This window comes from Anomaloglossus baeobatrachus, chromosome 2 (genome assembly GCF_048569485.1).
Source record: "Anomaloglossus baeobatrachus isolate aAnoBae1 chromosome 2, aAnoBae1.hap1, whole genome shotgun sequence".
Lineage (NCBI taxonomy): Eukaryota > Metazoa > Chordata > Amphibia > Anura > Aromobatidae > Anomaloglossus > Anomaloglossus baeobatrachus.
The window spans coordinates 738,089,014-738,161,102 of NC_134354.1; the positions used below are offsets into that span (position 1 = coordinate 738,089,014).

A 72,089-nucleotide genomic window follows, 5' to 3' on the forward strand; every position below is an offset into this window, starting at 1 on the left:
GACGGTGACTGTCTCTTCCCTGCACCTATGTGTTGTTGTTTGGTAGCGATGGGTTCCCACCGGTAACCCGCTCCCCAGCTTGGATATGAACCGGAGGAGCTCCACTCTTGCCCGCAGGCGCTGGCCCTGGGAAACTGGTGCCTTGGCGGTGGCGATGTCTCCCCTTAACGGTTGGACTGTTGCCTTTAAACGGGACTTGGTTGTTGGGAGACAGTCGTCCCCTTCACTGACGGATTTGGCAAATTATGGCGACTCCTAGCCTTGCCGGGATCCGAAAGGCCCCTGCCCTAGTGCTGACTAATCTTCGTATACCGCTCCGGTACCGCCGGGTCACCACCCGTCCACGGTCCTTTCGGCAACCTCCAATCAGTCTCGCCTGCAGACGGTCACCGCCGTCTGCCAACCTTGCTGTCTAAGTCCGGAGCACACACCCGGACCAACTTCAGGCTTCTTGCTGTCACTACTCCTCCTTTCCTCCTTTACCACTTCACCAGCTTCACTTCACTTCCTTTCACTTTCAACTCTCAACTCTATCTCATCTTCACTCCTCACTCTAGCTCTTCCCTGAGCTAACTGCCTGGTTTTCCCGCCTCCAGGGCTGTGAACTCCTCGGTGGGTGGAGACAACGGCCTGGCCCACCCCCTGGTGTGGACACCAGCCCCTGGAGGAAGGCAACAAGGATTTTAGTTTTGACTTAGTGTGTACCTGCAGGGAATGTGGGGTGCGTGTTGTGTTGTGACCTGTGACCCCTGGCTTGCCCAGGGCGTCACAACAGCTCCACGCAGCAACTGAGGTGAGCCGCTCGATCAGCTGTGCTGTCACTGAGGTTGCTCGCGGCCACCGCTGGATCCTCCACCTGTGACAGCAAGTCGCCCGAGTGACAGCGATGAAGTCACAGGTGAGTTGCGGTCTCGGGGGGAGGATCCAGCTAGCCGCAGGTAACCTGAGTGACAGCAGCGCTAATCGCGCTGCTCACTTCAGTGACTCAGGGGATTAGCAGTCACCGGTGAGTCCTTCACGGGTGACCGCTAATCAGTATGCGACACCCAGACAGAGCCGCGGTATGACAATGAAGTCGGGTGAGTTCACCCGAGTTCATTCTCATCGCGCAACTCTGTCTGCTGTCAGCGGGTATGTAGCAACGACATTTAGCACCACACACGGATCATTTCACATGGACATTACACGTACGCATAAACAGCCATTCCACACGCACACACAGCAAGCATACGCCATCACACGGATGTCATATGTACCGGAGAAACACCAATAAAAAACGGAACACGGACCCGAAAAACGGAACGTGTCACATGTACGTTTTTTATGCGGAAGTGTGTTTTAGGCCTCAATGTGTGGTAAGCATGCATGAGCGTGATGCCCCCTGCTGAAAAGAGAAGACTGCAAAGGTAAGGTTAAAAACAACTATTTACATAATAGGATTGGTTGGCACTTCGGAAAAAAAAATGGGTTTAGGCAGGGCCGGCTCCAGGTTTTTGTGGGCCCTGGGCGGAAGAGTCCCGGTGGGCCCCATCCACACGCAGACACACACATACGTACACATACATATACATATTTAAAGACAAACTCACAAAAATACGTATAGAACTGACATATCTATACAGTCATATACACTGACATACATAGATACACATCATACATGCATACAGACAAACACAACACAACTCTGCTAGATACATACATACAGACACACACAGCTCTGCTGGATACATACACACATAGCTCTGCTACATACACACATAGCTCTGCTACATACATACACAGCTCTGCTGGATACATACACACATAGCTCTGCTACATACACACATAGCTCTGCTACATACATACACAGCTCTGCTGGATACATACACACATAGCTCTGCTACATACATACACACATAGCTCTGCTACATACATACACACATAGCTCTGCTACATACATACACACATAGCTCTGCTACATACATACACACATAGCTCTGCTACATACATACACACATAGCTCTGCTACATACATAGCTCTGCTACATACATAGCTCTGCTACATACATACATATAGCTCTGCTACATACATACATGAATCTGCTACATACATACACACATAGCTCTGCTACATACATACACACATAGCTCTGCTACATACATACACACATAGCTCTGCTACATACATACACACATAGCTCTGCTACATACATACACACATAGCTCTGCTACATACATACACACATAGCTCTGCTACATACATACACACATAGCTCTGCTACATACATAGCTCTGCTACATACATACATGAATCTGCTACATACATACACACATAGCTCTGCTACATACATACATGAATCTGCTACATACATACACACATAGCTCTGCTACATACATACATGAATCTGCTACATACATACACACATAGCTCTGCTACATACATACACATATAGCTCTGCTACATACATACACACATAGCTCTGCTACATACATACACACATAGCTCTGCTACATACATACAGACACACACGTAGCTCTGTGGGGCCCACACACACAGCTCCAGGGGCCAGCACATACAGCACCGGGGGGCAGGGCATACACCTAAGGGGGGAGAAGCCCATACAGCTCCCCAGGGCCCATAAATCGGGGGCGGGGAGGGCACATACCTCTCAGGTCACGGTGGAGAGGGGGCCCACACAGCGCCGGAGAGGGGGCCCACACAGCGCCGGAGAGGGGGCCCACACAGCGCCGGAGAGGGGGCCCACACAGCGCCGGAGAGAAGAGCTGTGCTGGGGGTCGCTGGCTGGCACTGCAACTCCTTCATCTGTGGGACTGAGCAGGCCGGTCGGTAGCTCCGCCCACAGATGAAGTTCAAACCAGGAAGTCTGCGTGCCTTAAAGGGACGGCGCTGCAGATTCCTGCCGAGGACTGCGGAACTCGGCCCGGGGGCACCAGAACTGACGAGGCCGAGTGGGCCCCCCCGGCTCTCCAGGGCCCCGGCATTTGCCCAGGTATGCCGCGTGCTGACGCCGGCCCTGGGTTTAGGGCTACAGTTTGGGCACTCGGCCTGTGAAAGGTTCGCCATGACTGTCCTAGGCAAACCTGCCTGGCCCCATCCTCCCAGAAACTAGCATCATTCAGGGACGTAGGCCTTGGGTTTAAGTGGAAAATAGATGAGACCATGTACAGGCCTGCGGTAACCATCAGAATTTGTTGTAACTGCTCAAAGCTAATTGCGAGTGGATATTCCTTTTCATTGTCTGCCATCAAAAATTGACAACTACGCATTACAGGCAAACATCAATTGGATCCACACTTTACAAATTAGCAGAACTTCTCTGTTTCCTGGATGTTTATGAAGAAGGAGTTAAACATCAAAGTCATTACAACTGACATTGGTGGATAGGGAAATACAGTTGAAAACAGAAGTTTACATACACTATCTAAAAAGAAACATCTGCAGGTTTTTCTCACTATCCGACATGAAATCAGAATAAACCTTTCCCATTTTAGGTCAATTAGGAACTAAAATTATTTATATTTGTCAAATGCCAGAATAACGAGAGAGAGAGAGAGAAAAAGTTTTAAGACATTTTTATTACTTTCTGCAAAGTTTGCATACACTTAAGGGTGCTTTACATGCTGCGACATTGCTAGCGACTGCTAGCGATGTCGTGCGCGATAGCACCCGCTCCCGTCGTTCGTGTGATATTTGGTGATCGCTGCCGTAGCGAACATTATTGCTACGGCAGCATCCCACGCACATACCTTTTCAGCGTCACTGCGGCGTCACTAAGCGGCTGCCCAATAGCAGAGGAGGGGCGGAGATGAGCCGCTGGAACATGCAGCCCACATGCTTTGTGCCGCCCCCGTGCCAGCAGCCGTGCTGCTCGGATCCGGATCTGCGGTATGGCTCGAGGGACTCTACTGGACCCAGGGGTCGCGCGGACACTACGAAAAAAAAGGGGACGTATTTGTATGGGTGTTGTTGGAAACTGTCTGTGACGCCACACATGGTGTGTGGTGAGGTGTAGCACCACCGCTGCTGTTAAGGGACTCCCAGGGGCGATGGGCTGGCAGCTGGATGTTAACCCCACCGTGGGTAGGGATGGATGCCCCGGGGCCCAATGTCTCTGTGCTGGGAATGGTGACGGCAAGGGCTGGCGCACCCGGTCAGACCGGGGATGTTACTCACGGTTGAATAAATCACACAAGTCCTTTGGTAAACCAAGGTGATGGTGGCCGTCTGCCGCGGCCGGGGGTGTATTTCTGGTCCCACAGCCGAGCCGGTGGTCAATGTCCCTTTCCTCTGCACTTTGTGTTTTCTGTGATGGACTTCCCAGTGTGTAACGCGGGAGTCCACTCCCGGTCCTTTGGTTGGGAGCCGTGCCCATTTGACCCGTGGGATCTATCGGGCCCTGGCGGATGCCCTATCCCTCTCGGTGAGTGGTTGTCTACTTTTCAGGACTTAGGTTGGGACAGGACCTAAAATCCTGCCCTCAATTGGTTCATTAGCTAGGCCGTTGGTGCCGGTCCTGGCTTTAGGGTCCAAGTTCCCCCTTTGTGCACGGTTTCCGGGTCGGTTCTCCGGTGTCGGTACCGGCGGGCTACAACCCTGCACCGGTCCACCTCGGATCTCCGGCAGCCGTCTTCCCGTCTCCTGCTGACACTGACCACTGTCTCCCACCTAGCCAGTACGCCAGGGCTCCAACCCCGATGCCTGTCAACTAGCACCTCCAAACTCCAAACATAACACTCAACCGACTGCTTTCCCACCCCCGAGTTCTCCAGATGCCTAGGTGGGCATTTTCCTTCTGCCTGGTCCCGCCCAATGGTGTGTCTGTCCTTCCCTGAGGGGGGTGACTAGGATTTTGTCGGCTGGTTTAACCCTGTGTGGGAGAGGTGTTTTGCGAGGGCCTTTCTGTGTGACTACCTGGTTTTGCCAGGGCGTCACCACTTCCTTCCTCATTGCGGGTGGTCGCAAGTACGAGGTTGTTCCTTGTTCCTGCGGTGTCACAAATAGCGATTTGTGCTGCCGCAGGAACGACAAACAACCTCGCTACTGACCAGACAACGATTTCTGTTTTTTGAACGACGTCTCACAGACCAATGATTTTTGCCTCTTTTGCGATCGTTTAAGGTCGCTCATAGGTGTTACATGCAACGACGTCGCTAACTACGCCGGATGTGCGTCACAAACACCATGACCCCGACGATATATCGTTAGCGATGTCGCAGCGTGTAAATGGCCCTTAAGAGTACTATGCCTTTAAACAATATGGGACAGCCCATATGACGATGTAATGTCTTTGCAAGCTTCTGATAGGTTTACAGGAAACATCTGAGTTAATTAGGGACACACATCTGTACAGTATGTATTTTAATGCACACCTGAAACACACTGCTTCTTTGTGTAGCATCATGGGAAAGTAAAAAAAATCAGCCAAGATCTCAGGAAGAGAATTGTGGACTTGCACAAGTCTGGTTCATCCTTGGGTGCAATTTCCAGATACCTTTGAGCTATAAGAGGCACAAAGCTATAGTTAAAACCAAAGGTTTACATTCACTATCTAAAAAGACATATCTGCATGTTTTTCTCACTATCTGACATTATATCAGAATAAACCTTTCCTGTTTTAGGTCAATTAGGAACCAAAATTATTTGCAAAAAGCCAGAATAATGAGAGAGAGAGAGAGAGATGTTTTAAGGCATTTTTATTACTTTCTGCAAAGTCAAAAGTTTACATACATTTCATTAGTATTTGGTACCACTAACCTTAAACTGTATGAGTTGGGTGAAACATTTTGGATCTCCTTCCACAAGCTTCTCACAATAGTTTGTAGGAATTTGGGCCCATTCCTCCTGACAGTACTGGTGTAACTGAGCCACGTTTGTAGGTCGCCTTGCTTGCACCAGCTTTTTGAGCTTTGCCCATAAATTTTCAATAGGATTGAGATCAGGACTTTGTGATGGCCAAAACATTGACTTTGTTATCCTTAAAGGCCCCTTTACACACTGAGACTTTCTAGCGATCCTACCAGTGATCCCGACCTGACCAGGGATTGCTGGAAAGTCTCTAAACAGTCGCTGGTGAGCTGTGAAACAGGCAGATCTGGCCTCTTTGTAACCAGTTTGGCAGTGTGCTTTAGGTCATTGTCCCTTTGGAAGACTCATTTCTGACCAAGCTTTAAGTTCTTGGCTGATGTCTTGAGATGTTGCTTCAGTATTGCTACATAATATTCTTTCCTCATGATGCCAGCTATTTTGTGAAGTGCACCAGATCTTCCTGCAGCAAAACAACTCCACAACATGATGCTGCCACCCCCATGTTCCACAGTTGAGATGATGTTTTTAGGCTTTAAAACGTCTCCCTTTTTCCTCCAAATGTCATGATTGTCATTATGGCCAAACAGCTCAATTTTAGTTTTGTCAGACCAAATTAAGATCTATGTTCCTGTGTGCATTTGCAAACATTAATCTGTTTTTTTCTGTTTCTTTTGGAGTAATGGTTTCTTCCAGACTGAGTGGCCTTTCAGACCATGTTGATACAATACTCATTTCATTGTGGATAATGACACAATTTTACCAGCTTCCGCCAGCATTTTCACAAGGTCTTTTGCTTTTTCTTGGGTTGATATGCACATGTCTGACCAGAGTACATTCATGTCTGGTACACAAAACCCATCTCCTTCCTGAGTGGTATGATGGATGGATATTCCCATCTTGTTTGTATTTGCATATAATTGATTGTACCTATGTATGAGGCACCTTGAGGTATCTGGAACTTGCACCCAAGAATAAATCAAACTTGTGCAAGACCACAATTCTCTTCCTAAGATCTTGGCTAATTTCTTTTGACTTTCCCCTGATGCTACACAATGAAGCAGTGTGTTTCAGGTGTGCATTAATATACATCCACAGGTGTGTCTCTAATTAACGCAGAAGTTGCCAATAAACCTATCAGATACTTCCAAAAGACATTACATCATCATATGGGCTGTCCCATATTGTTTAAAGGCATAGTACACTTAGTGTATGTAAACTTTTGACTGTGCAGAAAGTAATAAAAATGTCTTAAAACATTATCTCTCTACATCTCATTATTCTGGCTTTTGACAAATATACCGTATTTTTCGGACCATAAGATGCACTTTGTTTCCCCCAAATGTTGTGGGAAAGTGGGGGGGGGGTGTCTTATGGTCTGAATATAGGGCTGCGGCCGGGAATGAGGGTGCTGCGGCGGAGCGGGTCATCGGCGGCACGAGCAGGCTGCAGCAGCGCTTGCCGTGACCACGTGGGCCCGCTCATTACATATGCACGCCCATCATCCCGCCCATGTCTAAGCACTGAATCAGGCACTGACAGGTGGGCGGGGGGTGCATGCATATTAAACAGCCGACCGTGATCACCCCTAGCAACTACAGCATGGAGTGATCATGTGCGGCTGTATTCACTGCCCCCCGTGCATCATCATCAGCACGGGGGGCAGTGATAAAGTACGGTATACTCACCGTTCCCCTGCAGCTTCGCTCGTCCTCCTGTCTGCCGGCAAGCTGATCTGTGTAGAGAGCGGTGAGCACAGCGATGACGTCATCGCTGTGCGCGCCGCTAGTCATGCAGGTCAGCTGACTGGCAGACAGGAGGACGAGAGATGCTGCAGGGAAGTGACCGGTGACGGCTCCACACAGATCAGCGGCGCTGCTGCCGCCACAGACAGGGGGAGGAGCAATGCTGCATGGAGCGAGGAAAGGTGAGTATAAACGATTATTTTTTTTGTGTGATACAGGATACATGCCATATAGCAGGATGGGGGTATATAGTAGGATGGGGCCATATAGCAGGATATATGGGGTATATAGCAGGGTGCATGGAGATATATAGTAGGATGGGGCCATATAGCAGGATAGATGGAGTATATAGCAGGATGGGGCCATATAGCAGGATGGATGGGGTATATAGCAGGATGGATGGGGGTATAGAGCAGGATTGATGGGGGTATGTAGCAGGATGGATGGGGGTATATAGCAGGATAAGGGCATATACCAGGATGGCAGTATATATCAGGATGGGGGCATATACCAGGGTGTCAGTATATAGCAGGATGGGGGTATATAGCAGGATGCCAGTATATAGCAGGATAAGGGCATATACCAGGATGGGGTACATATACAAGGCAGGAGGATCATTACCAGGATGGGGTACCTTAGCAGAGAATTTGGGGACACTACCCCCATAAAAGTGTAGGCAGCAGATCCTCGTCCCATAACAGTGTGTCATGACCACATTTTTTGCTTAAAATGTTATTTTCCTATTTTCCTCCTCTAAAACCAGGGTGCGTCCTATGGTGCGGTGCGTCTTATAGTCCGAAAAATACGGTAAATAATTTTGGTTCCTAATTGACCTAAAAAAGGAAAGGTTTATTCTGATTTCATGTCAGATAGTGAGAAAAACATGCAGATGTGTCTTTTTAGACAGTGTATGTAAACTTCTGGTTTCAACTGTAGCTCTGTGCCTCTTATAGCTCACTGGATCAATAGTGTTGTGCTGCTATAGAGTATTACAGGGTGGTAGTCATAGGCGAACAATTACACCGATTGCCCCGACACGCTACATGTAATACACAGTCCTGGCTGAGTGTGTGGACTTCTGTTGTGTGGGCTGTGAATCTGTCTAGGCAGCATACTGCCACTTACTGGGGCTAACCAGGACCCGATGACGAGTCGAACTCACAATAATTAGTTTGTTTCAAACAACAGCTCTTTACTCAATGGTTCATTCTCTGTAACAACTTCACACGTCAGATAGCGGGCACATATCTTACAGCACGTTAGAGTTCTACAAGGCATAATCAGACACAATTCTAGTACCCACTGGGTTCCTTCAGCTCTTACTGGTCTTGTGAGTTAGTCTCCAACAGGGATGAAAATCAGGGTCCTATCACCATGGTCAGAGTAGAGCCTTGCGCTCTTAGACGCTCGGGGAAAATCACTTGTGCCGACTTCAGTCACACACTTTTTGGGATAGCTCAACACGTTGACAGCTAAAGGGCCTGCCACTAGAGTCCTATTATCTGGGGCCGTACCATTTAAGGATCTCGTTTCAGTGATGTTCGCACTCCATGTTTCAGTCAACTCTCAAGGTTCACTCTATCTTGTCTCCAGTCTCCTTTCTTCTCATTGCCGTCACAATCTACCCACCGTATATGACCTTCTAAATCTACAAACTATTCACCCATTACTGAGCTCAACTGACTCTTTTAAAATGACCCATCTCTTACCCTCTCAAATAACTCCTCCCATTGTGAGCTAGCTACAACACTTAACAGTTGCATACCCAATGGTCTGGTAACCTTCTACACAAGTGCTATGACATAATTCACATTTCAACACTATATATCATATCCTTACATTATACAGTTAGGTCCAGAAATATTTGGACAGTGACACAATTTTTGCGAGTTGGGCTCTGCATGCCACCACATTGGATTTGAAATGAAACCTCTACAACAGAATTCAAGTGCAGATTGTAACGTTTAATTTGAAGGTTTGAACAAAAATATCTGATAGAAATTGTAGGAATTGTACACATTTCTTTACAAACACTCCACATTTTAGGAGGTCAAAAGTAATTGGACAAATAAACCAAACCCAAACAAAATATTTTTATTTTCAATATTTTGTTGCAAATCCTTTGGAGGCAATCACTGCCTTAAGTCTGGAACCCATGGACATCACCAAACGCTGGGTTTCCTCCTTCTTAATTCTTTGCCAGGCCTTTACAGCCGCAGCCTTCAGGTCTTGCTTGTTTGTGGGTCTTTCCGTCTTAAGTCTGGATTTGAGCAAGTGAAATGCATGCTCAATTGGGTTAAGATCTGGTGATTGACTTGGCCATTGCAGAATGTTCCACTTTTTTGCACTCATGAACCCGTGGGTAGCTTTGGCTGTATGCTTGGGGTCATTGTCCATCTGTACTATGAAGCGCCGACCGATCAACTTTGCGGCATTTGGCTGAATCTGGGCTGAAAGTATATCCCGGTACACTTCAGAATTCATCCGGCTACTCTTGTCTGCTGTTATGTCATCAATAAACACAAGTGACCCAGTGCCATTGAAAGCCATGCATGCCCATGCCATCACGTTGCCTCCACCATGTTTTACAGAGGATGTGGTGTGCCTTGGATCATGTGCCGTTCCCTTTCTTCTCCAAACTTTTTTCTTCCCATCATTCTGGTACAGGTTGATCTTGGTCTCATCTGTCCATAGAATACTTTTCCAGAACTGAGCTGGCTTCATGAGGTGTTTTTCAGCAAATTTAATTCTGGCCTGTCTATTTTTGGAATTGATGAATGGTTTGCATCTAGATGTGAACCCTTTGTATTTACTTTCATGTAGTCTTCTTTTTACTGTTGACTTAGAGACAGATACACCTACTTCACTGAGAGTGTTCTGGACTTCAGTTGATGTTGTGAACGGGTTCTTCTTCACCAAAGAAAGTATGCGGCGATCATCCACCACTGTTGTCATCCGTGGACGCCCAGGCCTTTTTCAGTTCCCAAGCTCACCAGTCAATTCCTTTTTTCTCAAAATGTACCCGACTGTTGATTTTGCTACTCCAAGCATGTCTGCTATCTCTCTGATGGATTTTTTCTTTTTTTTTCAGCCTCAGGATGTTCTGCTTCACCTCAATTGAGAGTTCCTTAGACCGCATGTTGTCTGGTCACAGCAACAGCTTCCAAATGCAAAACCACACACCTGTAATCAACCCCAGACCTTTTAACTACTTCATTGATTACAGGTTAACGAGGGAGACGCCTTCAGAGTTAATTGCAGCCCTTAGAGTCCCTTGTCCAATTACTTTTGGTCCCTTGAAAAAGAGGAGGCTATGCATTACAGAGCTATGATTCCTAAACCCTTTCTCCGATTTGGATGTGAAAACTCTCATATTGTAGCTGGGAGTGTGCACTTTCAGCCCATATTATATATATATAATTGTATTTCTGAACATGTTTTTGTAAACAGCTAAAATAACAAAACTTGTGTCACTGTCCAAATATTTCTGGACCTAACTGTATATTACATACGTTATCATCAAAGTTCACATAACATTATAAACAAAAGTAAATATTATTCACATTACTTTACACAACGCAATTGCTGTCTTCGGGAGAAAGAACACGACAGCAATAGTCCACACCTCTTACACTGCTGCCATGCTGGGATCACTAGGGCTGCACAAAGCACCAACCTGTGCCTACAAACAAAATAAAAACAGTGAGTTGTTGGTAACTAATACTATGCTTCTCTGAAAATAAGACTTACCCTGAAAAGAAAGCCTAGCATGATTTTACAAGATTTTTGGAGTATGCTTGAAATACAAGCCCTACCCCAAAAATAAGCCCTAATTAAAGTCAGGGCCGATATTAGGGGGGGTCAAACTGTGCAATTTCTCAAGGCCCTCATTTTCTTATGGAGCCCAGCAGTTGTATACCAAGATTAAGATTGTTTAACGGCCTTTGGTGAATTCAGCTGTGCTGCCCCAACGACAGCCGTCAGGCTGCTCGGATCCGGATCCGCAGTGGCTTGAGGGGTCTCCGGACCTGAGGCGGGGTCGCGCGGCCACTCGAATTAAAAGGGGGGATATTTACAAGGGGTGAACAACAAAGTTCGTGATGCCACCCACGGGTCGTGGTAATGTGGGATACCACCGCTGCTGCGTTTGGGGGAGCACCCGGGAGCGATAGGATGGCAGCTTGTGATGTTAACCCCTCCATGGGCAGGGGGAAGGTGTCCCAGGGCTCAGTAGTGGAAGTATGGGGACCCGTCGGGAGGAAAGGGACACAACGTACTCACACAGTCCAGAAATTCTGACACCGACAACGGGTAAACCAAAGTCCTGAATGCACTGCAGTTGTTGTTGGAGCACGCTGGGTCCGTGCCCTTTTGGCGTTGCTGGTTGGTCTGAAGCCTTGTCCCTTGGCACTGTGTTTACTCTTTGTGGATCCCTTTTGCCTGAAACTACTCAGGTCCCAGCTACTTCCCAGCCTAGGGTCCGCTTACCCCGTCGTCCCTTGGCCCCTGCCCGGTTGTAGCACAAGGCCGCCAAACTGCCCTCTGTGGCAGTATCGTGCCCCCTGTCACTACCCCCTGCGACCGGGGTTCCAGCTCCTTCCAGGCCAGGCCAACGTCTGGCACCTGGGACGGGTACAGGAGCCCAGCTCCGCAGTGTGACCTGTCACTGTCACTGCTACGCTCGAACACTTCTACTCAACTGACACTTCTGGCCCTCCTTCTACCCTCCCTCCATCTGGGCGGCCCTATTCCCCTCAGGCTGCCCAATGGGTGTCTGGTGGGTGTGGTGCAGAGTGTTCCTCAGGATTTGTGTATACCTGTTCTTTGCAACACCAAAGGGACAGGACCCGTAACCAAGGAGGAGCAGGTACTATGCAGAAGGGCAGATTGCACAGCACCCTTGTGACGACCTGATAGGCCAGGGCGTCACACAGTCATGGGACCAAAGGTCTCTTAATAACTCGTGTGAGGCTGGATTATCTGAATTGCATGACCTCACCAGCGCCATGCTCGTACCCGCCCATGATCTCGCGCCTGCGCATTTAGCTCACCGGCGCAAGCGATGGCAGCTATGTTTTCTGCTCTGCCTGTACGAGCTGACCTAACTGCACAGGCGCGAGATTTGAAAATGTGATGAGGATGATGACGGAGGCGTCATCCTGTCAATCAAGAAAGGAGGACAGCGATCAGCGGCAGGAGGGAGGAACGGAGCAGAGATGAGCCCACCCATCTGGCCAACCAAGGTAATTAGCATACCTAACGGCCAAGTTTTATAAAGTTTTTTTTGGGATCTGGAAGGGGAGTCAGGGCCAAGCTGTACCTTCATAGAATGCAGCCCAGGAGCTGCAGAAGGTGATTCTTTTAGTTTAATAGGTAAAAATCTGGTGACAGGTTCCCTTTAAGGGTAACATCCAATAACTTGCAGGTGGCCCTCCAGAACCAGGATGTAAACTGGACACCTCTGTCAGACACAATGTGGAACGGTAAACCGTGCAGCTGGAAGAAGTGCTGGATGAAGTGCTCAGCAAGGACATAAAGGGCAATCCGGCCGGTGGCGTGAAATGGGCCATTTTAGAAAACCTGTCTACCACCACCCACATGGTGGTGTAACCAAAGGACTTCGGCAGGTCAGTGATGAAGTCCATCCAACATAAGGAGGATCGAGCCTGGAGCCATCTTCCTTGGCCCATGCTGCCAGCAAAGGGCCAGAAAGGGGAGAAAAGTTCGTTGCGACTTCCCTGGATGAATCCCATGGTACTTTAAGTCAGGGGTTGTCCGAAACAAGAAGTGCTAGGAAGGCGAGTTAGCGGTTACCCCTAGACCTGGTTCCACCTGGTCTATCTCAGCATCGCCCGGGTTACCTCACAAAAAACACCTGAAAGTGAGTAAAGAAGTTGAAAGACTTTCTGGACTGCGACTGAGTTATTCTGCAACCTGTTGTTCTACACATATACACCCGAGCCCCTGGGGTCAGCCTCACTCTCGGGAGGCCACACCATCCGGCTGCAAATTCCATCAGCCCCAGACGCTCGTTAAAACTGCAGTGGCGGTCACCCATAACCCCGACCGCAAACCGAGAGTGGCGTCACGACTCCCATGTAAATAAACCTGACATACCTGTCGCCAGAGAAGATCCCAAAGAGAAGTCCCTGTGGCATACCTGGAGGTGGGGTGGTGTCCCTGAGGTGACCGCTGTGGTCGGGGCGACTCATTTGGCGTCACGAAAAGGATAAGGACTAGACCTGTTTAGACAGGTGACAGTGCGCCTTAGCGGTCCGATCAGAAAATTTGGACCACCGCCATATTGACACTGAATTTGAAGACTGCAGCCAGCGCAGAAGGAGGGTGCCGCCCAAGAAGAGGTGTGGCTGTCTTAGAACCCCTGGAGCACTCTGGCCCCGTGAGAGGAGAAGATGGTGGCGGATCTGGCCCTGGACTGCGGGGATGTCCGAGTCCTGTGGGAGAAAAAGGACAAGAAATGAAACTGAGCAAGGAGTGTGGGCAGAACCTGTTGAACAGCGAGAGAGGCAAGATGGCGACAGCGGGAAGAGACCGCGAGGAGCTGGGATGGACCAGGCCTATGACTGCTGCTGAGCTGGAGGCAGAAGTAGGAAGAATTGCCGACAGTAGGGAGAAATGGACTAGGCGAGAGATAGCCACTTGCAGGGACCCTTGGGCAGACTCAAGAGGTGGCGTACCTCCACATCTCAGCTAGGGGTGCTGGGAAGGGGCTGGAAGCTAAGGTGGCAGTGACAGTCAGAAAAAGGAGTAGGAGAGGAGCAAGCCAGTCTGAAGCGGAGAGCGCAGGGAGAAGGAGTGTACAGGTGCGGACACGCTAGTCAGACCCTGCCCGTGAAGTAGCCGTTAGTGGGGAGAATGGTCACCAGCAGTTGGACAGAAAGACGCTGAGGAAGTCAGCTGGTCGTGTACGGAGACTTCTGGTGGCTAGGCACGCACGGGGAACAGGTCCCTAGAGCCAGACATCCATTTAGTGGTCTGCTAAACCTGCCGGTGGCTTGGACCACAAGTCCCACACCAACCAAAACAGAGTCCGAGCATCAGCAGCAATGAGGGGGCCCATAAGGAGTATCAAGCCTGGAGCCATCTTCCTTGGTCCACGCTGCCAGCAAAGGGCCAGAAAGAAGAGAAAAGGCAGTTGCGACTTCCCTGGATGAATCCCATGGTACTTTAAGTCAGGGGTTGTCCGAAACAAGAAGTGCTAGGATGGCAAGTTAGCGGTTAACCCTAGACCAGCCTGATGGATACCTGGTTCCACCTGGTCTATCTCAGCATCGCCCGGGTTACCTCACAAAAACACCTGAAAGTGAGTAAACAAGTGGAAGACTTTCTGGACTGCAACTGAGTTATTCTGCGACCTGTTGTTCTACACACATACACCCGGGCCCCTGGGGCCAGCCTCACTCTCAGCAGGCCACACCATCCGACTGCAGATTCCATCAGCCCCAGACGCTCGTTAAAACTGCAGTAGCGGTCACCCATAACCCTGACCGCAAACCAAGAGTGGCATCACGATTCCCATGTAAATAAACCTGACATACCTGTCGCCAGAGAAGATCCCAAAGAGAAGTCCCTGTGGCGTCCCTGGAGGTGGGGCGGTGTCCCTGAGGCGACCGCCGTGGTCGGGGCGACTCATATGCAGCGCTGGGGCCGAAGAGAAGGCCTGCTTGAGGGAGATAAAGGTGTCTTCTGCTTCTGGGGTCCACGCTTTTGGATTTGCCCATTTGCGGGTCAAGGCTGAGATGAGAAGAACCAGGTAATAGATCTGCAAGATGAACTGCCTATAATAATTGCCAAGTTTGAGGAACTGCTGGATCGCTTTGAGATCATCGGGAGGCCACTTCAGTACCACTGATAGTTTGTCTAGATTCATCCTTAGACCGGTATCCGAGATAATGTAGCCTAAGAAATCCAGAGAGGAATGCTTAAAGAGACACTTCTCGTATTTGGCATACAAAGGGTTCTCCCTAAGTCTCTGTAGCAACATTATGAACATTCCTCCAGTGTGTAGACAGATCCCATGAGAATACGAGAATGTCATCCAGGTATACCACTACACATGTGTAGAGCAGATTTCGTAAAAATGTCATTGACGAATTCCGGAAAGACCGCCGGGGTAATTGCAAAACCCGAATGACATTACCCGATACTCATAGTGGCCGTCACGGGTGTTGAAGGCCGTCTTCCATTCGTCACCCGACCGTATCTGCAGCAGATTGTAAGCATCTCGTAGGATCATCCCTCTACCACAATGGATTAATCCAGGCTAAAGCTTCTCCTTCTAGGTGGGACATGAGGATGGCCACTTTGGCTTGATCCAAAGCAAAGTGGTGAGGGAAAAGGTTAAAATGGAGCAAGCTTTGGTTCAGGAACCCTCTGTTTAACTTCGGATCTCCATTAAATCGAATGGGAGCCGCGAGGCAGTGACTGGTGGCAGAGGTGGAACAGACTGATGGATCTGGAACTGTGCCCTGAGCAAGAGTTGGAGAGCTGGTGGCTTGCAGACTGTTCAGGTGTGTATCTACTGATTAACAAAAATTGTTTAAAAGAACAGAGAGTCCTCAGTGGTTGATACCTTTTAATGGCTAACTGAAAAGATGGTAATAATTGCAAGCTTTCGAGACTACTCAGGTCTCTTCATCAGGCATGGTATAACACAAAATCTGAAGAGTCACGTATTTATACACAACAGGACTTAGAATAGTGCAGTAAAAAAAAAAAAAAAAAAAAAAAAAAAAGAACAAGTTATATGAAACAGAACTATCTCTATAGAGATAGTTCTGTTTCATATAACTTGTTCTTTTTTTTTTTTTTTTTTTTTTTTTTTACTGCACTATTCTAAGTCCTGTTGTGTATAAATACGTGACTCTTCAGATTTTGTGTTATACCATGCCTGATGAAGAGACCTGAGTAGTCTCGAAAGCTTGCAATTATTACCATCTTTTCAGTTAGCCATTAAAAGGTATCAACCACTGAGGACTCTCTGTTCTTTTAAACAATTTTTTTTATCTCTACTGGCTAACACGGTACAAAGATATATTTTACTTGTATCTACTGATTAACAACACTGTTCACTCAAAGACCTTCAGTAGGAGGAAATAGCATTAAAATGCAAGATATAACTGAAATCTGATCAAGTCAGATAAAATAATGTAAATCGCTTTCCAAATAATAAAATATTTATTGATTACATACTAAAATATGAAAGATATAAATAAAAAGCAGAGGCCCCACTGGGGTCCAAAACACATTACTGTCAGAGGTATGTATAAGGACACTTCCAATGTCCACAGAATAGATTAGTATTAAGTAGACACAAAAAATATCCATATGGTCAGAGAAAATTAATATAGTCCGCTACAATACCTAATCATATGGGATAATTGTTACACAAACATACACCGTTAAAAATAGGAACACTCTACGTATGCAGTACAGGCTATGTGCATATGATATAGAATATAATTAAAGTGCAATAGATGCAGAATATATAGTGCAAATGCTATATAATACTGTAGTGTATATAGGGAAAATGCTGTATAATACTGAGGAGCGACCTGGACCGGCAGCCGAGTTTTCACTACTTCCACCACCGTTGTCAGCAGGTACACATGCTAGTAAGCAGCCAGCAGAGGGCAGCCCCAGGGGATCTGTAGTACCTTGTTTGACACAGCTCTACGGGCTCTGGCTTCACCCTTGGATGCCTGTTTTATCTGTTTGAGGGTAACTCTATGATTTACAGGGGCTATTAGGATTGGCATTATTACTTTCATTAGGGCACATTGTCCTGACCAAGGAATGTTTAATCAAGATCTTATCTTGAGGTCAGCACATAACCAAAAAAACATCTGCTACAGATTGTCTGTGGTTCTTTTTCGGATGTTAAACGAGAAGGTGGATACTTAGTCAGTGCTAGACCATCCAGGGCTGACTCGTGAACCTTGATGATCTGCTCTTGATAAAGAGCCAAAGCGTGATGAGGCTTCATGTGAAGAGTTTGAAGCGCTGACTCAGAGAAGCCTTGGATGGATGGAATGGCAGCCTCTCTCTGCTTCAGTTTGAGGTTAATCGGTTTCTGAGGCGAGACGTTAATTCGCGTGTCCCTGCCAGTGCTCAGCAGACTGGATCGTGGGGACATCAGCTTGGTGGGATGGTCTCCTCCAAACCTTTTCCTGAGATTAGAGAGTCCACAGCTGGCATTTTGTATTAAGGAAAATCACTGAATATATTCATTTATGAGTTAGTAGGAAACAAAAGCATTCATAAATATGTTAGGCTACCTCAACTAAACCCCATATTTGGGTCTGTGAAATGGCTGAATTAAGTATTTCAGGTTACTCAATTTGTACACTCAACTGTCCCCCCTAAAGACTCACTTCTGCCATTTCCGAATACTAAGGGTACTCTGTTCTCTTAGGAAGAGGGGAAGAAAGATCTGTTGGGAAAACCTGCCTGACTTAACGTTGAGGCATGGGCGGAGAGATTAAAGGGTTTTCTTCACCAGTTTGAGACCAAGGACTCCTAGGCGAGACCTCACCCTTTGTAATTGGACTTTCCCATGGTCTAAGACTGTACAGGTCTTTTGAAAAGGATAAATACAAGCAAGATGCTCAGTGCAGCTCCGGTGGATCGACCCTTCTGCAATGCGAGGCATGAATTCATGTTGTCCTGCCGTTGAGCCTCATCGAATTTTCTGTGGTTGGGAGAAGCGGGATCAGCTCATCTAGTCTTGACTCATGGCTCTTTCTCGCTTGTCCTTTTAGGATCAATCAGTCAACTGACTGAAGACCATATGCTACTAGGTCTGATTTAAGATCTGGAATTTGAGAATACACCTGTTTATCCCACTATTTAGTCAATCATATAAAAATTGTACATGCCTGTGCTAAACCAAAAAGCATCCCTCAAATAGACCTGTTCATTACTAAAGGCAAACAAAACACGCATTTGGTTTATGACTTACCAGTGTCCACCTTTCCATAAAATATACATTTCTTTTACCTCTGTAAACCCATTTTTTACTTACCACCTTCATCATGTTGTCTCCAGCAATACGTCGTTTTCTGCACTAGAATGCCTCTGACCAAACCTGGAAAGAAATTTACACAACACGCACAAACTTGCATAAAACCTGCTCATGATATACATCTATAATCAGTCTGCAGTCTCTGATATGGGTAGAGCAGGTGCTGGGTGTGTTTCTGTGGACTCTTTACAGTTTTTCTCACATTGTTTTAAGGACGTGTTTTTCAAGACTGGGTGAGTCTGCCCACCTGGGTACTGAACCCTAGTGTCACCAAAGCGCACACTGATAACTGTCTTTCACAGATGTTAGTCCATAGGTTACCTGGGCCATCAATGAGAAGAGATCTCATGGCAGAGAGAGTGTACTGCCTTTTATCCACAGACCTTCCTCAATCAGCTGGCTCCCTGCGTCTCACACTCCATTCCTTGTTGAATCGCTTGTTCCTGTAGGGATTTAAGAACACAAGGAGTGACAAATGTCATGGATGTGACAAGTACCACCGAGGTATGGTACCGGTCAGCATTGGTAAGGGACTCCTCAACTCTAGGCCCATTCACTGCTTCTTTGTCAGCTGCACCTGTGCGGGGATCTCCTCCGGTTCCATCAGCTCATATCTAGACTTTATCTTCAGCATACCTAGCTCATTTGACAACAGGAAAGAGCTACATCCTACATACACATTTGACCATCTTACCTACTTCTATTCTACCCATCTAGAGAGGGCATCAATACATCACTGCCTCCTGTACCTATAGGAGGGGAGGGAGTGGTTCAAATTTTGATTAACTCAAGTTGTGTAAACTGTAGCATATCCAGTGTAGAATTGACCAACATCTTGTTCCATCTATGAAAATAAAAACTAAAAATATGCATTAGAGCATTCTTATAACAGACACATTTCATAGTAGTCCAGTAAATATGACTGTTGCGGTGGAAGGGCCAGCTTCAGAGCCTGTATAATATGTCTGCTGCGCCCTCTACTGTAGGAGAAATATAATTTGCATATCTCAAGATTTGAATTTTCCCTGTAAAGTTAATTTAATTATTCAGGTATTAGCAGAAAATTAAAAATAAACTATTAATTTCATTTGTGTAATCCTGAACTCTAAGGGCTAAACAAGACTTGCTTCACCAGTTGGGAGGGGCCACATTCCACTCATCAGTACAGAGTGAGACACAAGCAGCTTTGTAAATTTTACTCTCCACAATTCACATCTCTGTTGGAGCTATTTTTTTTTTTTTTTTAATTCTCTACTCAGTCAGTTTTTTTTTTCTCTGCAACTTCTCATGAGCTGCCTAGCCCCCACTTTTCCAGATATGGGGGCAGTCTCTGCTCCAGCTTTTCTCTGTTATAAGGATTCCCACTCCTACACATCGTTGCGGGCATCTGACCCCTGTTTCTAATTCTCCTGCGTCAACAAACCTCCCGTGCCTATCCTGAACAAAACCTGAGCCCCCGAGGGCGTAGTGAGTATCTGGGCATATGTTGAATTGAAAACCTGTGGACAGGTCCAGGACCGCTCAGAGTAAGGCTCACTATATGCCCTGGAAGAAAAAGGGGGTGGGGGATTGGCAGAAGCCAGAGTCGGGGTGCGTGGTGTCAGAATGGCTGATGGGGAGAGGGATGACATTACAGGTACAGGAGGGGCCATGGGCAGAGGTGGGGGTGGCAGCTCCTGAATCTGCTCAACTGTTCTCTGTTGTATGGGAGGCACATAGTAAACTCCGTCTGTGTTCAGGACAGGGAAAATAGGAGCAGGTTTATGGCTGTAGCTCGGATCTGGGAGGTGAACTGCACAGTTATTACAAACATCTCTCCAGCCCAGGTTTTGATAACCACACTGGTAACAGATCCAACTTGCTGGGTCATATGGGGGTGGTTGCTCAGCTGGGACCAGTTGGGGATAGATAGGAGCCGGAGTTGGCAGGGTCAATGTGTGGGTAGTGGGCAGTGGTTCTACCAGCTGTGGGGTGGGGGCTACTAACGCCGAGACAGGGATGGAGGGGGCGGAGTGGGCGGTACTGAAGGATCTAGAGTATCTTAGCCAGGGGGTGGGACAGCAACATCCATGAGCAGCTCTGGGACAAGGGGAATAGAATGGGGATCAGGTTGTGGGGAAGCAATGAAACAACCTGCCGGAGGACCCTCTGCGCTACTTTGCCAAACAACTCCGAATCATCCAACAACCTTGTCTTTCAACTTGACCTTTTTTGCTTTCAGTGCTGCTGTCCACTGAGACTGCTGTAGCCAACCTCCTTTCAGTAATCCTAATGCTTTGAAAATCTCCGGGGCATGACACAGCTTTTTTCCCCTCTCTTTCTGTCACTAATTCCAACACATTCTGTGAATCCTCAGGCTTCTCAACTTCCTTTCTTCCACATCTGAACATCATTGCTATCTTGGTGGTGATCGGATTACACTAATTTATGACTATATGGTGCGCAGTATAGTCCAGCCGGCACTGAACGCTCCCCCCTATACTAGCTGCTCCCTCACCTACTATAAAAACAATGGTGTCCTGTGAGAGGAGGAGGATGTACAAAAATGCTGTAAGATCCCTACAAGAATGTCCATACAAAAATGCAGTAAATTACAAACAGGAATGTCTCGCCCTCCGAACTTGATCAGCTGCACCAATTTATTGTCCTAATCCCTATCTTCGATCACGGGAATGTATCCCATGAAAGGAGGAGGAGGTACAAAAAATATATATACACATAAAAGAATGTCCCGGCCTCCGGACTTGGTCAGCTGTACCAATTTAATGTCCTAATCCTAATCTTCAGTCACAGGTATCCCCCCACGTCTTCAATTACAGACCGGGTCAGTCTAAATAGCTATATCCGGCCACCACCGTCTTCCCTAACCTTACATCCGTCCTCTGGATCCCGTGTGACACAACCGACCCACAGCTCAGGGTTGGGATCGTACTACTGGGCCTCAGTGCGCACCACCCCGAGTCACAATCAGGTACCTTTAACACCGATAAGGACACACAGCCCATCGCCCCCTCCTCTCTAAGAACAACCGCATCGGTAGTGAATTCACAGTATGTAACACTTATCGGGGTCGAGGTTGATATGGCCTTAGTTGGAACGGAGGGGGGTCCCAGTCCATGACGTCCAAGATATCGGTATATCCAGATATCGGCGGTGCCCCACGTTACGGGTGCCAACTGTTGGGGAGACCGTTAAGGGGTCTTCAGTGTCGCAGACGAGGATTCCAGATTAGATCTGCGAGATGTATGTATGAGGAAAAATGACCACACAGAGACGTGTCTCTATCTGGGAGAAGCTCAATGATCTTCTAACCCGTATATTATAAAATACACACAGTTATTCAGTTCAACATTGTCTTTGATTGGTTAGAGATAAACGACAAAGTCTATATAGTACATCATCAGCCTGCTACTGGCTTTATAATACCATTTTGAACCAGCTACTGAATACTTCTTTGTTCATTGTACATTTTCGCTTATTCATCTTGGTTAGTAAGAGATAAAGCCCCAGCTTCACATCCCAGCTGGGGAGAACCAACATGTTATGAATACAATCAGTGTGTTATGAATACTTTCATTGTTCAGCCTAGCATAATTTGTTTCAATAACACATTCCAAAGGTGCATCCTGGTATGCACATCAGCATCTGAGCAATAATCATACAAACACAGATGATCTTATTATATAGACAATTGATTCATAGCCTGGACCTTCACACTACCAATAGATATCCCGCAACAATATTTCAAAAAACTGAAAAGCATGTTTTCAAAATTTGTTTGGCTAAAAAAGAGTCATAGATTAAAATACGCTACACTGACCACTCCAAAAAATAAAGGAGTTACGGGACTCTCGGAGTTCGAACTCTATTGGTTAGCTACTCACATAACTAGACTCATGGAGTTGCGGACCAATCGCCGCAGAAAACTCTGGACTTCCCTAGAACTCAATAATCTGAAAGGGAGTTTACCCCATTTTCTTTGACTGACACCTTTCAATAAATTTAAATACAAAAATATACTAAACCATTTCACAAAAGTAACTCTCAGGCTTTGGCATAAATTCAACAAAAAATTAGACCTACTACCTAATATCTGCAAAGCAATCCCCATCCTATACTTAATCCCCCACAAATTCAGATCACTAAAAAACACAATCAGGTCACTGAAAAATCCTAGCGATATAACACTAGGGGATAAAATACAGAATCATAAACCATTAAACACAAACAAACTAAAACTCGTTTTCAGCCCAATAGACTTAAACGACAAAGACCTATTAATCATACATGACATAGCCTCATATCATATTCTGGATATATCAACTTCGACTTCTCCCCCCAACATGAACTTCTACTTAGTGCTCATGGGAAGAGTAGATTAATATCAAAAATATACAAGTACTTATATAACAGTACAGAAAAACCATCTTACATCAACAAATGGGAAACCAAACTAAATACTACACTCAACCCCAGTGAAATCCATATGGTATTTAATAATGCTCAGTCTCTCGGTATCATCTAGGTACCAAGAACTCAACTACAAAATAATCTCATGATGGTACAAAACCCCAGATATTTTACATAAAATCGATAAATGTCTCTCACCACATTGCTGAAGATGTAACCAAGCGACTGGTACTCCTCTACACATTGGTACCAATGTCCAAAAATTGTAAACTTCTGGGCATCTATTAAACAACATATAGAAAACACTCTAAATACCAAGCTCAATTTCAGCCCAAATTTCATTATCCTCAATCTTGATACACACAAAAAACACTTAAATAAACTATCGATTATACCTCAGCTTATAAACGCAGCAAAACTCCTAATAGCCAGACATTGGAAAGACGAAGATGCACCAAACATAACGGAATGGTTTAATGAAACGAATCTCATAAGTATACACGAGAAATCACGACTACATCATTCCAAAAAAAATGCTAAACTTCTAGAATCTTGGGAAAAATGGGACGATATCAAAAGTCAGCAAGAATCGCTTGACACCTCTACATATTCAATGATATCATCTTGGTTTAATAAATAAATAGGTACAGATACATAAATACCATACTGTTCATGGATATTTAAGTTTCGACAATCCTTTTACATACTCTGAAATGCAAACAACTGCAACAAGACACATGTTTCAACAGACGGGCAGGAACCTATCCTTTCCCCAGCCTCTATTTTCCATCTAACCCCTTCATCTCCCATGACTCTGACCTTCTTTACATTCCCCTTACTGTTCCCCCACCCCACCTCACCCCACATTTCTTTGTAAAACATATGTTTATGTTTGTTGGCTGCATATTTTTGTATCATTAAAAAACATCTTAAATAAAGAATATATACAAAAAAAAGAGTGATATGCAGACTGCATTAGTTTGAACTACAGTGGCAGTGAGTGATTACCCGGACAAAGATGGTGTAGAGCACAGAGGAGACCGCTAATATGTGTTTCGCGATAGCTTCATTCATCAAAGTTTGCTCTTATTGTGCAATATATACACTCTCTCACTGGAGAATTATACCTAGTTGTATATCTAGTGTCTGGACTACGCTTCTTTGCTTGCAGCAAATGCTTCAGTGCCATGCTCTTGCCCTTTACTTTATTTAATTTAATTGATCGTGTATATTAAGTATTTTTTTTAGAGTACGGGATCATATATGAGGAAAAATGTTTTTGTTATATTTCCGCTTAGCATTTTTCTTTTTAACTTGATGAAATAAATAAATGTAATTATTGTCAAATGTGGTCCCTATTGTTCGTTGTAGGAATTTATTACTGTTTTTTGGGAACCATTATACATTTTCTGGCCAACTTATACTGTAGATTGTATGGTTAGTACCCAGTTGCTCCCCCTTTGGTACGTATTACAGCTTGTAAATGGTTTTTGTAACCTGCTAGGAGTCTTTCAACATTTTTTGAGGGATTTTCATGTATTCTTCCTGGGAAAAGTCTTCCAGTTCTGTGAGATTCCTGGCTCGTCTTGCATGCACTGCTCTCTTCTCTTGAGGTCTAGTCACAGATTTTTAATGATATTCAGATCAGGGGACTGTGAGGGCCATTGTAAAACCTTCAGCTTGTTCCTTTTGAGATCGTCTATTGTGGATTTTGAAGTGTGTTTGTGATCATTATTCATTTGTAGAAGTCATTCTCATTGCAACTTCAGGTTTTTTTACAGGTTGTGTTCTATTTGCATCAATCATTTCTTGAACTGTCATTGAATCCATTCTTCCCTCTAACCGTGAAATGTTCCCCGTGCCATTTGCTATAATACAACCACAAAGCATGATTGATCCACCCCATGCTTAATGGTTGGTGCTATGTTCTTTTCCTAAAATTATATTACCTTTTTTCTCCACACATACCTTTGATAATTGTAGCCAAAGAGTTCTATTTTAACCTCATCAGTCCATAGGACTTGTTTCAAAATTGCATCAGGCTCATTTAGATGTTATTCTGCATACTTCTGACTGAATTTTATGGTGACGAAGGAGAGGTTTTTTTCTGATGTTTCTTCCATGGAGGCCAAATTTGTGCAGGTGTCTCTGAACAGTAGATCAATGTACCACCCACAACTCCAGTCTGCTAAATCTTCTTCAAGGTCTTTTGCAGGAAAGTGAGGGTTCTGATTTGCTTCTCTAGCAATCCTATGAGCAGCTCTCAGAGATTTAACTTTGTTTTCAGACCTCATCTTGACCTCCACTGTTTCTATTAAAGGGAACTAATCACTAGGATTTTCATTTGTAACCTAAAGCCAGTGCTATACTGGCACTATTAGGCTGATTCTCTACATACCTTTAGTGGTCAGCTTGGATATATAGATTTTGAAATCCAAGAAAGTAAAGTTTATAAAATAACCAGCTTCTTGAGTGACAGCAGCTGAGGATCAGATAATATCTGGGGGGTATTCATAGCTGTCCCCTCCCCTGTTAGAATTAGCATAAGTATTATACAATCAATTTACTTTTTTACTAGCAGGACCTGTGTGAGGTCATACCCATGTGACCAGAAGGGGAGGGGCCTCAGCCAACAGAAAAATGTTGCTTCCTGGTATAAGCTTTGTTGGGAGAGTGATAAAGCTTTCACTCTCCCGTTGAGCCCACCTTAGGTTACAGTTGTTTTTCCTAAACTGACACTAACCAATTGTTGTTCTTTTTTTCCCCCAGTAATTGTTTCCTTCAGCGTCTGGTGTACATTCAAAGTCTGGCACATCCAGTGGGTGGCAAAGGGATAGCCAAGGTCATTTGCAGTCCATGGTAAGGGGAAATAGTAAGCCCCACCTTTAGACTAATCTCTTTTATATCGAAAGTGGTTTTTTTTTATGGCAGCATGTTATACTCTCCAGTAAGAACGATAGAAAAGTAAGAAATAATTCAATATGCATGTCCCACCAAAGCCATCCTTTTCACCAAGTGGCAGAACTTGCAGAGAACATCCTTTAGGTGGAGTAGAGTCTAGTATGGATTTCAGAAGCCCCTAATATTTAAAAGTAAAAATAGTAAAAACTTTCCAATATTGGGTCTCCAAGACTCCCCATCATTAATAATTAGAACGCGTTTTCTTGTGTGTGTTTTTAACTGTTACTTTACAGTAACTGTAAACTTCACTAAACTTGCAAGAATACTTCAAAAACAGCAAGAATACTGCTACATTAACTCATATCTAAAGCCTAGCTAGAGAAGAGATGGATCAGATTTGAGACAGACAATAAAAATATATTATTATTACTATTTTCTCTATTGGAGAGAGACTACATAGAACTTTCCTTACCAAAAGCAAGCATCCTAAGAATTTTCACATTTTGTAAAATTTGAGCTTTCCTTTGGCTTAGCTCCTTTTCATCAATAATTTTCTATTTACTTGGAACTTAAAAGCTTTACCTTATGGATTACTTTAAAGGGAATGTGTTCACAAACAATTACCTTTTTATGTCTAAATCAGGTTAAAAAAAAATATATTTAACATGAAAGAAGTTAATTAGTATTTTTCTGGCAACATATTTCTTTTAAGATTTTTCTACCTGACAAAAAAATCCAAAAGATTAAACAGTGCTTTACTTTTACCCATGTCAATTTGACCTTATCAGGATGCAATTAATAATAAAAAAATTAATATTTACTTTTAATTATTGGTCATAAAATCAGAACTTAGTATTTGCAATTAATTGAAGCCAATACAGTCAAGCTCGAAAGTGTTGGCACTCTTGAATTTGTTCCAGAAAATTAAGTGTTTATTCCAGAAAATTATTGCAGTTACATGTTTTGTTATACCCATGTTTATTTCCTTTATGGGTACTGGAACAACACAAAAAAAAACCATAAAAAAGGCAAATTGGACATAATTTAACACAAAACTCCAAAAATAGGCCAGAAAAAATTGTTGCCACCCTCAACTTAATTTTTGGTTGCACACCATATGGAGTAAATAACTGCAATCAATCACTTCCTATAACCATCAACAAGCTTCTTACACCTCTCATCTGGAGTTTTGGACATTTCTTTTGCAAACTGCTCCAGGTCTCAAATTTGAAGGCGCCTTCTCCCAACAGCAAGTCTAAGATCTCTCCACAGGTGTCAATGGGATTTAGATCCGGACTCATTGCTGCCACTTCAGAACTCTCCAGCGCTTCGCTTCCATCCATTTCTGGGAGCTTTTTGGATAGGTTTGGGTCCTTTGTCCTGCTGGAAGACCAATGACCTGGGACAGGGGGAGTCAGCACAATCTGAGAGTGGCATGCATCATATAAAAAGTGCAAATTCACGGATTTATTCCAACTGTACTATAATACAAAATGAGATTTTTAGCAAATAATTGATCAATTCTTTGAGCCACCCCTGCCACTTCATGGCAAATCTCAATAGGGGGTCCTACTCTATATTATATATTTCATGTGCCATGCGGCCTCCTAGATAAATTAAAAGCAGAACCATATTGCAGCACACATACCTGTAACCTATATATAACCGCATCCATGTCGCAAAAACAGGCAACTGCGATAAAAGTCAGTCCAGGTCCCAGTGTGCGCAGCAGACACCACACACGCCAGGACAATATCCGAACTGACCTTCACAGTGACAGACCAGGAAACATAAATCAAGGCGGATCAGACCCAAGTATGGTGCTCAATTAGCATTGCCTGAGGAAAAAGGGTGAGGCAGCTGTATGTGAACAGCCACCAACAGGAGGAATATATTGCAAACCAAAGTTAGGCGTGCATGGCATGGTGGTGGTCAGCCACCAGACCAATGTAGCATAACTACAACCAAACAAAGAAAGGGAGAGCCAGCACGATCTGAGAGTGGCATGCATCATATAAAAAGTGCAAATTCATGGATTTATTCCAACTGTACTATAATACAAAATTAGATTTTTAGCAAATGATTGATCAATTCTTTGAGCCACCCCTGCCACTTCATGGCAAATCTTAATAGGGGGGTCATACTCTATATTATGTATCTCATGTGCCATGCAGCCTCTTTGATAAATAAATAAAAGCAGAACCATATTGAAGCACACATACCTGTAACCTATATATAACCGCTTCCATGTCCGCCTTGATTTATGGTTGCTGGTCTGGCACTGTGAAGGTCAGTTGTGATATTGTCCTGGCGTGTGTTGCGTCTGCGGCGCACGCTGGGACCTGGACTGCTTTTTATCCGCAGTTGACTCTTTTTGCGACATGGAAGCGATTATATATAGGTTACAAGTATATGTGCTTCAATATGGTTCTGTTTTTAATTTATTTATCTAGGAGGCCACATAGCGCACATGAATGCATAATACAGAGTAGGACCCCCTATTGAGATTTGCCATGAAATGGCAGGGGTGGCTCAAAGAATTGATCAATTATTTGCTAAAAATCTCATTTTGTATTATAGTACAGTTGGAATAAATCCGTGAATTTGCACTTTTTATATGATGCATGCCACTCTCAGGTCGTGCTGGTTCCCCTTTCTTTGTTTGGTTGTAGTTCTGCTACACTGGTCTGGTGGCTGACCACCACCATGCCATGCACGCCTGACTTTGGTTTACAATATACTCCTCCTGTTGGTGGCTGTTCACATTCAGCTGCCTCACCCTTTTTCCACACACAATGCTAATTAAGCACCATACTTGCATCTGATCTGCCTTGATTTATGGTTGTTGGTCCGGCACTGTGAAGGTCAATTCTGATATTGCCCTGGTGTGTGTGGCATCTGCTGCGCACGCTGGGACCTGAACTGTCTTTTATCCGCAGTTGCCTCTTTTTGCGACATGGAAGCAGTTATATATAGGTTACAGGTACGTGTGCTTCAATATGGTTCTGCTTTTAATTTATTTATCTAGGAGGCTGCATGGCACATGACATGCATAATATAGAGTAGTACCCCCTATTGAGATTTGCCATGAAGTGGCAGGGGTGGCTCAAAGAATTGATCAATTATTTGCTAAAAATCTCATTTTGTATTATAGTACAGTTGGAATAAATCCATTTATTTGCACTTTTGATAGGATGCATGCCACTCTCAGATCGTGCTGGCTCTCCTTACCTTGATCTAGGATGCAAACCCGGCTTTCTGACACTTGGCACTAACTACATTGCTATCCAATATCCTTTGGTAATTTTCAGATTTAATGATGTCTTGCACACAGTTAAGGTACCCAGTCAGTGGCAGAGGCAGCAAAACAACCCCTTTGAAACAACATCTTTGAAACTCCACGATTTTTGACTGTAGGTACTATGTTGTTTTCTTGTTAAGCCAAATTAGTTTTTTTGTAAACAGTAGAATAATGTTCATACCACAAAGCTCTATCTTGGTCTCATCTGTCCACAGGATGCTTTCCCGGAAGGATTGTGGCTTACTCATTTTGGCAAACTGCATTCTAGCTTTTTTTATATCTCTGTTTTATCTGTGGGGTCCTCCTGGGTCTCCGGCCACAGCATTTCATTTCATTCAAATGTCGAGTTCGCACTGACACTAGTGCACCCTGAGCATATAGGGCATCTTGAATTTCTTTGGAACTTGATTTGGGCTGCTTATCCACCATCCGGACTATCCTGCCTTGCAAACTTTCATCAATTTTTCTCTGCCATCCATGTCCTGGGAGATTAGCTACAGTGCCATTGTTTGTAAACTACTTGATTATGTTGTGCACCATGGACAAAGGAACATCAAGATCTCACGAGAGGGCCTTGCAACCTTGAGATTTTGACAGATCTTTTCTACACTTTCTACACTTTCTGTCCTCCATGCTTAGTGTGGCACACACAGACACACAATGCAAATATTGAATCAACGTCTCCCCATTGTATCTGATTATAGGTGTGATTTTCATATTGCCCACAACTGTTACTTGCCGCAGATGAGTTTAAACAAGTATCTCACGTTTGATACAAAGTTGTTTACCCACAATTTTGGAAAGGTGCCAGAAATTTTGTACGCCCCATTTTGGAGGTTTTGTGTGAAATTTTATCCAATTTGCCTTTTTTTCCTCAGTTTTTTTCTGTTGTTCCAATATAAACATATTTATTCCTGGTGATTCATTAACCAAATACAAAATTCACATGGATTTACTTTCTTAGCTAAAATGTTCACCTTTACAAAGAGATATACTGAGAACCCAGTATATGTTGTGAATGTACAGTAAAGTAGATTTGTCTAATTCCATTCCAAGATTTGATGTTTTGCAGTTTTTATAATTTCTTGCTTGGTTCATTAAAAAGTAGGAATAAGTGAGTCAGTGTCGCCAGTGTGCAGTGTTAATGCATCTTTGCCCACTACAATAGCTCTTTCTTGTTTCTCACTCAGGAGCAGAAATCTATTAGGTCGTTGTCTTCTATGCCTCATGCATGACAAGGTATGTGCATTGTGATATACTTCAACTACTGCCCTTAATTGTCTTAAACTTACTGTATTTAGCCTGACTCTTTCTGCAATATGTGTCAGTGTGGCTTCTTTCTTCTCCAGTGGTTAATATATAGGCATATGGCTGTTTTCACATGATATTACCAAAATCCATTTTAATTCACAAGTACTATTTGTCAAGTTAAACCCTGGCTCATTAATCAATGTGGAAATATAATTATGGATCCAATCTTTTAAATACATATGGAAATGCATTTTTTGTCTTATGCACAGTATTGTGCAAATGTTTAAGCAGGTGTGGAAAAAAAATAATGCAAAGTAACAATGCTTCCAAAAATTGAAGTGTTAAGAGTTTATTTTTATCTATTAAAATGCAAACTGAATGGACAAAAGAGGAATCTAAAGAAAATCAATATTTGGTGTGACCACCTTTTACCTTCAAAAGAACATCAAAGCATCAATTCTTCTAGATAGACATGCCTATAGTTTTGGAAAACGCTTGGCAGGGAGGTTGTTCCAATCATCTTGGAGAACTAACCACAGATCTTGATGTAGAAGATGTAGGCTTGCACAAATCTTTCTGTCTCTTCATGTGATCTCACACAGACTTGATGAAGTTGAGTTCATAACTCTATGGGACCCATATAATAATTGCCGCACTGCCAAGACTTCTTATTCTTCTTTATAATGGTGATAGCTAACTCTTAAAGGGAATCTGTTGGGCTTGTTTTAAACTATGGAATAAATAGCTGAAAGGCAGTACGACTGTGGGAACAGTAACCTCCTACCATGAACTCGTTCCCTGTTTGTGTCTGGCTATAAGGTATACATGATGGTCCCTGAGATAAGAACATGGATGTTCCAGATCCTCTAATACTCCATAGGTCAAGGGATTTTCTGTGGAGAGCTACGGCATCTATATATCACATGTGGGGAATGGTCAAATATATGTTTATTGCTTCTTGGTTTCTCATGTGGGAGGGAGGGAGGGAGGGATGGGACTGTAGGGGTTATGTTGACCCCGAATTGTATGTTTTATGTAATGCACAAAATCTTTAATAAAAACATTTTGGTTTAAAAAAAAAAAAGGAAATCTGTTAGGTGATTTTGCAGTGTGATACTAATGTTATTTTTGAATTGGGCTTAAGAAGATCTTTCAGCATCAGTAAGGAGTACTTCTCACATAACGAGATCGCTAGCGAGATCGCTGCTGAGTCACAGGTTTTGTGACGTAATAGGGGTCTCACCAGCAATCTCGTTATGTGTGACGCTAAGCAGCGACCTGGCCCCTGCTGTTAAATTGCTGATCGTTACACACTGTTCTGGTTTATTTTCTTCAAAGGCGATGTCCTGCTGGGCAGGACGCATCTCTATGTTTAACACTGTGTGACAGGGTCCCAATGACAGCAGAGATCGTTATACAGGTCGCTACTGCGACCTGTATCGTTACTAAGTCGTTGGTAAGGTCTGACTATGTGACATCTCACCAGCAACCTCCCAGCGACTTACCAGTGATCCTTATCAGGGTGCATCGTTTTCGGGATTGCTGGTAAGTCGCTAAATGTGATGGGGGCTTTAGTTTTATAGCTCTACCTTATCCTGTTATCCTGCTGTAAGCTCTGTAGAATTCAGTGTGTCCTGCACTCTACAATTTGCATATTCACTGCTCCCACTTTCCACCTCCCAGTGCATTCACTATCACTTCTGAGAGGTGGGGGGAGTATGGGTGGGAGCAGCAGTGTAAATTCAGTTCAGATTTACGATCACTGATGCAGCACTGAGAGGTGGGAGGAGGTAGAAGTGAATATGCAGTTTGTATTTACATATGCTTGACTAGTTACTATATCACATTGAATTCTATGGAGCTTACAACAAGATAACAGGAAGAGCGAGAACTATAAAAGTTACTGATTTTGAAAGGTCGCCTTGTGCCTTATTTAAAGATAATATTAGTATTGTACTATAAAATCAAAGGACAGATCCCATTTAATGACGTTGGTTGTAGGTTTGGGGTCATTGTCCTGCTGCAGAATAAATTTTAAGCTGTTCAGATGCTTCACTTATTATACTGCCTGATGAAAATGTATCTGCTTGTATTTCTCAGCATTGAAGACACCGAGAAATGGCATTGCTGAGCATCATAGATGCAGGGGTTGGCCATGAAACCTTAGGGGTACTTTGCACACTACGACATCGCAGGTGTGATGTCGGAGGGGTCATGTCGAAAGTGATGCACTTCCTGCGCAAAAGCGTCGTAATCGTATCATCGGTGTAGCGTCGGTGAATTCCATAATTACGCTGACGCGACGGTCCAATGTTGTTCCTCGCTCCTGCGGCAGCACAAATCGCTGTGTGTGAAGTCGCAGGAGCGAGGAACATCTCCTACCTGCGTCACCGCGGCTCCCGTCGGCTATGCGGAAGGAAGGAGGCGGGCGGGATGTTTACATCCCGCTCATCTCCGCCCCTCCGCTTCTATTGGCCGCCTGCCGTGTGACGTCGCAGTGACGCCGCATGACCCGCCCCCTTAATAAGGAGGCGGTTCGCTGGCCAGAGCGACGTCGCACGGCAGGTGAGTGCATGTGAAGCTGCCGTAGTGATAATATTCACTACGGCAGCTATCACAATGATATCGCAGCTGCGACGGGGGCGGGGACTATCGCCTCGGCATCGCAGCATCGGCTTGCGATGTCGTAGTGTGCAAAGTACCCCTTAGTGCAGCAGATGAAAGACACATTATAATTACTTTCCCTTCAAAATCAAAACATGTCCAGCAGCGCCATTAGCTCAGAACTGGCAGAACTCAGGGGGACCCAGCTACTCCTATCACTGCTGGGAGAAATCTGGCCAAAGTGGTCTTCATGGAGGAAATGTGACTAAAAAGCCATACCTTCAATATAGAAACAAGGCCAAGTGTCTAACTATGCATGCATGAAAAGATAGTAAATGATGGGAAGAAAAATAACTGCAGGTGTTAACTGATAATGTTGAAATATTTGGCTTTAAAAAAGTGCAGTTTGTTCACAAAGGTCTAGGGAGCGGTATAATAACGAGAGACAGCAGGCTGCAGTGAAGAATGGTGGAGGTTCGCTACAAGTTGGAGGCTGCATTTCAGCAAATATAATTGAGGATTTGGTGAAGATTAAAGGTGTCTTCCAGTGGTGGAATGATCACAGTTGCAGGGGTCACGACTATGACCAGGCCCAGGGGTTCATGGGGCCCGTGGATGCAGGGCCACCATCAGGGCATGACAACCATGACTCGTGTATGGGGCCCGGTAAAGAGGTGGTCCTGGCTGGGCCCGGGGAAATTACTTAGCTTACTAAGCCCTGGATTGGGCCCCACTCTTCACCGGGCTCTGGTCACAGAAGCAGCAGAGGGGCCCGGCAGTATTTCTTCAAGCACTGCACATGGCTAGTTTGCAAGCAAAGCCCTTTTAGTGTGGCAGAAGCAAGGTCAGTAAAGCAGAGAGCCAGCATTTCATCCCACGGCCCAGCGTGCAGCAGTGTGATGAGGTCATCACTCTGCAACCTCATCACACTGCTGCAGGCAAGCCAAGCTACAGAGATGGTGAGGATATGGCCTCCAGCGGGGAAATGTTGGCACTCCATGAGCTGAAGATTACCAGGGGTGGTGGAGCGGACCTGCCATCCCCAGTCCCTGCCTTGCTTCAGCTGTATGTGCGTCAGAGGGCACACATCCAGCTGAAATGCATCGTGGCTCAGAGAGGAAGCTCCACAATGTGGCAACCAGGAAGGGTGAGTAAAATGTTTTTGTTTGTTTTTTTTTTCTTTTTGCGGCAAACAAATATATCAGGAGGGGGACATATATACAAGAAGGAGAACATGTCTGCCAGGAAGGGGACAAAAACCAGTATGGAGACATATATACCAGGGTGGACCCAGGAGGGGGATATATATAGAAGGTGGGAGATATGCATACCAGGAAGGGCACAGAAACCAGGATGGGGACATATATACCAAAAAGTGCCAAGGAAGAGGATATACATACCAGAATGTTTCGAGGATGGAAGATACATACCAAGATTGGGACAAATAAACCAGGATGGAGACATATATACCAGGAGGAGGACATATATGCTAGGAAAGGGACAATAGACCAGGATGGGGACATATATATCAGGATGGGGCCCAGGGAACAGTATATACCAGGATGGGGGACATATTTACTAGGATGTGGGGCATATATACCAGAATGGGTGACATGTATACCAGGATGGGGGCATGTTTACCTGGATGGTGAACATATATATCAGGATGAGGGACATATTTCCCAGAAAGGAGCCCAGGATGGCCAACATTAGTACAGAATGGGGGGGACAGTACTACAAAATGGGGGGGGGGAGTGCAACTCATATGTCATTATAGGATTTAGAATGCTTAATGTATACATACATATACATACATCTGACCAACATTCGGGGATGGGGGGCCCAGGTCCAAATTTTGCACCAGGGTCCATCAAACTCTAGTTACGGCACTGGTGTTCTCAATATTAAAAAATACTTATCCATCATGTAATACCATCAAGGAGGCATTTGATTGGTTCCAAAAGTATTCAATACAATGACCCCCCAAAATACAGCCAATGTGATTAAGAATTTTCTTCAGTGTAAAGAAGAACTAGGCCCTGATCCCAACATCATCAACCATGTCTAGTATTTCATAAAGAGACAGAAGAATTTGTTCAAACCTACATCCAGAGAAGATCTGTGGTTAGATCTCCAAGATATTTGCTACAACTTCCCTACTGACTGCCTTCAAAAACTGTGTGAAAGTGTACTTGCTCTAATACTGTTTTGAAGGTAAAAGACGGGCAGCCACACCAAATACTGATTTGATTTAGGTTTCTCTTTTGTTCCTCTACTTTGCATTTTGCTAATTGATTAAATTAAAATATTAATATTTTCTAATTTTGAAAGCAGTGTTCATTTTTTGTGCTACTTAAATATTTGCACCTTACTTTATTTCAGTTCTAAACTAATAACTGATCACTTTCCTTTACAGATATATTGCTGGTATATTTTATTAATACCAAACACAGTAGCTTAAGACGAAGGACAATAATCTTATCATTTGTGACTCTTATATACAGAGATTCTTATCAATATCCAATTGCTTATGGTAGTTTTTCATCTTAAATAATAGAAAAATATATTGAGAAAGGCTATTGCATTTGGGCATAAATTAGATGTATACCTTAGAAACGCCCGTAAGCTATAAAACTGGTAGATATTTCTTACAGTTTTAATTGTATGTTTATTGGTTCCCTTTTTAAAAAGAAGTGTAACTTGTGTTTCATGTTTTTGCAGTAAATGATGGTAAAGAAAAGTGCAGCAGATTGTGGTTTTCTGTACGAAATGCACAAGGGCATACAAGTCTGACAAATGCCAGTAAATAAAAAGGAACAGAAGTCATCTTGATTTATTCTCATGAATGTTGTGATCATATACTGTACAGTGGAACCTCGCTTAATGAGTAACCCAGTTATTCCCAAAATTTCGGAGAGAAATGAGGGGTGCCTCTTATAATCCGGATGTTGCTTACTGGGGATAGTGGAGAGGGGTCGCAGGAGTACTGCTGGGGCTGCGGGCCGAAGGCGCTTTGCTGTGCTGGGGCTACAGTACTGTGCTGAACCTGCACTGTGCTGGGGTTGCAGATCGAAGGCGCTATGCTATGCTGGGGCTGCGGACAGCATCCTGAAAATGTCGGCGGTGCAGACTTCAAAATAATGGAGCCTGGAGTTAGCGTGTGCGCAGAAGGAGCTCTCGGCTCAAGATCTCATTTGCACACATGCCACCTCCAGGTGCCATTTTCCTTAAGTCCACTGCTGGGAGATCAATGTACCGGAGGCAGCGGGTGCGCAGATGAGATCTTGAGCCAAGAGCTCCATCTGTGCATGTGCCAACTCCGGCGTCATTATTTGAAGTCCGCACCGCTGACATTTACAGGATGGCGCCCACAGCCCCACCACAGCAGAGTGCCCTCGGCCTGCAGCCCCAGCACAGCGCAGCTCCAGCACAGCGCCCGCAGCCCCAGCACAGCCTCACAGCATCGCCCTATTCCACCACCGCCTCTGCCTCCTGTGACCCTCGCTCCACTACCACTGCCGCCTGCTCTCAGTAAGACACCACCAGATTGTAAGACAGACCCCATTTTTTCTTTTAACTTTTTTTTCCTCTAAATTTGGAGTGCGTCTTATAATCCAGTGCGTCTTATAAACCTAAAAATACAGTAAATTCCATTAACTAGAATGCATGACATTGACACTATCAACAACTTTGAAAAACATAAAAAGGCAGTTGTTGAACCCTTTTGGATGAATCGATATATGACTTGTTGGAGTATGGTTCAATGTGTCTTTGAAAAACCTATATACAGTATGTTACAATACATTAATTCCTCATAATATTTGTTGTGAATTACTGTATATGGACAATGTATTCAATTTCTTAACAGTGCTTCTCCAGAATTAACTTTTACATGTTCATATTTTAGGTTAGAAAACAGAAACAATGGGTGACTGGAGTTTCCTGGGAAGACTATTAGAAAACGCGCAAGAACACTCTACTGTCATTGGAAAGGTCTGGTTGACTGTATTGTTTATCTTCCGGATCCTGGTATTAGGAGCAGCAGCAGAAGAAGTGTGGGGGGATGAGCAGTCTGACTTTACTTGTAACACCCAGCAACCAGGTTGCGAGAATGTCTGCTATGACAGAGCCTTCCCTATTTCTCATATTAGATTCTGGGTGCTCCAGATTATCTTTGTATCCACCCCCACACTCATTTACCTGGGCCATGTCCTGCACATTGTGCGGATGGAAGAAAAGAAAAAAGAGAAAGAGGAAGAGCTAAAAAAGTGTATAAAAGGTAATGAAGAGACGGAACTTCTTCTTAGGAAGGGAGTCGAGAAGAAGGAAAAACCAAAACCCCCTATTAGAGATGAAAGGGGGAAAATCAGAATAGGAGGTGCCCTCCTCCGCACCTACGTCTTCAATATTATTTTCAAGACTCTGTTTGAGATTGGCTTCATTGTAGGACAATACTTCCTGTATGGTTTTGAACTTAAGCCGCTTTATCGTTGCAACCGTTGGCCTTGCCCCAATACTGTGGATTGCTTCATTTCCAGGCCAACAGAAAAGACCATATTCATCATATTTATGCTTGTAGTGGCTTGCGTGTCTCTTTTGCTGAATATGTTAGAGATATATCACTTGGGATGGAAGAAACTCAAGCAAGGTATGACTAACCGTTATGTCCCTGACCCTGCTTGCAATAAAGCAGAACCTTCTAGCCCACTATCGCGAACTGCCCCAACAAGTATGGCTTTTCCGCCATATTATACTGATGCAGCCGCTGCCCCTCCAACCATGCAACATGTATATGCTAGATCTCCACTTTCTGATTTCAAAATAGCATCACTTGCTGAAGAGGCTATTGACCCATCTTATTTCAGTGGTCATCTTGACCAACATACCCTTGCCACTGAGCAGAACTGGGCCAACCTGACAGTAGAGCAGGAAAGAAAACCGGGATCAAGCAGTGCCAGTGCATGCAGTGCAACTACTTCTGCCCCAAGCAGTGGGAGAAATGAGGGAGGGAGCGATGAAGTGGTGACTCCGGTGGTTGAGAGAAGTGGAAGTAACACAAGGTCTGAAGTAGATGATGTACCAGCCACCACCACTGTAGAGATGCACCAGCCTCCAGTGTTGATAGACACAAGAAGGCTCAGCAGAGCTAGTAAGTCCAGCAGTAGCAGAGCTAGGTCAGATGACTTAGCAGTGTAGAAATGAAGCTAGAACAAGCAGACAGCCTACAATTTTAGAGGAAACATTTGCTGGGTACACATTAAAATGGAAATAGGCAAAAAAAAAAAAAAATTTGTTAAGCTACTGAGTGATACTGGTGTCTTCTGTAGTCACCTCTGTCACTGAATGAATTTTTGCAAACCATTATAATATATCATTAAATGATGGGAGTATGGTGGAAGAAAATTCAAGTTTGCTGTTATTGCACACTGTGAGTTGTAGATGGCACTTTGTGATTTTTGGATAAAATATGTTTAAGTGGGGAACTTATTCTTTGACGTCTCTAGTGTATAAATTTACAATAGTAAAATTTCTGATATTTAGGCTCCTGCATTACAAGTAGAAAAAGTGGAAAACTGATAACAAAACCCTGATGGTGGCATGTTCTACAAGGGCATCCAGTCAAGTGTTGTGTTTAAACTTGTGTCTATGGCATAATTTATGTAGAAAAACAAAAAGCCAGCACTAAATGTTCACTACAGCATTAAAAATTCCAAACTGCACTTATTGTAAAAATTTGAGATTTTTGGCAAAAAATTGCAATTTCTTGAGCTACCCCGCCACGTCACGGCAAATCTCTTTGGGGTAGTCCTACACTAAAATATTTTTATAAAATGTGACATGCGGCCTGACATATGAAATAGTAGAACTGCTCTTAGGAGCACTTACTTGGTGTTTTTCAATCCCGTCCCCATGACTGAGTCATGGCTGTGGGCGGGACAGGCCCAAGCAAATGCTGCATGAAGTAAATAGCCTGTGGACAAGGCCTGATGACTGAATGTGAACAGCCACCAACCGCCAAAATCTAGACAGGTGGAATACATCCCAAATTGGGGTGCATAGCAAGGTGGGGGTCAGCCACACACAAATTCAATGAAGAAAAACAAAAAGCCAGCACTAAATGTGCACTACAGCACTAAAAATTCCAAACTGTACTTATTATAAAAATTTCAGATTTTAATTTATAATATAATTTATTAATATAATTTATGTGCACAATGAGACATGTAAGACAATGGTCAATACAGTCATCTTTGTTGATGGCAACTAACAAACTAATAAACCACCTAATAAATTATGGTTCTCCCTTTTCAAAATTGAAAATCTACCCTTGTTTCCTAGAGTAGATTTCATTTTTTTTAAGAACAATTAAAAGAATTTGAAAACTAAGCTAAGGTAAATTTGTAAAGATAAAACAGCATATGTCTATCAAATCCAAACTATAATTTTTCAAAAATGATCTAAAGCAGTGTTTCTCAACTCCAATTCTCAAGACCCACCAACAAATCATGTTTTCAGGTTTTCCTCAATTAGGTTTTCAGGATTTCCCTAATATTGCACAGGTGATGGAATTATTCCCTGTCTAATATTGAGGAAAACCTAAAAACATGATTGTGGTTTAAAGAAAAAAAAAAAACAAGCAACACAATAAGTCATAGTTCAGGGAGATTCTTTAAGAACTCAAGTCTTGTTACGCATCAGTTCAAGATGTGGATAATACATTTATGACAAAACTATATGCCTCCATTTTTTTCAATTTAACCTTTTTTTTTGTTAAAAACTTGGGAATCCGCCAATGTAGTTCTCCTATAAGTTTTTTTTACTTTGTTGCTATTGTCATCAGATTTAGGGAGGTTATCCAACTAACCAGTGTTTCAAAATGACAAGTTTACATACAAAATATGCACATCCTATAAAATGCACATTTTTTATATATGTTATTTTCAAGCTTCTTCATTACTAATTGTATAAAAGGACATTAAATATACATTGACAATATGTCTTTGGGGTCTACTCCTACTTTTTGTTTAAAAATGTATGTCCTGTATCCTATAAAACGTGTTCTCAATTTCATCTATTCTTAGCAGATACAATGGCATTCAATCAAGATGTTAAGTGGGCAAAATTAATTAAAACTTCAGCATATTTTGATTTATTATAGGTACAATATTGTAAATTAGGAGGAGATCTGATTTAAAGTGCAGCTTCATCACAAACATTAATAGTAGATGAAGATACTCTACAAATGTCAGATAGGTGGGAGTCCAATTAGTGTGAGCTCTACTAGAATCAAATGGCAGCAGAGCTAAGAAATCATAGGTAGATGCACACACATACAGATTGGGTCCAGTATCCCTCCGCTCTCTCACACATAGACACACACAAACACATCAGGTCCCAGTATCCCTCAGCTCTTACACACACACACCTCAGGTCCTAGTATCATGCCACTCACACACACACACACACACATATCAAGTTGCAGTATCACTCTCCTCTTACTAACTCTGCGTGCGTCAGTGATACTGCTTCTGGCCAGCAGGGGGAGCAACCACTGTGGAACACAGGGGGACCTGACAGCGATGCAGATGTCTGGGACCTGGTAGGTACGATTCTCCTGAAGGGTGTCTGACTGTCATGGGTGTCTTAGGTGAATCCAGGGAAGCCTATACTGGCCCTAAGCCTGGGGCCCCTGCACTCATCCTAACACCTAGAGGTACCCTTAATGGTAGGGAAGTCAGGGCCTCCAACCTAGGCTCAATCTCCCGTCCTTCTTCCTGATGTTATGATCCCCATCCACAACCCACCACCCAGAGGGAATGGGCATGGACAGGAGACTACATGCCACAGACAAAAATAGACAAACCAGTGTAACAACTATGATAACTCATACACATGGCAACCACACACAAAGGAGTCCCTAAAGTGAATAAGGGAAAGCAACATAAAGAGGGGGAATAACAGTCTACTGGGTAACTTCCAAACCTAAACAAACACACCTGAAAATGCTGCAGCAAAACCCAATGCTGCAGCCAAAAACACAACTGAGAGAGTAAGAACAGCTCCTTCCACCTCCTGGCTCAGCTTCCAAATGATAGGAAATAACCCGCACCCTCTGGTGGAAGTTGAGGGTATAAATAGGACCTGGGCATGGTCCAAACCGGAAACACCTGACCAGGAGTCAAGAGCTGTTTGATGGAAACGTGGTATTAACCCTTTCCTCCTGAAAGGAAAGGAAATCCATCTCACAAAACAAAGTGAGACAGACTCAGAACCAATCACAAAAACCTGCAACCGAGGAAAGTCTTTGACACTGACTTCTTTTAGGGGTAAGCTTAGTTGTGTTTCCCTAAAAATAATAACTATCCGAGAAATAAGCCTTAGCACAATTTTCAAAGCAGAAAATAAAAAAATTGTCTGATTTTTGGGGAAACACGATATCTCAGTATTGGTAAAGTCTTCACTGAACACAGATCTGTGAATTGAGAATTTTGATAGTGCCTGATCAATTCTGGCAGAGAAAGAAGCTAATTTGTCTGATAAGATATATTACAAAGTCTGATATTTTCATTTGTATTGTTGTATTTTTTTTTTTAACTACAGTTAGTCTTTATGTTGCTGTTTAATTTATCAGTCTTTCATTTAACGGCATTATTAATTAGAGTCTGTAATGTAAAGTCAAATCTACAACTCACAGTTTGCATGTTATCAATGTTCCAAGATACCGTAACAGAAAAATGATGCAAGATATAAAATGATAATTAAGATTAAGCTATTTATTCCATGATGACAACACCAACTACATGGTTTATAATGAAACGTCTTCTACCAAAAAAGACACTCCAACTTTGATAGTTACATCTTAGCATAAATGATCTGATGAGATGAAGATGTTGTACATAACTCCAAAGATTATTGTCATAGAACAACACTGACGAACATGATCACCAATGGTACTTGTAAGATGAAGTAGGGAACTAATATTTTTAGAAAACGTGTAGCAATTAGATGAAAGAAAACAAAAAATATATATACATATATACGTTGCTATTCTACAAAAAAAGTGATGTCTTCTATCTGAAAAATCAAACAATGTCATAATATACCCTAAGTATTTTTTTTTCAAGATAAATCATTGCCATTGGATAGAAATTCCCGTCATGTATTCAGGTCAATTGTCTTTAATACACAATGGTAGCTAAAGTTACTATTAAGTAAGGATTGTGGAATTATACCAAAAATTCTACTGGTCGTGTGAACAGGTGGGCTGGTTGAAGATTTCTATCTATTTAGATCGAACATTGAATTGTTTTAGACTTCTAAAGTATAGAAAGAGTTGCACTTTGAAAATGATAAGTAATGCAGTATGTTTACGTTCCCCCCAATTTATAGTTTATGGCAAATCACAAGTTACTTTTTTTTATTAAGAAATATTTTTTTGTGATTTGACTTTTTCACAAAAACTTCAATAAAATCATATGAAGTCTATGTAAGTGTGACTTCAGAACATAGAATAATAATCTAAATTTATTGAAGTCTAATATACAAGGTAAAATGTTATTTTCCAAAATCCCCACATCATGAATTTACATTTCAAATGCTTTTTTTGCACCAATTTTTATTGTGAAATGTGTGCAATATATCTGTAATTTTGGTTTCTGAAAGTGTTACAGTGATCTATTTGACTTATTAATTGCACAACAAAATGAGAAATTTACTTAAAATGTGTTGATCTAAAGAAAACAAACCATTTTCTTAAGAAATCACTGCTTTAAAATTGTATTTTTAAGGCATATTTTATTTCAGAATATTGTTGCACCATGTTCTCTGTGTTGGTTTCAACAAATGTTTTTTTGTGACACATAATTATGTTGGATGTATGTGTCCTGGAGTTTGAAGAACAAAAGTCAGATTATTTCAATAGCAAATTTAAACAACACACACACACATATATATATATATATATATATATATAATCTTTCAAAACTGATAATTAGGTTAATGGTTTACATTTTGGGGAACAGTAGAACTTGAAATTTAAATTTTTTATCTGGTCAATTTCTAATCTTAGATTTTGTTTATTTTATGCTACATAATTATTCCATTTATTTTTTTTCTATCAATTCAGATTTAATTTTTTCTACTCCATACAGACAATTATATGATGAAATTCTAGCTTACTAGATACTGTTTATACATACTGCAATACCTAGCGTAACCATTATAATAAAGCAACTTTATAACATATCTTATCAGAGATATCTCCTCTTGGATTTATCTTTCAATCTCCACTCATAGGTAAAATGTGTAAAATCTGTATTCACTAAAGAAAGATTTCTACATTACTGAGAAAGCAAATAGCAGTTGGTGCTCATAAGATTCAATGGAGGAAAGAGCTAGAGGCAGAGAGACATGTTGCTGCAAGTTCTCCTAAAATCACAGTTACACTTTAATAATAAAGCGGTATGTAATAAAATTCTAACTTTCCACTAGTGACGACTAAAGGCAGCCAAAGCCCCAATTTAAATGAAGCTATAAAAAAATAATCAGAGGAGCTAAAGGCAGAGACAGACATTCCCGCTGTAAGTTCTCCTAAAATTACAGTTACACTTTAATAATAAATCAGTATGTAATAAAAGCTTTAATAAGCTTTAATAATAATAATAATAATTATAATTTAATGAAAGCTTTAATAAGCTTTCACTAGTAATGATTTAAGGCAGCCAGAGTCCCAATTTCAATAAAGCTCGAAAAAGAAAATCAGGAAGAGCTAGAAGTAGAGACAGACATTCTGCTGCAAGTTCTCCTAAAATTACAGTTACACTTTAATAATAAAGGGGTATGTAATAAAATTCTAAGCTTGCACTGGTGATGTTTTAAGGCAGCCAGAGTCTCAATCCCATGACGCTATAAAAAAAAATCAGGAGGAGCTAGTGGCAGAGACAGACATTCTGCTGCAAGTTCTCCTAAAATCCCAGTTACACTTTAATAATCAAGGGGTATGTAATAAAATTCTAAGCTTGCACTGGTGATGTTTAAGGCTGCCAAAGTCTCAATCCAATGACGCTATAAAAAAAAAATCAGGAGGAGCTAGAGGCAGAGACAGACATTCTGCTGCAAGTTCTCCTAAAATTACAGTTACACTTTAATAATAAAGGGGTATGTAATAAAATTCTAAGCTTGCACTGGTGATGTTTTAAGGCAGCCAGAGTCTCAATCCCATGACGCTATAAAAAAAAATCAGGAGGAGCTAGTGGCAGAGACAGACATTCTGCTGCAAGTTCTCCTAAAATCCCAGTTACACTTTAATAATAAAGGGGTATGTAATAAAATTCTAAGCTTGCACTGGTGATGTTTAAGGCTGCCAAAGTCTCAATCCAATGACGCTATAAAAAAAAATCAGGAGGAGCTAGAGGCAGAGACAGACATTCTGCTGCAAGTTCTCCTAAAATTACAGTTACACTTTAATAATAAAGGGGTATGTAATAAAATTCTAAGCTTGCACTAGTGATTTTTAAGGCAGCCAGGCCTCAATTTCAGTGAAATTATAAAAAAATAATCACAGAATTATTTTTACCTATTCAAATGCAGGGAAAAAAAACCAAAGACAAATCTATAGTCCCCAAAATGTAGTTCATTAACTATTACTGCAATAATTTTACAATGTCTTCAAATTTGTTTTGCTTATTTGCACCTTCCCACAATGAAATGAGTAAATTATGTTTTAATTATTTTATCAGTTTTGTGCTAAAACTTTTCCCAAATGTTTCAGGGCTGCTATGGCTTCTGCAGATACTAAAATACAGATGATTCCTAAATGTTTTGATCTTCATTTGTATAATTCCAAAACACTAAAGGTTCTATTTTTGAATCATGATCCATATTAGCAACTGATATTTGGTAATTTATATGCAAAACGTTTTTTTTTTATCAAGGATGTGTCTACACTTTCTCAGGTGGTTCTAAAAGTGTGGTCAACCAACTCTACCAAAGAAGTTCAAAGAATTAGAGGCTAGACAAAGGACTGTCATAGCAGTTCATGATCCACTTTGTTTCAGAGTTACATGTATCTAATGAGTTGCTTATTGTATTTAAGAAATAAATCTTTCCGCTATAGGACTGTTGTAATACACAGAATACCTTTTTGATTTATCCAATTAAAGGGGGATACCTAGGTTAGCATAAGTCAAAAGTTGCTCCCCGGGACTTCCAACGATCATCAGTACAGAAGACACAAAAGGTGTCCTCATATGTGGCCATGCTTGGTTCCGCAATAGTATTATTCAATTTAGCACCGTGGCCCCATCGCTGATCAGTAGTGATCCCAAGGGCGAGACCTCATTCAATGATTCATTGATGGTCAATTCTAAGGATAGGATATCAATACCTTTTCCAATAAAATCTCTTTAAGTCAAGAACATATATTCCAAATGTACAGAAATAATACTTTAGTCTAAGAATAATATTTAAGAAATTTCAGCCCATCTGCAACATTTACATGAATAATGTAATTTGGAAGCATACATTGATTTACGTATAGAGGTTTGTGCTGCAACCGAAAGCTTATAAAGAGGTTTATTGTTGCCTAAAAGATGTTTTTGTTTATTTTTTTTTCATTACAAAACCTCATAATAAAAGGAAATAGTCTTTCTGGGCAGTCAGGGACTTGTAATTTCAAAGATAGCAGCAAGATTGTTTAAAGTGCTGTCTTTAAGGAAGTGCCTTGTGTATTAAATTCTGTAAGGACAAGTTGATGTAAATGTTAATTTACCTCAAATGTTTACAAACCTGTTACTAAATAAACTTTTTGTACCAAAATGTTGACTCTTTCATTCTATGAGTGTATGTCTCCTGGTTTATGATGAACTGTCGCTGGGCACATACAAATGAGAAAATAAACGTCAACATTGAACAATAAGTCTCATTTATTAAAACTGTTGAAAATAAAATCTAATTTTGTTTCCCATACCAAAGATTATTTTTTTTTTAACTGAAGCAAAAAGAAAGCTACTATGTGATTAAAAGCAGGGTTTTTTTAAGTTTGACAGTTTTGATCAATGGCTCAGGGTTTTGTCAATAGAGAGGTACTTGTGAAGATTAGTGATGGCCGAACTCGCAGATATCCAAGAACAACAGGAATAACCGGATTTTAAAACAAAAAACAAAACGGTTCTAGCCCAGAATTGATCCTGGATATCTGGCCAGATGTCGTTCCCCATATAAGTCTATGGGGACTAGAATCCGGCACATAAAAATGGTGGTAGAAGGGATAAGAGGATTAGAGCAAGCGTGTTATACTTTCAGTTACAGAACTGAAGGTGGAACGCGTAGGCACCAAAAAAGGGTGACTTGCCAGTGGATTAATTACGACGGTTATTTAATGCAAACCCACCAAAGGTAGGTAAGATGACCAATTTTTAAAATATCAACCAGGGAGGAAGCAGTCCTGCACTACTGTGGGGTTACCTTGTAATACTGCTGTAAAAGAAGAAAGTCTGCCTCTGGAGGTAAATGCTGGCTCAGGGTGCACGCTCCACAGTGAGGATATCTCCAAGATGAAAACCAGTAGAAGGATCACACAGTCAATGTTAGAAAATCCCATTTATTTAAACGTGTGCATAAAAACCGTGGGGAAGAGACCGGGTGCAGCAGCTCAGAGGACAATGGCTATTGCGCGCTTGCTTGCGCTTCAACAGGTCCTAAGGAGTGACCAATATTTATAGTTATCGGACACAAAACATCTTTGGTAAGTCTCCAAACTTTGATTTAAGCATTCAGTCTGCCCATTAGATTGAGGATAAAATGCTAAGGAAAAAGACAGATGTACCCCCAGACGAGAACAAAACGTACTCCAAAATTTAGAGACCAACTGGGTACACCAATCTGGCACCACAGAAAAGGGAACTCTGTGAAGCGTCACGATCTCAGAAACAAACAAATGAGCTAAAGATTTTCAATTGGGAGAACAGGTAAAACAAAGAAGTCTGCAATTTTACTCAATCTATCCACCACTACTAAGATCACCATCTTTCCAGAGGACGAAGGAAAGTCAGAAGTAAAGTCCATAGATAAATGAGTCCATGGTCTGTTAGGTATAGTCAAAGGTAGGAGAGACCCGGACAGACAAGTTTGAGATATCTTAGAACGTGCGCAGACATTACAGGTAGACACAAACTCCACTACTTCCTTATGCAACCTTGGCCATCGAAAATAACAAGAAAGGAGATCAATGGTCGCTTTATTACTTGGATGTCCTGCTAGGACCGAGTTTTGTTCTTTTAAAATTTTAAAGTGCAACTGCAAGGGCACAAATAATTTCTGAGGGGCAGGAAGCAGGGGCGTCCCCCTGAACCTTCAGCACCTCACCTTCAAGCTCAGAACATACAATAGAGACAACCACCCCCTTGTGTAAACTAGAGACAGAGTCATCCAAGCTACTTCTCCCAGAAAAACTCCGGGAGAATGCATCAACTTTAAAATTTTTAACCCTGGGATTATAGGTAACCACGGAGTTAAACCTGGTAAAAAATAAGGCCCACCTTGTCAAAGATTAAGGTGAATGTTCACCCATATCCATTATTGGCCACAACAATATTATGTTGAGAAGCCCAGCATCACAGCCTAGCACTTCCCTGCTCACGCCTCCTTCACTTGCAGAGCGCACAAGCAGGAGATGCGGTAAAACTCCGCCCACAGCCCAGTCACTCACCGAGACTAGAGCCGGCTGTGGTGATGTAAGGTGAGCAGGAAGTTGATGTGACATCACCGGATCCCCGAGGTCACGGAACCCGGGGGTCAAGCGATGGGGATGAGTAGTCCACAATAGCGCCACTCACAGGCACTATTGGCAACACATGGTATTTGAGAAAAACCTTGTTTCTCAACATAATATCGTTATGGCCAATAATAAAGGTGGGTGAACCACTTCTTTAAGGTGGTTAGCATATTCAAGGGGCAGAAGATTTTTATGATCAGTAGTCACAGAAACAGGGTGAACTGCCCTTTCCAAAAATTCCTGCCTTTCCTCAAATACCAGATTGATAGCCAACAGTTCCCTGTTGCCAATATCATATTTCCTTTTGCCCGTCGACAACTTCCTTGATAAAAAAATGCACAAAGATGCTACTTACCAGAACATGGTCCTAGAGACAACACACGCCTACACCCTCACCTCGGATGCATCAACCTCAACAATAAATGGTTGTGAAACATTAAGTTGGAAGGAGCACGGGTGTCGTAGCAAAGCATCTCTTTAAAGAAGAAAATGCCCGACAGGTGACGTCGGACCACCTAGAAAAGTCTGTACCTTTCGTAGTCATATCAGTGAGGGAGGTTTGATAATCAACAAGAAGTTCCAATGAACTTCCTATAATATATAAAATATATAAATGTCTGGGAAGCTAGATTCTAGCTATAAAGGGGAGTGAACACAGCCTGGTTATAAGGCGGAGTGCTCAATCAGAAAGAGATGCACTATAAACATCTATATATATAATCAGCAGTTGTGGATGTCCACCTATTCCGGCATGCACTGCAGCACAGTTGCGCAGCCACAGTTTGAACCATGCTCCAGCTTCCAGGTCCTCACTGCACGCACGCACACACACACACACACACACATACGCACGCATGCATACAATGAACACAGACACAAACACTGCTGTATACTCACCTGTCCGGGGCCGCCGCTTCTGCTGTCAGATGTTTACTGCAGTTGAATGCTTTGTGGCGCCGTAAAGCATTCAACTGCAGTGAAGCCATAACATCCAGCAGCGGCCGCTCCGTACACCAGAACCAGCAGGAGCACATTACTAAACAATGCGCTTATTACTGCAGGGCACACTACTGCAAGGGACATCAGCCCCCCCAACAGATCTGTATGCCCCCAGCCCCCTCATCAGATCTGTATGCCCCCAGCTCCCCTCATCAGATCTGTATGCCCCTAGTTCCCCCCACCAGAACTGTATGCCTCCAGCCCCACCAGATCTGTATGCCTCCAGCCTCCCTCACCAGATCTGTATGCCTCAAGCCGCTCCCACCAGATCTGTATGCCTCCAGCCCCCTCACCAGAACTGTATGCCCCCCACCAGAATTGTATGCCCCCAGCCCCCCCACCAGATCTGTATGCCCCCAGCCCCCCCACCAGATCTATATGCCACCAGCCCCCGCACCAGATCTGTATGCCCCCAGCCCCCCTCATCAAATCTGTATACCACTAGCCCCCCTCACCAGAACTGTATGCCCCCAGCCCCCCCACCAGATCTGTTTGCCTCCAGCCCCCCCACCAGATCTGTATGCCTCCAGCCCCCCCTTACCAGATCTGTATGCCCCCAGCCCCCCTCACCAGAACTATATGCCCACAGCCCCCCTCACCAGATCTGTATGCCTACAGCCCCCACCAAATCTGTATGCCTCCAGCCCCACTCACCACTGCTTCTGTAAGCACCACTAAGCATGGACAGATGTTCATTGCCATGGTGACTGGGCTCATATTCATTGGCCAATACATATGATAAATATCTCTTTTTTCAAATATTCCTATAGCAGTAATGCAATGCCAGAGTTCCCTTATTCATTGTTAGCATTTTAGTGTGCAGCTGTATATGTTTTGTTGTTATATTGTGTTTTCAGCTAGCACCTGTTCACACCTGTTGGATGTGCGGACAGTCTTTTTATATATTTATAGAACTTCCTATAATAATTAGCAAACCCCAGAAAGCATCGTAGTGCTTTCAGATTTTCAAAAGGATCCCACTCCAGAACAGCATGGACTTTGGATCCATCCGGAATCCAGCAGATGACACCAGGAAACCCACAAATTGCATCTCATGCACGGCAAATACACACTTTTCCAGTTTGGCATACAGTTTATTATCATGTACTATATGTAGTACCTGCCTGAAAGGTACATGATGTGTTTTGACTTCGGACAAGTAAATCAAAATATCTTTGAGGTATACCACCACAAATCTACCCACCAGGCAATGGTAAATGTCATTGACATGTTGAAAAATGGCGCAGACATTCGTCAAACATAAAGACATGACTAAGTTTTCATAATGCACTTCAGGCGTGTTAAGACCATTTTCAACTCATACCCTTCTCTGATTCCAATCAGATTATAGGCCCTCTCTTGGATCCAACTTAAGGTACCGTCACACTAAGCGACGCTCCAGCGATCCCACCAGCAACCTCACCTGGCAGGGATCGCTGGAGCGTCGCTACATGGGTTGCTGGTGAGCTGTCACACAGGCAGATCTCACCAGCAACCAGTGACCAGCCCCCAGCCAGCAGCGACGCGTGGAAGCATGCTGCGCTTGGTAACTAAGGTAAATATCGGATGACCAACCCGATATTTACCTTGGTTACCAGCGCACACCGCTTAGCGCTGGCTCCCTGCACACCTAGCCACAGTACACATCGGGTTAATTACCCGATGTGTACTCTGCTACGTGTGCAGGCAGCAGGCAGCCGGCTTCTGCGGACGCTGGTAACCACGGTAAACATCGGGTTACCAAGAAGCCCTTACCTTGGTTACCCGATATTTACCTTCGTTACCAGCGTCCGCCGCTCTCACACTGCCAGTGCCGGCTCCTTATTACCCCGATTTGCCAACGCACCAGGGCAAATCAGGAAGAGCCGGGTACAGTCCCAGAACTGTCGCATCTAATGTATGCGGCAATTCTGGGCGGCTGTTGGCTGATATTGTTAGGCTGGGGGGCTCCCCATAACGTGGAGCTCCCCATCCTGAGAATACCAGCCTTCAGCCGTATGGCTTTATCTGGCTGGTTTTAAAATTGGGGGGGACCGCACGCCTTTTTTTTTAATTATTTAATTATTTATTTCACTGCACAGTATAGACACGCCCACCGGCTGCTGTGATTGGGTGCAGTGTGACACCTGTCACTCAGCGTGGGGGCGTGTCTCACTGTAACCAATCATAGGCGCCGGTGGGCGGGGAAAGCAGGGAATACGAGATTGTTTAATGGGCGACCGGCTTTTTCAAAATAGTAAAAGCCGCCGGAGCAGTGTGAATGCTGTGCAGCGCCGCGCCGGGGATCGGGGATCAGTGAGTATGAGAGAGGGGGTAAGAGAGATAGACTGACATGGACAGAGAGTGAGGGACAGAGATAGTGACCGACTGACAGAGATTACTGAATGACAGACATTGTGAGGCGCTTCAGAACGCAGCTTTTCAGCTGCGCTCTGAAGCGGACCTTTTTTAAGCTGCGGTGCAGAGCGCACACCTGCGCACATAGCATCAGAAATCAAAATTGTATGAGGGATGTCACATGTTACAATTGACTAGGTTCGTGCAACAAAACGCTCAATTCTAGACAAAGATACGATGTGTTTGCGATCAACGGTTTTGCGTTCAATCCTGATCGCACGTAGATGTCACACGCAGATACCTCACAAACGATGCCGGATGTGCGTCACTTACAACTTGACCCCAACGACGGATTGTGAGATATATTGAAGCGTGTGTAGCGGGCTTTAGCCAGCATATTTCAGGAGAGGCCATGAGTCCATGAAAACCAAGAACCCACCATCATTTTGGATCCCATCGCACTATCCAAAAGGATAGATATGATTTCAGTGTTAGTACCTATAACAATCTTAGGAGGTAAAATATAATGCGGAGGAAATATAAACACCCAGGTTGTAATCTTCCACACAACCTGGGGTCAGAAGGTTTCAGACGACTTCCTTTACTTTTTAGTACACAATGGACAGACCCCGATAAAATGACCCTTATGACCACAGAAGAAACACACCCTGTCTTGCGGTGAACCACAAGGGATCCAGAATGAGAGGAAGCCCCCCCTTAACTGCATGGGTTCATCAGAGCTTAAAGGAAGGACTTAGAAAGCACTACAGGGGCAGAGTTATAATAGGTATTTGAGGCATCAACCGAAACATATCGCCAGAGCAATGGCGGCCTCTAATGCTTCAAGAGCTTCATATAACACCAATGCATCCTTGAGCCTTTCTGAAGGAAGGAAACATATAAATAACCCATCATATGACACTCAGGGGGGTCACTCACTCGGTCTTCTCAGAACATATGCTGCTGTGCCTGCAGGATCTCCAGGATCTCAGGAAAGATGGGTGGGGAATCTAATGGGGTGATCTAATAGAGAAATGGACTATTTTGTTTCAATTACTTACATATTCTGTATTTTGTTACAATAAGAACAATCCATTAAATCGCTATGTTTTTGATACGCATTATCATGATATCTTCATTGGACAATTGCATCTGATGAACAAGTCTTTGAATTTAAAAAATTATACACAGAAAGTATATTTAACATAGGGAAATTAGGGTACAGACTCAGGTGAGTTGCAGGAGGTGTCCTCTCTTCCTATCGCCAGGGCCTTCCTTCCATACCATCCCCGTTGTAACCTTTGTGTTGTGCTGCATGCCAAGCATCTATACGCTCTTGTATTACATTATAACCGGCCCATTTTTTTCCCCTGATCTTGAATGAGTCCTGTAGAGGCCCTTGTAAAACTGGTGCAGAGCATGTCCCTTGGTTTGGCAGGGTCCCAGGGTTTTAAAAGCGGGTTGCGGGTCTGGAATTCAGAACAAAACTCCTCTGCCAGCCAGTCTCCCTGCTGGAGCTTGCATATCTGAGACGCGGCAAGAGAGACATGTTCAGGGTCATTATAGGCATGGCCTAGGGATACCAAAAACTCTTTGATTGACTGAAGCCGAAGAGAAATGGTCAGAAGAGAAAAGGCCCAGGGTGTAGATGGAGCTTTAAATCAAACTTGCCGTCTTCAGAGAAAACAAAAAATGTATTTGCCCGCCCGCAAAATCTGTCCGGAAGCGCCACTTTGAGTTCAGGTATAGTATAGCTGGTTGAAAGACCCGCTGTTGTGGTGGCAAAACCCTGGACCGTAGGTCTGCCAAACTGAGGAACAGGCTCTGCACCCATTCTACAAGGGCCTGTACAGGATCCATTCAAGATCCGGTGAAAAAAGAATGGCCTGGTTATAATGTCATGCCAAAGTGTACAGATGCTCAGCGACCAGTGCAACGCAAAGGTGACAATGGGGATGGTATAGAAGGAACGTTCTGACAATAGCGAGAGGGGAAACTCACCTAAGCCTTTACCCTAAGCTCCCTATTTTAAATATACTTTCGGTGTATATATTATTAAGTTCAAGGACTTGTTCATCAGATGTGATACTCTATGGGGTACTTTGCACACTACGACATCGCAAGCCGATGCTGCGATGCCGAACCCGATAGTCCCCGCCCCTGTCTCAGCTGCGATATCATTGTGATAGCTGCCGTAGCGAACATTATCGCTACGGCAGCTTTACATGCACTCACCTGCCGTGCGAAGTCACTCTGGCCGGCGAACCACCTCCTTATTAAGGGGGCGGTTCGTGCGGCGTCACTGCGACGTCACACGTCAGGTGACCAATAGGAGCGGTGGGGCAGAGATGAGCGGGATGTAAACATCCCGCCCACCTCCTTCCTTCCTTCCGCATTGCAGCCGGGACGCAGGTAGGAGATGTTCCTCGCTCCTGCGACTTCACACACAGCGATGTGTGCTGCCGCAGGAACGAGGAACAACATCGGACGTCGCTGCAATTATGGAATTCGTCGACGCTACACCGATGATACGATCACGACGCTTTTGCTCTCGTTAATCGTATCATCTAGGATTTACACACTACGATGTCGAGAGCGACACAGGAAGTGCGTCACTTTCGACATGACCCCATCGACATCGCACCTGCCATGTCGTAGTGTGCAAAGTACCCCTAATGAAGATACCACAATAATTCTTATCAAAAACATATAGGTTTAATGGATTGCTCTTATTGTAACAAAATACAGAATATGTTAGCAATTGAAAAAAAATAGTCAATTTCTCTATTAAATCATCTAAAGGCGCAGCAGCATGTGTTCTAAGAAGACTCTAAAGGCCACGTTACACACAGAGATAAATCTGCGGCAGATCTGTGGTTGCAGTGAAATTGTGGACAATCGGTGCCAGGTTTGTGGCTGTGTACATATGGAACAATATGTCCATGATTTCACTGCAACCACAGATCTGCCAAAGATTTATCTCTGTGTGTAAAGTGGCCTTAAGGGGACTAAGAAAGGCTTTGGCCAACCTGATGCAATTGTACCGCCCCGCGCTCGGCTGGCAGCCGAGCCGCTCAGATCCGGACTCGTCAGTGGGTGACTCCGGGGTCACGTCGCTCTGAAGGGAGGCTAGCGCTACGTGAGGGGTTTCGGTGGGGAGGTTCACGGCCGGGGCCGTGGTGTTTAGGGATTTAAGTTTGTGACGCCACCCACGGGTTGTGGTGAATGTGGACACCACCGCTGCCGTTAACTAGGCTCCCGGGGACGGTGTTGTGCAGCCTGTTGTTGACCCCTCCGTGGGCAGGGGGTGATGGTCCCGGGGCCCGATGGTTTCGAGGTGCGGTGTGTTAGTGCGGTGCGGTGCGGTGCCCGAGGGCACTGTTGTACTCACTATGACAGATACACCGGAGTCTCTGGTAAACCAAAAGGATGGTGGTCGGTTCCCGCAGCCGGCTGCGTTTGGTCCCCCACAAGGTTCAGTGGTCCCCGCCTTTCTCCTGCACCTCGTTTTGTAGATTTTGACTGCCTATGCTTCAGCGATGGTAGTCCGCTCCCCGGCTTGGTGTGTGCTGGGAGAGCCCGTTTGCTCGCAGACGCTGGCCCGTGTGATCTCTCTGCCTGAGTGGTAGCTTTCTATCCCCCTCGTTGGGCTGTTGTCTTCAGTCGGGACTTGGGTGGGAAAGAACCTAAGGTCCAGACTCCAATCAGTGAATTTGACTCGGTCCAGTGGTTTCTGGGCCTCGTTCTGGGTCTGAGTACCCCTCCTGGTGCTCCGGTTTCCAGTCGGTTCCCCGGTTCAGTACCGGTGGGCCACTACCTTGTCCCAGGCCCCTTACGGTTCCACCAGCCGTCTTCCCGGCTCCTGCAGGCGGCAACCACCGTCTGCCTCCTGGCCACAGGGTATCTGGGCTACGACCCAAATCCCTGACAGACGTTTACTCCTTCTCAACTTATCTCTTTCACCTCCAAAACTCATCTGCTTGTTTTTCCCGCCTCAGGCTATCCGAACTCCTCGGTGGGCATGGCCAATTGCCTGGCTCCACCCCCTGGTGTGAACGTCAAGACCTGAGAGGGGTGACTCAGGGTTTTTAGGTCGGCTGCTGTTACCTTGTTAGGGGACGGGTGTTTGTGCAAGGGCCTGTCTGTGACTACCTGGCTAGTCCAGGGCGTCACACAATCACCACAGCTAAACATACAGAAATACATATGTAATGTCAGCAGATATATATGTATGTTCCCAATACAATGTATTATCAAAATTGGGATTTTTACATTCCCCCATTGTAGGTGACAAACATCATCGAATGGAGCCCTCAAAGTAGATAAAGTCATCTTTAGGATAATAGATCTTTTTTCTTCTTCTTTGGCAATCAAGTTTTAATGTAAATAAAAATAATAATAATAATCAATATTGAATTATTGCTATATGTTTAGTAATATAATAATGCACTGATGCACATACCACTGGTGCAGCCGGTACAACTGCACCAGCACCTGGAGTTGAAGAGGGGCCCATGCAGAGCAGTAAGTAATGAGGGCCATCTTGCCAGTTGATTGGAGCCCAAGACCCTGAGGGGTCTATGGCCAAATTGCCCTCATCAATCATAACTTGCGATGCGGAAGTGATCCTGCTGCTCCATTACACAGTGCCGCAGGAATCCATTCTCTATGGCTAGAATGTAGTTGCTCCTGTGAAGTGATGATGTCGCGGGCGGAGGGGATGGGAACGCCGCTCGTCTGGGATCGCTGGTGCTCGGGTCCGGTGCTTCTGCTCCTCGGTGGCTCGAGCACGGGGCCGGACCCAGGGCTTGAACAGCGCCTCCTCGCCCACGAGTGAAAAGGGAAGGTTAGTGGTGGGATGTTTGGGGATGTCGGTCGTGACGCCACCCACAGGTTGTGGTGATGGTGGGCACCACCGCTGCTGGTGACGGGGGATCGCGGGAGCGATGGTGGAGAGCAGCTGAGGTGTTGACCCCTCCGTGGGTAGGGGCTGTTGGTCCCGGGGCCCCGGTTGGAGAGTATGGAGGAGGTATAGGTGCAGGTGTCGATGCGGGGAGGAAGCGTGGGCGCGGGTGCAACGTTGCAGTGCAGTGCGAAGCCGGATGGCACTGTTGTACTCACTCAGACACAGAAGGACAGAGTCTCTGGTAAACCAAATGGCTGGATAGATGGGGCCCACAGCCGGCTGCGGTGTTCTCGCTCTCCCCGGATGGATTGATGGTGGCTGTCGTTTTCCTGCACCTGTGTATGTGTGTTTAACTCCTATGGCTTCCCACGGGTAGTCCACTCCCCGGCGTGTACGTGTCGGGAGAGCCCGTTTTGCCCGCAGGCGCTGGCCCTTGCATCTCTGGCCCTTGGCGGTGGCACTTATCCGGACGGGTTGGGCTGTTGCCTTCTGACGGGACTTGGGTGGGAATGAACCCCTGAGGTCCAGACCGCAATCAGAGAATTTGACCTCTTTGGCGGCTCCTAGCCTAGTCGGGGTCTGAGCACCCTGCCTTGGTGCTTGGCTTCAATCTGCTCCCCGGTTCGGTACCGGCGGGCCACCGCCCGACCCAGGTCCTACGGTTCCGCTGACCTCCACCAACTCCTGCAGATGGCCACCACCGTCTGCCGACCTTGCTGATCGTGCCTGGGCTCCAACCCAGACACTCACAGTTTTTACTCCTCACACTTCCACTCTCAACTCCCGAACTCAACTAACTACTTTTTCCCGCCTCCAGGCCTGTGAACTCCTCGGTGGGTGGGGTCAATTGCCTGGCTCCGCCCCACCTGGTGTGGACATCAAGCCTGGAGGGTGGCAACAAGGATTTTGTTTGACTGGTGTCACCTACCCAGGGGAAGGGTGTGTGTGTGTGGTGTTACTGTACTGTGACCCCTGGGGGTCCAGGGCGTCACAATGATGTCACCAAAAGGGTTGGGTCTTCCTCCTCCAGCGCGGAGCTGATCCTATCATCCAGTGCTTAGCACTGTGCTAATGTGCTGTAGCTGCAGGAGATGATGATGGTTCTGGAGTGGTCACACAGACGACTGAGGGGCTGGACCATGGAGCAAGGGGCTAATTGGGAGTAATGAGAGGCAGTGTTTGCTTTTTGTTGGCACAGGATAATTGGATGCTCCTACATGGGTGCTGGATATTGGCGCTTGGTAGAGGGAAGGTGTGGCAGTGTGAGGCATTATGTTATATATATATATATATATATATATATATTTATATTTGTAGCTTTTTTCCATAAAGGGAGGGGGCCCAAGCTATCAGTGTCCACCCTTATAGTAATGTGGATTCATGTTATGGTAAGCCATGACTGATATTCATATAAAGTGCATAATTAGACTTTCCTAAGTCTAAAACAATGCAAATGGATTTGATCATCATCTGATGTCATCTGGTCATCACGTGGCATCTTCTCATCTTCATCCAATGTCTGTTGATTCTTTCCAGCATAAACATAGTCTTTACATGATAACTACTTTGGTGTGGATGATTGCATATATATATGCTGCAGTCCATAATTGCATTCATTGTTGTTCAGCCCACAAACTTTACTCTTTATTGCAAAGTCCATATTTCAATCAAAGTCCATAAATCAAATGTTGATAAGAAAGCAATTTCCATAAATGAAACATACTGTGTCAGCTAAACTTACTTTGGTCACCTTGGATATTCCTGGCCTGATATCCTTTCTGGAATAGGTGCTGTGATGTCTTTGGTCATCATAGCAACAGTTAACTTTGGGCATCATAGCAAGGGTTAACTTTGACACTTCCCTAATTTAGAATATTCCTAATCCTCAGAGGATATGTCAGGGTTGCAGATTACTGACAATACCATTTTGTGATGTTTTGCAGGTGATAACAATCACTGAAACTTGATAATAACATTGTCCATTTTGGGATCATAGGATCATCCACTGAAGTCCTGATTGTCAGAGGTGGGAGTTATTTGTAATTGACAAAGTCTTATTTATGACTTTACCTTTAGGACTTTTGGATATCAGCTTTTTCTTCTTGCGACTTTTGTAGAATCACTTGGATTTAGGAATAGTATAAGTCTTGTGCGACAAATTCCCCTCTAGTCGGTGGGTCCCCCTGCATCCAGTGTTTGGCAATTACTTTCCTTGCCGCATACAGCAGTCTGGCTATCACTATTTTAAAATTGTTGTCTACTCTAATTTCTTCCACGGAACCTAAAAGACATACCAGGGGTTGTCTTGGAAGTTTACATCTATAAGTTCCTTGTATTCTATTAAGAACAGTTATCCAAAAGGGTGCCAACCTGGGGCACATCCACATCATGTGAAAAATGCCGTCACCTTCTCCATCTAGGACAGTCGGAGTTACTCCTCAATCCCATTTTACACATAATTAGCGGGAATCTATATGCCCTATGCACCACGTAGAGGTGGGATAATCTTGCTGGTTCACTCATTGATAATTTCGGTATGTATTCCAAAACACTATCCCATACCTCATCAGTGATCCCGTCTATCTCTGCCTCCCATTTAGTCCTAGTGTTTACAGGGTGATCAAGCAAATATGTATGCAGTAGATCCCTATATATAGTAGATATGATTCCTCTTGTGGGTCCACTACTACACACATATTTCAGTACTAGGTCTGCTTGTATCAGCAATGATTGCTTAACCCCATGAGCCACCACTGCATGCGCCAACCGTTTGTACTGGTACCACCCACGTGGGGATATCCCAAACTCATCCTGTATTTGTGTAAACGATTTCAAACGTCCCTGGCTAAGAATTTGCCCCATATACCGTATACCTTTACAAGCCCATTCCTTAATTTTGCCTATCTTGTATATCTCAGAGCAGTTTTCATTGTCCCACAACGGAGAGAATCCAGTTATTGCTGTAATCCCTCTTATTTGCTTGATCTTCCTCCAGATTCTATTCAACAGGCTAAGTGTGGGGCTCATTTTTCCTATTCTCCCAAATGATCCGTCCTCCAGTCCGAACACTAATGGTTTCCGATGCTGAACATGCCCTAACAGTCTGGATGCTGGGTCTACCACCCCTAAATCTGCCCATCCCCTGAAATGTTGACTCTGAGCTGCCAGATAATATATTCCCGGATATTGGTAATGCTAGCCCCCCCTCATCCTTCGGTCTCTGTAGCGTCTCGAGTTTAAGTCTGGCTTGTTTGTTCTTCCATATTAGAGCACGGAACAAGGAATGTATCTCCTTAAAGTGACTCTGAGGGATCCAAACAGGAGAATTGTGCAATACATAGAGTATCTTGGGCATAAGCACCATTTTAATAAGATTAATCCATCCTATTACTGATAAATAAAGCTTGTTCCAAGCAGTTATCTTACTTCGCAGTTGCTTCAGCAAAGGGACTAGATTAATAGTAATGTAATTCCCAATTGGCATGGATACCTGAATGCCCAGATATCTAAACTGGTCCACAACTCGCAGTCTGTTGATTTCATCACCCAGGATCAACCTATCCACTCCCGCGTCCACCTGAAACAGATTCTATTTGTTCCAATTGATAGTCAGTCCAGAGATCCCCCCGTACCACTCGATCACCTGTATGGCACAGCTCAACGATGCCCCTGGGTCTCCCAGAAACAATAGAATGTCGTCTGCATAGAGGGATATCTTTTCTTCTAGATGGCCAAATACAAATCCCTTTATGTCTCTGTTCTGCCGTATAGCAGCCGCCAGTGGTTCCACTGCCAGAGCAAAAAGGAGAGGCGAGAGCGGACATCCTTGGCGAGTACCCCTTTGTAGATCCACCATGTGTGACAACATTCCATTAATCCTCACTTTAGCTACTGGTCTAGTATATACAGTTAGGTCCAGAAATATTTGGACGGTGACACAATTTTCGCGAGTTGGGCTCTGCATGCCACCACATTGGATTTGAAATGAAACCTCTACAACAGAATTCAAGTGCAGATTGTAACGTTTAATTTGAAGGTTTGAACAAAAATATCTGATAGAAATTGTAGGAATTGTACACATTTCTTTACAAACACTCCACATTTTAGGAGGTCAAAAGTAATTGGACAAATAAACCAAACCCAAACAAAATATTTTTATTTTCAATATTTTGTTGCGAATCCTTTGGAGGCAATCACTGCCTTAAGTCTGGAACCCATGGACATCACCAAACGCTGGGTTTCCTCCTTCTTAATGCTTTGCCAGGCCTTTACAGCCGCAGCCTTCAGGTCTTGCTTGTTTGTGGGTCTTTCCGTCTTAAGTCTGGATTTGAGCAAGTGAAATGCATGCTCAATTTGGTTAAGATCTGGTGATTGACTTGGCCATTGCAGAATGTTCCACTTTTTTGCACTCATGAACTCCTGGGTAGCTTTGGCTGTATGCTTGGGGTCATTGTCAATCTGTACTATGAAGCGCCGTCCGATCAACTTTGCGGCATTTGGCTGAATCTGGGCTGAAAGTATATCCCGGTACACTTCAGAATTCATCTGGCTACTCTTGTCTGCTGTTATGTCATCAATAAACACAAGTGACCCAGTGCCATTGAAAGCCATGCATGCCCATGCCATCACGTTGCCTCCACCATGTTTTACAGAGGATGTGGTGTGCCTTGGATCATGTGCCGTTCCCTTTCTTCTCCAAACTTTTTTCTTCCCATCATTCTGGTACAGGTTGATCTTTGTCTCATCTGTCCATAGAATACTTTTCCAGAACTGAGCTGGCTTCATGAGGTGTTTTTCAGCAAATTTAACTCTGGCCTGTCTATTTTTGGAATTGATGAATGGTTTGCATCTAGATGTGAACCCTTTGTATTTACTTTCATGGAGTCTTCTCTTTACTGTTGACTTAGAGACAGATACACCTACTTCACTGAGAGTGTTCTGGACTTCAGTTGATGTTGTGAACGGGTTCTTCTTCACCAAAGAAAGTATGCGGCGATCATCCACCACTGTTGTCATCCGTGGACGCCCAGGCCTTTTTGAGTTCCCAAGCTCACCAGTCAATTCCTTTTTTCTCAGAATGTACCCGACTGTTGATTTTGCTACTCCAAGCATGTCTGCTATCTTTCTGATGGATTTTTTCTTTTTTTTCAGCCTCGGGATGTTCTGCTTCACCTCAATTGAGAGTTCCTTAGACCGCATGTTGTCTGGTCACAGCAACAGCTTCCAAATGCAAAACCACACACCTGTAATCAACCCCAGACCTTTTAACTACTTCATTGATTACAGGTTAACGAGGGAGACCCTTCAGAGTTAATTGCAGCCCTTAGAGTCCCTTGTCCAATTACTTTTGGTCCCTTGAAAAAGAGGAGGCTATGCATTACAGAGCTATGATTCCTAAACCCTTTCTCCGATTTGGATGTGAAAACTCTCATATTGCAGCTGGGAGTGTGCACTTTCAGCCCATATTATATATATAATTGTATTTCTGAACATGTTTTTGTAAACAGCTAAAATAACAAAACTTGTGTCACTGTCCAAATATTTCTGGCCCTGACTGTAACAGCTGCATCCAGGATATAAAATTAGGGCCAAATTCCATATGTATTAGCACTCCCCACAGGAATCCCCATTCCACACTGTCAAATGCTTTATGAGCATCTAATGAAGCTATTACTCTCTGTCCCGGACTGTCCACCGGCAGTTGCATGTTAAGGTATAATCGTCGTATATTTTTTGCCGTGGATCTATTAGGCATAAAACCCGACTGATCCTGGTGGATTAGGGTAGATATCACTTCTGTTAATCGAATAGAGAGTACTTTGGCCAAAATTTTTACATCCGTCGTTAACAGTGAGATGGGCCTGTATGATTCGGGGAGTTTTGAATCCTTATCTTCTTTAGGTATTACTGTTATTGTCACCTCCCTCAAAGACTCTGGCAGTGTCTCCCTCTCCCTTGCCTCCTCCAAGACACTCAGCAAATTGGGTAAGAGTATTTCTTCTAAAGATTTGTATACCTCCACCGGTAGACCATCTACCCCTGGGGCTTTTTCATTTGCCATGCTATGCAAAGCTCTCTCTATCTCCTCAAGTGTGATAGGGCCCTCTAGACTGTGTTTCTCTGTCTCTGTAATTTTGGGTAATGTCATTGTACCTAAGAAAGCCTCTAGGTCCCTCTGTCTCGTCTCCCCTCTAGTGGAATATAATTCCTCATAAAAAGATGCGAACGTGTCCAGAATAGCAGACACATCTCTAGAACAACTGTTAAGAGGAGACTTTGTGCAGCAGGCCTTCATGGTAAAATAGCTGCTATGAAACCACTGCTAAGGACAGACAACAAGCAGAAGAGACTTGTTTGGGCTAAAGAACACAAGGAATGGACATTAGACCAGTGGAAATCTGTGCTTTGGTCTGATGAGTCCAAATTTGAGATCTTTGGATCCAACCATCGTGTCTTTGCGCGACGCAGAAAAGGTAAACGGATGGACTCTATATGCCTGGTTCCCACCGTGAAGCATGGAGGAGGAGGTGTGATGGTGTGGGGGTGCTTTGCTGGTGACACTGTTGGGGATTTATTCAAAATTGACGGCATACTGAACCAGCATGGCTACCACAGCATCTTGCAGTGGCATGCTATTCCATCCGGTTTGCGTTTACTTGGACCATCATATATTTTTCAACAGGACAATGACCCCAAACACACCTCCAGGTGTAAGGGCTATTTGACTAAGAAGGAGAGTGATGGGGTGCTACGCCAGATGACCTGGCCTCCACAGTCACCAGACCTGAACCCAATCAAGATGGTTAGGGGTGAGCTGGATCGCAGAGTGAAGGCAAAAGGGCCAACAAGTGCTAAGCATCTCTGGGAACTCCTTCAAGACTGTTGGAAGACCATTTCCGGTGACTACCTCTTGAAGCATGAAGAGAATGCCAAGAGTGTGCAAAACAGTAATCAAAGCAAAAGGTGGCTACTTTGAAGAACCTAGAATATAAGACATATTTTCAGTTGTTTCACACTTTTTTGTTAAGTATTTCATTCCACATGTGTTAATTCATAGTTTTGATGCCTTCAATGTGAATCTACAATTTTCAGAGTCATGAAAATAAAGAAAACTCTTTGAATGAGAAGGTGTGCCCAAACTTTTGGTCTGTACTGTATGTAACAAAAACTGGCAATTTTCCTAAACTATAATATCACAGGGTACCATAGCAATCAGTAATACTCATATCATTATTGTTATCTTCAGAGTATTAATATAATTAATGTTTATAATAATAAAACAATAATGGATAATAATACATGTGATATAACAACTTTCATGTGATATAACATCCTTATGTCATTGGTGTAATTAACATTTCAAACCAAAGGTGTCAATGTGTTTAGATGTAACAAATGTTTCCATCTTTATTACTCAAATTGTATTAATTTGAATATATATTTATTAATAGCCTAATAATATATAAAAAAGTATAACCATAAACCAGAATGAATGAATATATAAGTGAATGAAATATTTTTACACTGCGAATTGAAAAAATAATATTCTTATACCAACCATTACTCCATTAAATATTGATATGTTTTATCAATTGAGATATTAAAAAAATTAAGAAGAAAAATAATAAAAATAAGACATTAATTGTAGGGAATGACAGATTGATATCCTCGTTAACACATACTCTTAACCCTTTCACCCCCACGCGATTTTCTGTTTTTCGGGGGGTTTTTTGCTCCCCTTCTTCTGAAAGCCATAACCTTTTCATTTTACCATCAATCTTGCCATAATAGGGCTTCTTTTTTGCGAAACAAGTTGTAGTTTGAATTGAAACCATAAGGATAAATATATATTGTACTGGAAAACAGCAAAAAAATTCCAAATGTGGAAAAATTGCAAAAAAAAGTGCAATTGCATGATAGTTTTGGGGATATTTTATTCACTGTGTGTCAGTGTGATGCCTCAGGTTGGTATGAGTTTGTAGATACCAAACATGTATAGGTTTACTTTTATCTAAGGGGTTAAAAAAAATTCAGAAGTTTGTCCAAAAATAGTGGCACACTTTTTGTGCCATATTCTACGACCCAAGCATTCTCATTTTTCAGGATCCATGGCTAAGTGATGGCTTATTTTTTGCGTCTCAAGCTGATGTTTTTAATTATACCATTTTTGCACAAATGCTATATTTTGCACAAAATTTATGGAGACCAAAATACATAATTTTGGCGTTTGGAATTTTTTGTGTCACTACACCGTTTGTCAATTAGATTAATTGATTTTATATTTTGATAGATCGGGCATTTCTGAACGCGCGATACCAAATGTGTGCATATTTTTTATTTTTTTAACCCTTTAATTTTCAATGGAGAGTGACTTGAACTTTTAGGTTTTTTATTTTTTAATTTTTATTTTTTTTTAAATTTTACTAGTACCCCTAGGGGACTATAAGGATCAGCAGTCTGATCGCTCATTTATTTCTCCCGATCAGAGCTACACAGCTGTGATCACCAGAAATGCTCATCTCTTGTAACAGAGGCTGCTGTGTCAGTTGTTACAGGAAGTGAGTCATGTGAGCTACAGGTGTCATCACACATGACCCTGTGCTAAGATGGCAACCATCGGCTCCCCATGATCACTTGATGGCACCCCCAATGGAGGTAAGTGCACGTTTATCGCTGTCACAGTTTGACAGTGCGATTTAAGGCGTTAACAGGTGTGGATGGATCTCGGATCCACCTGTGCCTGTAAGGCACACATGTCAGCTGTTCAAATTAGCTGATATACAGGAATCACCACCAGCTGCCCGCAGCAGCTGGCGGTGATTACCCTTTGATGATTGATTACACACCAGTACGTCCTCGGTCATTAAGGGGTTAATATTACCATTATTCCATATGATTTGCATATCTATCCTACTATCAAATTATCTAAATACTTACGTTATGTAACTTGTATATAATAGTCTGCTTTAGTGTAAAAAATTAGTTATGATTACCTTACTTCATTTTATTATACACAATAGTCATATTGTACCTTATTAATATTTCATTTTTACCAAAATTTTATGAAGAATATGTATCAATCAGACATGATTATGTATTTGGGATCAAAAACACATTTCCTCCATAATACCATGAAATATGATTTTATGAAATTATTCATATATCAAGATTATCCTGGTAAACCTTTGATGTGTGTTTGCACTTATTCACAGTTAACTAAGTCAATATATAATAATTACTAATGAAATATAGATAGATAGATCAATAGATAGATATGAATAATATACAGTATTTTGGATAGAATATATTTCATTATTTATCTTAATATTTCTATAATTTAAACTTATTTGTAATATTTTATATACAACTTGAATTTAGTTAAAAAGTAATGTATTATTATTGATGAGGCCTCAGACTTACAGTCCACATATACAGTTACCCTTTTACATTACAATTAGAAGTTGCGCAGTCTGTCACACATTTCACTCTGGCACAGATTTTTCTCCAACCATTCATTTCACATAAGATAAGAAGGTATGCATACATATACATACATGTAGAAAAAAAATGTTCCTTTAATTATTAATGTGCATTTTGAAAGTATTAATTTGAATTATTTCTTTAAATATTCCCCAAATAGAAATAACATTTACCTTTCATACCAATCCATGGATACAAATACATATGAGAAATAGACAGGCTATATAGTATTCACATATTGTTAGCTCAGAGTTCAAATGTCACATTCTTTAATTTTCAAAATGCAAAGAAAAATTCTGCAAATAGCAAATATTTCTAAACAATTCAGACAAAATCTTAACTTTGACATTAGTCACACATAGCATTGATTATTAGCTATATACTATTTATCTTTTTTTGAATAATATATATTGACTTGGCCTTATGTTTTGGATCATTGTCATGTTGGAACGTCCATGTACGTCCCATGCGCAGCTTCTGGACTGATGAGTGTAAATTTACCTCCAGTATTTGCTGATAACGTGCTGCATTCAACTTTGACCAAGTTTCCTGTGAATTTGCAGCTCACACATCCCCACATAATCAGCCATCCACCTCCATGCTTTACTGTAGGAATGATGTTTCTTTCATCATAGGCCTTGTTGACACCTCTCCAAATGTAGAGTGTATGGTTGTTGCCAATAAGTTTGATTTTGGTCTCATCACTCCAAATTACCTTGTTCCAGATGTTTGGAGGCTTGTCTCTTTGCTGTTTTGTAGGTGAGATATTTTGTGGAATTTGCACAGTAATAGCTTTCTTCTGGTGACTCAATCATGCAGCCCATTTTTTTTTAAAGTGCCTCATCATTGTGCATCTTGAAACAGCCACAATTTTCAGTGGGTCCTGTATTTCCCTGGCAGTTGTAGCCAAAATTTGTGTTGGTCTACCTGATCGTGGTTTGGTTTTTACAGAGCTCCTGATTTTACATTCTATAATCACAGTTTGAATACTGCTGACTGGCATTATCAATTACTTGGATATCGTTTTGTATTCCTTTCCTGTTTTATACAGTTCAACTATCTTTACCTATAGATCCATAGACAATTCTTTTGCTTTCCCCCTGACTCACAATCCAGAAACGTCAGTAGCTGGATGAAAGACGCAAGAGTCTGTCTGGATCCCAGAAACTCACTCAGCTTTTATGCACACACACTGATTACAAGCAAACAGGTCACAGGTGAGGATGTTACCTTTATTAGTCATTCAAACCCATTTGTGTCAACTTCTGTGCATGCTATCCAGCCAACATCACAAGGGTATGTGAACTTTTGATCAGGGTCATTTGGATGTTTTTTGTTGTCATTATGATTTAAAAAGAGAAAACACAGTAGTTTGACATTAAATGGCTTCACCCAACCACTAGCCATGAGTGGAAAAAAATATTTTGTGTTATCATTCATATTCTCTGAAAAAAGAAAGCAAAAAATCTGCCGGAGTATGTAACCTTTTGAGCACAACTGTATGTGATTTCCTATGAACTTCATAAATTTAATCACAGAAATAACTTGATCTAGAAGAGTTTGATGCTGTTTTTTTTATAACATTTTACCCTGTCTGATTTTATACAATTTATTAATTTTATTATTTTTGCTGATTTTCATTGGTTCTGACAAAATCAAGAAATATTGTGCATTCAAGTAAGGAATTTTTTTGCGATGCCATAGCACATCGGAGCATTCAAAAACATAACACTTACTGACAAATGTCTGAATCATTGATTTTGATTTGACATTTTCAACGACTGTTCTGTACAATCATTCAAATATGGACATAAAATTAAATGTACATTCTTTTTGTCCAATTTGTAACTTTCTTTTAGCATTCCAAAATTTGGAGAATTATCATTTGTTTCATACCAACTCAGATCTCTCAGTCTGTTGATATCATGGGACCACTCATGTCATTCACTATAGCAGGACTTTTTTAATGCTAGACCTCTGTAAAAAGTTAAAAGCGGCCACATATTAAAAATTAAATTTTTCTCATCATTGATTAAATCAAACGTATCAGCAAAACTCTCAAATGTTTCTGAATTTCTACACACCTAAAGCTCAGTATCATATGTGGGGACCATTATGCATACATTTTATACATTTTTCCTGGCCTACATGATGCAATCACCAGAGTTAATCGTACAGAAATAGATATGTAATGTAAGCAGATATATATGTATGCACCCAATACAATGTATTATCAAATTTGGGATTTTTACATTCTAACATCCCTATACGTGTCTTTTCCCCAGCGTCCATCACGTGCCTAGACCCTCCCTTGCGCTGATCTCACCCTGCCTAGTGAGAAGGCCAGCTAGAGCACTAGTCTCACCTCACCACTGAAATAATACAACACAAGGTAAGAGAGACAGACAGAGGGAGAAAGACACAAAAGGAAAACTCTCAAAGATTTTTCAATGTAGTAAAACACCTCAGCTGCAAGAGTCACAACTCCTCAGGTTCTTCCATTGACTGTCTCCTTTCAAATTGGTCAGCATAGGAATGAGATTCTATAACCAGAATCAGATGGGAAGACATTTTATAGCAAAGGGAATTGGTCACAAAATAGTTGCAAAACAATGAGGAGATTAGATCAGCTCACCAGGTGCTGAATTCAGGACGGGTGCAGTACATGGAAGATCTGGGCCGACCACCAGGTAAACATTTCAAGAAACAAAAGAAGAATTCCAGCATCTGCAGGCAAAGAGTCAATTAGCCATGGGTTTTATTTTCAATATATAGAAACATTTTAAAAAGTGTGGACAAAGGTCTACACATTTCAAGCGGGTATTCAACAAATAAAAGTGAAAACAGATCAGGATGAAAAGCTATTGTCTTTCTGATAACTATCTGAAGTGTATGAGTAGCTTTCATATCAGCTATCGTCTTTCTGATAACTATCTGGTGTATGAGTAGCTTTCATATCAGCTATCCCAGATAATTTTGGAGAGCCAACTTAATTATGGTACATAGGATGAAAATAAAACAGGTCCTTCAAGTTCAACCTTTGTGACTTACTGTATATATTTTTAGTTTTTACACTATTTATTACCCTGAATACTATTTATGACATTGGGATCATGGGATTATAGTTTACTTTTTATACACCGTAACATTTTTATCACTTTTGCTGCTGCTACTGGACATTGAGTACTCCTGCATACAGGGGCGTAACAATCATGGTGGCAGAGGTCACGGCTGCGACTGGGTCTGAGGGGCCTGCTAACCTCAGCGCCTGCTTCAGTTGGATGTGTGTCTGAGGACACACATCCAGCTGAAATACATTGCAATGCAGAGACCCATCGAGTCCCTGCACTGGACTATGAGCTACCGACCAAACAGTGACTGGAAGTTCACGTCAACGATACCATGACTGGTGTCGCATGACATCATGCCGATGTCAGCTGCTGGGTATTGCGTGCCAGATACAGAGGAGGACACCATGTGACATGAAAGCCAGGATGGGGACGTATATATCAGGATGGGGCCCAGGAAGGGACAGTGGGGAAAATAAGTATTTGATACACTTCCAATATTGCAAGTTTTCCATCTACAAAGAAGGGAGAGGTCTGTAATTTTATCGTAGGTACACGTCAAATATGAAACATAGAATCCCCCCAAAAAATCCAGAAAATCACTTTGTATGATTTTTGGAATAATTAATTGGTATTCTATTGCATGAAATAAGTATTTGATCACCTACCAAACAGCAAGAATTCTGGCTCTCGCAGACCTGTTATTTTTTCTTTAAGACGCTCCTACTCTGCACTCATTACCTGTACTAATTGCACCTGTTTGAACTAGATACCTGTAAAAGCAAAAGTCAAACAACAAAGGCACTTTTGTTGTTGTTTTCTAGTACATTGTATGTTAAAATGTATGATGTCATTCAAAACTACAACTCATCGCACATAAAACAAGCCCTAACAAGTTTAGTGATGGGGAAAAATAAAAAAATGATGACTCTTAAGGGTACTTTACACGCTGCGATCTCGCAAGCGAGATCGCTAGCGAGCGTACCCGCCCCAGTCGGTTGTGCGTCACGGGCAAATCGCTGCCCGTGTTGCACAAAATCGCTCAGACCCGTCACACTACTTACCTGCCTAGCGACGTCGTTGTAACCGGCAAACCGCTTCCTTTCTAAGGGGGTGGTTCGTTCGGCGTCACAGCAACGTCACTAAGCGGCCGCCCAATAGAAGCGGAGGGGTGGTGATGAGCGGGCCGAACATCCCGCCCACCTCCTTCATTCCTCATTGTGGGCGGCCGCAGGTAAGGTGAGGTTCCTCGTTCCTGCGGTGTCACACATAGCGATGTGTGCTGCCGCAGGAACGACGAACAACCTGCGTCCTGCAACGATATTTGGTAAATGGACAGCGTGTCAACGATCAACGATAAGGTGAGTATTTTTGATCATTAGCAGTCGCTCATACGTGTCACACGCAACGACGTCGCTAACGAGAACGGATGTGCGTCACGAATTCCGTGACCCCAACTACATCTCCTTAGCAATGTCGTTGCGTGTAAATCGGCCTTTAGAAGAAGTGGAGCTAAACACAAAAGCTCAACAATGAATATTGGATGTGGTGAGAAGGGTTAATGCTGCAACGGTTTGGGCAGAAGGAAACAGATGACAGGTTCCCTTTAATAATAGGGTGACCTAACCAGTGAATTGTCGGGTTCACAAAAGCGTAATGCCCGGTCCAATGGCACGTCTCCGGAACCAAACTTACAACCTCATATAGTATATCCAAAAAGTGAGTACACCCCTAATATTGTGGTAAAGATTATGTATCTTTTCATGGGTCAACACTGAAGATATGACACTTTGATATAATGTAAAGTAGTCAGTGTACAGCTTGTATAAGGCTGGGGCCACACGGGGCACTACTGCGATGCTCGCATGAGACTCGGCTCGTGCTGGCAGCACAGCAGGAGCCGAGTGTCATACGAGTTTGCCTGCATCTGAGGTCCGATCATGTGAGCAGACCTCAGCTGCGGGGGGCGGGCTGGCACTGAGGAGGGGACGGAGGGATTTATCTCCCTCTCTCCTCCGTAGTCGGCTATTGCCATTCTCGCACTGCACTGGCAGTACACCAGTGTACCGCGAGTGCAGTGCGATTTTTCTCTCGCCCCATTCACTTGAATGGGTGCAAGAGAAAGAGTCTCAGCATGCTGCGATTGTTTTCTCGGTCCGATTAGGGCTGAGAAAATAATCGCTCATGTGTGCTGACACAGGCTAGAATTAGTCCGAGGGGAATGCGATGTTTTATTGCACTCCACTCGCACCGATTTTCTCGCCGTGTGGCTTAGGCCTAACAGTGTAAATGTGGTGTCCTTTAAATAACTCAACATACAGCCATTAATGAAAAGTTCAAATATCAAGTGAAATAACAGTTCAAATAGGGACAGCAGCCCTAGTTCCATCTAATAAAATTGTAAGTTTATTTAGTCTATGGTTAAAAGACAGAAAACATTCAGCATTTCTTGGTACACAGCATGGCACAAAAAAGGTGTATGTATGGCATATGTCTTTATTATTCCATGCTCTGTACCACTGTTCTGAATGCTTTCTGGATTTTACCCATCGATGAAATAAACTTACCATTTTAGTGGATGGAACTAGGTCTGGTCTCCCTATTTTAAACTATAAATATTCATACAATTTTTGACTGCGCACTGTACAGATGAGCTGACACTGATTTTTTTCTTCACTTACACAGGAATTAATGTCTAAACAACAGGCAATAAAAGTGAGTACAGCTCATAAGTAAATATGGAAAAATTGAGCCCAAAGTGTCAATATTTTGTGTGGCCACCATTATTTTTATACATTGCCTTAACTCTCTTGGGCATGGAGGTCAGTGGAGCTTCACAGGAGCTGGTGGATCCTTTTCCATCCTCCATGATGAAATCACAGACCTGCTGGATGTTTGAGACCTTGCACTTCTCCACCTTCCATTTGTGAAGGCCTCACAGATGCTCAATAGGATTTAGGTCTGGAGACGCTTGGTCAGTCCAGCACCTTCACTCTCAGTTTCTTTAGCAAGGCAGTGGTTGTTTTGGAGGTGTGATAGGGGTTGTTATCATGTTGGAATACGAAGGGAGGGGATCATGCTCTGCTTCATATACAGTATGTTGGCATTCATGGTTACCTTGATGAACTGTAGCTCCCCACAGCCAGCAGCACCCATGCAACCCCCAAACCATGACGCTCCCACCATCGTGCTTGACTATAAGCAAATCAAAAAAGGTCCGTGGAGTCTCTGTTAGGAGTCTCGACACAGAAAATAGCCAGATATCCCTCCAGAAAGGACCTAGCCAAGGAGTGGCTCTTTTTAGGAGACCACCATAACCACCATATTAAGTGACCCTTTTAGTCAATATCAAACTCTTTGACAAGTTTAAATATATGACAAGGGAAATACCAAGGCCAGGTATCCATCCACAGACAGATGTTTCTGGGTGTTGCCACTCATCAGTGTGGAGTAGGATTCTGGCTAGG

At 43.3% G+C, this 72,089-nt stretch overlaps 1 protein-coding gene across 1 annotated transcript; it reads left to right on the plus strand.

Annotated features, from left to right (window-relative positions):
- The first annotated feature begins 36,983 nt into the window (after nt 1–36,983).
- On the plus strand, nt 36,984–38,255 carry GJA3 (gap junction protein alpha 3). The gene has a single exon (XM_075334645.1). It carries the CDS (start codon nt 36,984–36,986, stop codon nt 38,253–38,255), a length of 1,272 nt encoding a protein of 423 aa, XP_075190760.1.
- Nucleotides 38,256–72,089: the final 33,834 nt, after the last annotated feature.

What these genes read in the sequence shown, in the direction of transcription:
- GJA3 (XM_075334645.1), top strand. Translation starts at nt 36,984, where the DNA reads ATGGGTGACTGGAGTTTCCTGGGAAGACTATTAGAAAACGCGCAAGAA.